The sequence below is a fragment of the Chiloscyllium plagiosum genome, unplaced genomic scaffold (assembly GCF_037043375.1).
Source record: "Chiloscyllium plagiosum isolate Xiang-an unplaced genomic scaffold, Cpla_swu_hap1 HiC_scaffold_34, whole genome shotgun sequence".
Lineage (NCBI taxonomy): Eukaryota > Metazoa > Chordata > Chondrichthyes > Orectolobiformes > Hemiscylliidae > Chiloscyllium > Chiloscyllium plagiosum.
Window position 1 is genome coordinate 48,077,375 of NW_028270172.1, and position 64,203 is coordinate 48,141,577.

General features: G+C 40.5%; 2 protein-coding genes across 4 annotated transcripts; both read left to right on the forward strand.

Moving 5' to 3' along the window:
* Window positions 1-13,312: 13,312 nt before the first annotated feature.
* Window positions 13,313-17,692, forward strand: LOC122564331 (regulator of G protein signaling 9-binding protein-like). The gene is made up of 2 exons (XM_043719049.2): window positions 13,313-14,359; window positions 14,436-17,692. The coding sequence occupies exon 2, from the start codon at window positions 14,486-14,488 to the stop codon at window positions 15,251-15,253; it is 768 nt and encodes a 255-aa protein (XP_043574984.2). The 5' UTR covers window positions 13,313-14,359; window positions 14,436-14,485; the 3' UTR covers window positions 15,254-17,692.
* Window positions 17,693-24,897: 7,205 nt separating this feature from the next.
* LOC122564330 (mitochondrial calcium uniporter regulator 1-like) lies at window positions 24,898-60,212 on the forward strand. Of its 3 annotated transcripts, XR_006315872.2 has the most exons (10): window positions 24,899-25,174; window positions 30,850-30,969; window positions 34,307-34,410; window positions 38,830-38,931; window positions 44,252-44,293; window positions 49,629-49,700; window positions 55,750-55,803; window positions 56,436-56,550; window positions 57,562-57,717; window positions 59,827-60,212. XR_006315872.2 is itself a non-coding variant. In XM_043719047.2 (9 exons), the coding sequence occupies exons 1-9, from the start codon at window positions 24,937-24,939 to the stop codon at window positions 57,615-57,617; spliced, it is 903 nt and encodes a 300-aa protein (XP_043574982.2). In that variant the 5' UTR covers window positions 24,899-24,936; the 3' UTR covers window positions 57,618-57,903. The 3 variants fall into 3 exon arrangements, 2 of the variants coding, with proteins under 2 accessions (XP_043574983.2, XP_043574982.2); XM_043719047.2 differs by lacking the exon at window positions 59,827-60,212 and having other exon boundaries at window positions 57,562-57,903; XM_043719048.2 differs by lacking the exons at window positions 56,436-56,550; window positions 59,827-60,212 and having other exon boundaries at window positions 24,898-25,174; window positions 57,562-57,903.
* Window positions 60,213-64,203: the final 3,991 nt, after the last annotated feature.

Below are 64,203 nucleotides of genomic sequence, written 5' to 3' on the forward strand. Positions count from 1 at the left end.
ACCTAGTGTTCCGGAAGACCCAGGAGCCATAAGTTTTTTCTCCTACTTTTGTTCTTTAAGTCGTCGACTTGTTCCTGGAGGACCCGAACCTGGTCTTCCAGCGTTTGTATTCTTGCTTCTGAGACCTCCACCATGGTCTCTGATGCCACGGTCCTCTCCTCCACTGCCTCCATTCTTCGGTCCAGCAGTTGGATTTCCTGCTCATTTTTTTTAGCATGGCAGATAGTGGCTCAACAGCAGCATCAGTCCACTCTTAGAGTTTAGCAAACTCCAAGAGTAACCGCTGCTGTCCTATTGGATCCAAAGGGTCTGCCACGGGAATTTCAGCACTGGCCGTAGACACCCCCCGATGCAGTAGGGGAGTGCCCTATATGCCCCTTTCCTTTATTCAATTTCATCCTGACCTTAAAGCTGTCGCACACGATGTTAGTAGCTCCAGATGATCAGTAAGTTCAAATTAATACTTTTTTTCCCTTGGGGGTGGTTGGTGAGGGGGTGTAAAGGTCCACCTTGTCCAAGGGAATGGAACAGAGCCCAGCACAGCCGACCACTCAGACTGCCACCATCTTGAATCTCCCATCCCTTTTCCAACCTATATGTCGTTGGTACCAATGTGCACAATGACTTCCTGCTGGTCGGTCTTTGCTTTCAGAATACTCTGTACCCTCTCTGAGATATCTTTGACCCTAGCACCAGGGAGGCAACATACCATTCTGATGTCTCGCTGATGGCTGGAGCAACATCTGTCAGTGCCCAGACAGACAGTCCCCATTACAATTGATCGCTTGGAACCTGACATACCCCTCATGACTGTAGTGCCAATCATAGTACTAGAAACCTGACTGTCAGTGCTGTACTCCCCTGGGAGGCCACTGACCCCTAGAGTATCGAAAACAGCATTCCTATTTGAGATGGGGATAGCCACAGGCGACTCCTCCATTACCTGACTACCTCTCCTACATTCCTAGCAGTCAGCTATCTACCTGACTGTAACTGCAGTGTCTCCATCTTCCTGAAACCACCATCCATCACACTTCCTTACTCTTGTAAACTCCTCACTGCCTCTAATTGCCACTCCAACTAATCCATGTGGTCTGATAGGTACATTCAAATTCTCTTTGATCGCTCACATTTCACAGGAAGAGCACATCACCCTATGAAAAGCCATTTCTGTCTCCAAAGCTGCCTAAAAACAAACACTCAGAAAGAACAGAGGGAGAAGGGCAAGAAGTTATAAGACTAAGGACTTGCAACAGAAAGACAAGACGATAAAAGATGTACATGTGGATGCGTGCTCCGAAAAGGAGGTAGAGAATATTCCTCAGGGTTTTGGGTTGGAGGATTTGAGCTATAGGGAGAGGCTGAACAGGCTGGGGCTGTTTTGCCTGGTGCATTGGAGACTGAGGAGTGACTTTATAGAGGTTTATAAAATCATGAGGGGCATGGATTGAGTAAATTGACAAGGTTTTTTCCCTGAGTGGTGGAGTCCTGAACTGGAGGGCATTGGTTTAGAGTGAGAGGGGAAAGATTTAAAAGGGATCTAAGTGGCAACCTTTTCACACAGAGGGTGCTGCGTGTATAGAGTGAGCTGCCAGAGGAAGTAGTGGAGGCTGGTACAGTTACAACATTTAAAAGGCATCTGGATGGGTATATGAAAAGGAGGGGTTTCAAGGGATATGAGCCAAATGCTGACAAATGGGACTAGATTTCGTTAGGATATCTGGTCTGCAAAAACGATTTGGACAGAAGGGTCTGTTTCTGTGCTGAACATCCTAAATGGAAGGTGAAAAATCACAGGTTACAGAATTCACCAACTCCCTGTCTGATATGCTGTGAACAAATTTCCTACTTGATTGTTTTCCTCTGTTCTGATCAGAATAGGTGCACTACTTACGAGTAGCAAAAATTTATTTCAGTGACGGCACAGTGAAGCAATTCTGTCTTTCATCCATGTTCCTGTGCAGTGCTGATCTGCCCATTGTTAAAAATGAGGCCGGAAAGGCACACTATCGCTCTAGTTCCACTACTCATTGGAATATAACAGAAAATGAAAATAGCTTTCATAGTTACCAAGATGACCAAGTAAATACATTATCCAAATCAGCTTTAAATATAAAGTTCTAATAAGGTTTCCTCAGTACATTCAAAACTGTTGGATTAGTAAATTTATTTGATGACAAAAAAAAGCAACTGGTTGGCACACACAGTTCTGAATTTGGAAGTACAGTAGCGCCTCGACATACGAACGACCCCGTTCACGAACAAATCGGTTTATGAACAGGATTGTACGCAAAATTTTATTTCAATGTATGTATGAAATTCAAGGTACGAATGAAGGTACGAACACAAAACGCCCGTGTGCATTTCAGTGTTCTGCTTTGCTACGTGCTTGTTGAACGCAAAAGCTCTCGGGCCCCGCGTGATCTCATTCAGTTTGCCTTTGGCGCGTGCGCTGTGAACAGCGCTGTGAAAAGTTCGTGAACCGGGTCCCGGAACGGATTAAGTTCGTAAGTCGAGGCACTACTGTATAATGTTTTTATCCCTCTAAATAACCTAGAACACACACAAAAGCACGTGCTCATAAACGCTCAAAGAGAAAAAGGCAAGTATCTCTCTAAGCAAAGACTGACCTTAAGAGAAAGAAAAACACTTTCTGACCATTAAGATTGTTGTTGAAAACAAAAAGTATAAGGCATAGAAGATCACAAGTCTGTTGTTCTAATCATAGAATCCCTGCAGTTTGGGTGCAGGCCATTTGGCCCATCGAGTCCACACCAACCCTCTGAAGAGCATCCCAGCCATCCTGCTGCATTGACACATGTAGTCAAGTCACTGATCATGCATGATTGTTTCTGGAGTCTTGGTAAATACAGCTTGCTCAGGATGTACAATACTGAGATCCTCCTTCAATCACTCTCCTGGAACAATTCATACGTTTCACCTTGAGCTCAACAAGGTAGGTTTCTTCAGAAATAGGTGAGATCAGATAGATAGCTCTTCTTCAACTATTTTCAGATATCAAAGCACTGTCCATCCTACTACTCTTGAAACAGCCCCAGCAGGAGTCTACAGTTCCAAAACAAAGGTGGATGGGAGAGGATGGTGGCTGTGAGAGCTGCACTTGGTTTTAAGATTTTTTTCAGCGCTCAGGTGGACGTGTTCACAGTTTTGGGGCAGTAATTGCTGTTTTTCTAAGTTTTACATTGTTTTGGACTTTTAAAAAAATCAAAACAAAGGAAGTTTAAAAGGGAGGGAGGAGAGAAAATTTCATGCATAAGGCTTGGAGACAGCTTTTTATGAGGCAGCGAACAAGTGGAGGTTCACACTTGTCAGACTCAAGTTAACAAGGGCTCTGGATATCAGTTCACTGAAATAACAAGCAAGCGGTACAGCTTCATCGCTTATGAGGGAAGTCAACTATAATCAAGCTTCACATGCAGCTGGAGAGGTATCGGTGATTAGGAGGATGATCTTTAGGTTTTGAACTTCATCGGCTAATTATTTGATTTTAAGACATAAAACTTCTCAATCTTAACTTTTTTTTATAGTTCTATAATTGTAAGTAAGGTAAGGACTTTTTTAAAAAAAAAAATTTATACTGAGATCTGTCTCTTGATTGACTTTTGATAGTTAATATTAATATTTAATATTGTACTTGCAAGATGGCAGGATAGGATTCCTCTGTTCCATCCATTTTTTCCTCTCTCTCTTTTTATGTTTCTTTTATCTTTTTTGTTACCTCCCGACCTTGAGCCTCGAGTGAAGTCACCGTGGACTCCCGGACTCAGGGAGGACTCAGCCTCAGCATATTCTCCTGGCCTCCAGGTAAATCCAAAGCGGCCCCATAGTACTGCCAGCTTGGAGAGGTTCCAGATGAAGCCCAGCATGGTTTGGAGGGAAGGGCCAGTGCAAACTGAAGGTGACGCACGGTATCATCACGGATCAGGTTGGAACGACTATTACTCTGAACTTCTTATTTCTTTATTTATCGATTTTTTCCGAAGAATTTGTACTTAAGAATCTGTACCTTGGCACATTTGTACCTCAGATGGTGTTATAAGTGGTAACTTATAAACTTTTCATTGTAGTCATTTGCGTACATGTAATAGTGGGCCTGGCGTCAATCCTTATGACACCACTGGTCACAGACCTCCAGCCTGAAAAGCTACCCTCCACCACCACCCTTTAGTCTTCTACTTTCACACTAGTTCTGTATCGAAATGGCTAGTTCTCCCTGTATTCCATGTGATCTAACCTTGTTATCCAATCTACCATGTGGAACCTCGTCGAATGTTACTGAATTCCATATAGATGGCGTCCACCACTGTGCTCTCATCAATCCTCTTTGTTTCTTCTTCAAAACACTCATTCAAGTTAGTGAGACATGATTTCCCACACACAAAGCCATGTTGACTATTCCTAATTAATCCTTGTCTTTCTAAATAAATGTAAATCCTGTCCCTCAGGATTCCCTCCAACAACCTGCCCACCCACCGATGTCAGACTCACCGGTCTATAGTTCTCTGGCTTATCCTTATCACCCTTCTTAAACAGTGGCACCACATTAGCCAAACTCCAGTCTTTTAGCACCTCACCTGTGACTATCTATGATACAAATATCTCAGCAAGGGCCCAGCAATCACTTCCAAATTCCCACAGAGTTCTAGGGTACACCAGATCAGGTCCTGGGGATTCATCCACCTTTATGCGTTTTAAGACATCCAGCAGCTCCCCTCTGTAATATGGACATTTATGAAGATGTCACCATCTATTTCCCCACATTCTACATCTTCCATGTCCTTCTCTACAGTAAACGCTGATACAAAATACTCATTTAGTAACTCCCCCATCTCCTGCAGTTCTATACATAGGCTGTCTTGCTGATCTTTGAGGGGCCCTATTCTCTCCCTAGTTATCCTTTTGTCCTTATGTATTTATAAAATCCCTTTGGAGTCTCCTGAACCCTGTTTGCCAAAGTTATCTCATATTCCCTTTTTGCCCTTTTAACTCAGTTCCCATTGCTGAACTTGTTTTTGTTCCAAAGTATTTTCTAACCTTATGTCTGCAAAGTCTGCATGGATCAAAGCATATCAGATTTAATCACAATGATTTGAGTAAGAGAAAAGCAATAATAATGTTCATGCCATTCAGCATCACTATGATAGTTTTAACAATATCTTTCTCAGAGAATAGATTTGTCTTGTCAGTTCAAATACAAATAATTTCAAAAGTTAGAATTTCAGAAATAATGCCAGTGTCTGTTGAAAAACAAAGCATTTCAGAGTGCATTGTACTAAATACTTTGCTTTTGGCAATTTTAAAAAATTCAGTATTGCAACATCACTCAACTAACAAAATGGCAGCCGGAGGCTGAACATTTATTTGGCTGGTCCTTGCTTTCTTTGAATTTTTATTTTTGTATGTATGGTTCACTTATTTTCTTTTTAGGCTTTGGAGCTGCAAGTTATAGAATCTGTTTCCAAGTTCAATTGTATGCTTATATTTAAAATGACACTTGCACTGCATACATTTTACAATTGTAAGACTAATTAATCAGAGAGCTTTAAGTGCCCCACTGATTATCTTCAGTATAAACATGTGCCAATAACTAATACTGAGAAAAGTTGCTGCATGATAGTTCCCAGTTTGATAGCTGGATCCACAAATACTAAGCAAACACTATCATTTTCCTGAGAAGCATGCAGTCTAATAGTTTGGATTTTTAAAAAAATGATAACAGTTTACAATCTGTTGTTGTCTTCATAAGAATATTCAAATTATTAAACGGGCAAATTAGCATTTGAATATTAATACCTGTTCTTTAATACCAATGGTCCACAGTTGTAATCATTAATAATCAGTATGAATGCTAAATATTACCAACAAGCTACACACTGAGCGTTCACTTTGACCACAACTATAGGTTGGTGTGAAGCACCTTAATTCCGATCTCAGGGTCAGGGCCAATACTAGAAAAAAAAGACAGTCCCTGGGATACATTTTCCCACTTTGCTTAATTTCAGAGATAACTCAGGGCTCTTTAATTGACATTGGTGCAACACTGGAATTGACACTATGCACAATGAAACACTATGGGCAGCTTCAGGTCACAAAAAACAAATTCTTCAGGGTGATGTCCTGCAGCTAACTATCTCCAATTGCTTCACTATTATCTTTCCACCAACATAAAGTCAGAAGTGGGGATGTATACTGATGAATGCATAGTGTTCCGTATCATTTGTGATTCTTAACATCATTCTTAAAGCAGTGTGTCGGTATAGATCTCTAACATTCTTCAATATCACAACCCGTGTCTTTCTTTTTTTAAGTGCCCAAGCAATGCAGTTTGGTTAGGCAATGGAGAAAAAGCAAGAAGACAGTGAGGATGAACACATAACACCATTACAGTATATGGTTTCACACTTACAGGCTATTGGTTCAGATACGAACACTGTTTGCCATTAGAGTTTGGGATCTGTCCATGAAAAGTTGGACATGCATGATCTTCAGGAATGTTGAGAAGCAAAAGTAACATAGGCGACAACATGCCATAAGGGGAAGTCACACACAAGTTCCTCTGCAGAGAACTCAGATAATCACGTTGTGGGAGCAGCATAGGTTATAGATTGATTGGAATTCAGAGTGAGATGGTTGATACATTGGCAAGTCTGCCAAAAAGACTGACATCAATTTTAAACAGCATGGTGTATCCAACATTGGGACAGAGTCATAGAGATGTATGGCTCGGAAATAGACCCTTCAGTCCAACTCGTGCGCCACCCTCTGCATGAAAAAATTGCCCCTTAGGTCCCTTTTATATCTTTCCCCTCTCACCTTAAACCTATGCCCTCTAATTCTGGACTCCCCACCACAGCAAAAAGCCTTTGTCTATTTATCCTATCCATGCCCCTCATGATTCTATAAATCTCTATAAGGTCACCTCTCAGCTTCCGACGCTCCAGGGTAAACACCCCTAGCCTATTCAGCCTCTCCTTATAGCTCAAATCCTTCAACCCTGGCAACATCCTTGTCAATCTTTTCTGAAACCTTTCAGGTTTCACAACATCCTTCCAATAGGAAGGAGACCAGAATTGCATGCAATATTCCAAAAGTGACCTCCCAAGTCCTATACTCAATGCTCTGACTAATAAAGGAAACCATAACTTCAGTATCCTATCTACCTGCGACTTTACTTTCAAGGAGCTATGAACCTGCACTCCAAGGTCTCTTTGTTCAGCAACACTCTATAGGACCTTACCATAAGTGTATCGTCCTTCTGTGATTTGCCTTTCCAAAATGCAGCACCTCACATCTATTTAAATTAAACTCCATCTGCCACCCCTCAGCCCATTGGCCAAACTGATCAAGATCCTGTTGTATTCTGAGGTAACCTTCTTCGCTGTCCACAACACCTCCAATTTTGGTGTCATCTGCAAACTTACTAACTATACCTCCTATGTTCACATTCAAATCATTTATTTAACTGATAAAAAGTAGTGGACCCAGCATCGATCCTTGTGGCCAAATGGTTAGTTCTCATTGTATTCCATGAGATCTAACCTTGCTAACCAGTCTCCCAAGGGGAAGTTTGTCGAATTTCTTACTCTAATCATGTCCACCGCTCTGCCCCCTTCAATCCGCTTTGCTACTTCTTCAAAATACTCAATCAAGAGCTTGTTGCCCAGCTTTTTTTTTTTAACTTGTAAGAGGTGACTAACTCCAACAACACAATTTTGGATCCAACCAGAAAGGAATGTCTGTGATGTCTCAGCTTCCATTGCGATGCAAGTAGCTTTTATCAGATGTTTGCAGTGAAAGCTAAGGCTGAATTCATACAATGTCAGCTTGCTGCCATGCAATCTCAGACTACTGCTATCAAAATTTGAACTACTACATGCAAAAGGGCTTATTTCTGCCATAGATGTCCAGAAATCTGTCTTCTGATGGGTGACTTGGTTTGCCAAGGTATCAGCCCAGGCGTTGTCTTTGTCTTCATGGAAGCCAAAATAACTGTCCTCTCTCAGGAAGACAGTATTTGCCCTTCCATCCCTGTCAAGGTAACGCTGCCTTTGTGTGTCTCAATCAGTCCGAACTGGTACAGTCTATGGCCTGACCTTCTAGGCACCATGTTGCTCAAAACCAAGACTATCTGCCCTCTCCTCCAGTGAGGTTCAGCAGCTTGCCAGCAGTCATAAACTGGCGCTAAAGGAATTCACGTGTGTTTTGCTAATTTTTGAATGAAGTATCAAATTATTTGAATTCTAAGTTTGGTTTGGAATATTTATTTTGGGGGTGCTTTTATTTTTTAGTATTGTGACTAAAATAATGAGTGACAGAAAGTAAGGACTGAGACTGCTTGTAAATGAGGAATTCTCATTGTGTTGAGTAGAATTACAATTGCAGACAGCCAGGCCAGACTGGGTTGTCTAGGTTTCCTTTTCTCTTTTCCATCTTCTAGATCTTTCTTTTTCTCCTCCTTCTCATTGTCCTGCTATTCAGCTGCTCGCCATGTAGCTGGTGACAAGGATGCTCCATTCATTATGATGAGATTGTGCAGTTTGTAACACATCACAGTTAATCTCGACACCAGCTTTATGGTACTGCAGGATGTTTCTTGTACTGCCCAAATGGCAGAAATGGGGTTTCAGTAAGTCAATGGTCTACTCTATCACATTTCCTGTAGCAATACGGCATTTAAAAATGGATGGTGACCCACACACACGAATTACACACCAGAACCAACAATCACATGCTCAGTAGACAGTTGCTGATGTCCAGTAGCTATGCTTTCATTTTCCATGGTGGCCACAGAGTGAAGGTATGATGATTATTGCAGAATACCAGGCATTGATCTGTATAATCATCTGCTTACAGTTGCATATGCAAGGAGTGGGTTTAGTATAAGGCAGAGTTGATATGCAGAGCTTGCAATGGAGGATGCATGTAGTCAAAGGCACCCTACGCCATTGGGAGATCTATGCTTAGTCTTCCTGTTTATCCCTGGCAAGAAAGCATTAAAATTGGTTAACTCCTTTTGATCAGAGAGCTTCAGTGAACTCCTATATGTAAAACTGGACAGCAAGCCAGATGTTGCAAACATTGCCTACTCCAGTCTGTAAAGAGTCAGGCGCATATAAGTTCATCACCATAGTCACCTTCATAGCTTCTGGCAATGCAATACCTTGTTCCAGAATAGAGTTGTTGTGGCTACAGCAGGTGGCAGTTTTCAGTGAGGTCTCAACATTTGTTTTCATTATGTTCAGATATGCAGATTCCTCCATGAACACCTTGGGTAGACATGGCCTCCTGACTGAGGCCACTTCTTTTCCTCCTCCATCTTCCAGCAGCTTGCCATGCTCCACTTGGATTCTGTTCATTCATTCTCTAGATATTTTTAATCTGGGACAGGTGGGACTTCATCAAAGCTTCCTGGCACAGAGGTAGAGGCACCATCAGTATGCCACAAGAACCATTGTGTTCATCCTCTATGCTGTATTCCAGGAAATGTTTATTAAAGAGCCTATGTCTGGGAGTAACTAGTCTGTGTAGCCCACATGAAATTAGCAAAAGCTCCTTGAGCATTCAGCATATCACTCCCTACAAATTTTGACAACTTAAAACAGCAAATGAAAATATTTGGGCAGGTACATGAATAAGAAAGTTTACCATATTGGTTTGAAATGATTCTATAGTTTTCCTGTTTCCCTTTAGCATGTAATCATAGTCGAGAGGATCAAACCATGGGTTTGATAGCCAGTGTGTTTTGCCCATACATGTTCAAATTCTAGGAATCAAAGGTTGTGGGGAGAAAGTGGAAGCAGAGCACTGAGTTGGATAATCAGACATGATCATATTGAATGGTGGAGCAGGTTTGAATGGCCTATTCCTGCTCCTATTTTCTATGTTTCTATGTTTTTAATTAATTTCTACGCAGCAGGTGTAATTTTAATTGAGTTCTGACTCTGCCTTCTATGTGCTTGTCGAATCATAGAAATCCTACAGGCCATTTAGCCCATTGAGTCCACATGACCCTCCGAAGAGCATCTCACCCAGACCCACTCACTGAATTGTGCCACAGAATTAGAGAATGAATCTCTCCTTCCTTATTGATACATCATTTGCAGATTTACAACATATCCATGCTTTTTAAATGCTTTGGCACCTGTGTCATTTAGAGACCAGTACAGTTACAAAGGCGAGCTTATGGACTTAGTCTTAGTACAGTGTTTGCCAATTAGGAACACAAAGATGTTAACATGTAAAATGATTTCCATACCACCTACATACGTTACTCTGCAACTGGGGAAAGCAAATCTCACCTCAATTATACCAAAATACAGGTACAGAACTGTGATTTCCAGCAGACAATACATTTTCAATGTTAGGGACAAATTTACTAACCTGATTGCTGATTCCTCTAAGAAATCACTTTAACATTTACAGTAGTGTGCTAGACTATCTCAGTACTGAGACAAAATCCACACACAGCTTGGATTATATTTATAATTTTGCACACAGTGCTCATTTCCTAATCACAAATCTTTTGTCACAATCTTTGGCCAGATGTTTAGGTAAATTACTGTATCAACATTTCCCATTCAACTTTACATGAATATTAAATTTATGGATGCTCAGATTAAATGATTTGACTCATGGATGGTCCTTTACTGCCATTTATAGTTTTATGTTCATAAAAGACAATCTCCTCTTATCACTAAATATTATTAGGGAGAAAAATTTGAACAATTAATAAATTGCATTTTTGGGAAACTCAGGGGTGAGTTTCATCTGGGATTGAACCAGTAAATTGGAACTCTAGCTCTGTTTTGATGGTTTAAGATGTTTCTTTAACCTTTCAAAGAGTCTAAATTCATGAGCATCCTAATCCAACCAAAGCATGATGATGAACATAATTAAATATCTTCAGCCTTCATCATCTGTGAGTGTCAGTTATCAACCACAGTGCAACTTTCTAGTTCAGACCCTTGGAATTTAACTGGTGATTCATACAGATGACTTGGGTGAATGAATGAATGATTTTATTGTCACTTGTATTGTATAGTGAGGGAAAGAGTGAAATACAATGAAAAGCTGTCACCACAATCTAGCACGATTTTGAATAGTTTTAAGAACAAGAAAAGAATAGAAAGCTATGCCTTAAAGAGAGTTCAATAGCATTGAGAGGCCAGCTCATCATCAATGACATCTGCACCACTATCCCCCTTGCAGTCAACTACATTAGATACAAACAATGTTGAAGTCATCATTCTTCACATGCCATCTTTCACCAATGGGACGATTCTCCTCCACCACCACCTTGCCACTGCCTGCACCGGACTCACCGACATCAGAGTTGCATCTCTAGCCACTGGGCTCACTTTGTCAATACTGCTGTGATGCCCTTTCGCTGCCTCCAGTGCCCGATCCAACCAATGACAAAGTAGCCAATCTTCAGGAGGCATCTTCTCATCAATGTCACCTTTGCCAATGTAGCAGCCATTGATTCAACACCTGCAACACCTGCCCGTACACCACACCCCTCACCTTCATCCAGGGCCCTAAATAGTCCTTCCAGGAGATTCACCTGCATCTCCTCCAACTTAGTCTAATGCATCCAGTACTTCTGATGTGGTTTTCTCTACATTGTTAAAAACCACACAACACTAGGTTATAGTCCAACAGATATATTTGGAAGCACTAGCTTTCGGGGTACCGCTGTGCTCTGAAAGCTAGTGCTTCCAAATATACTTGTTGCACTATAACTTGGTGTTGTGTGATTTTAACTTTGTCCGCCCCAGTCCAACACAGGCAACTCCAAGTCATTCTCTACATTGGTCAGACCCAATGTAGATTAAGTATCACCCTGAGCATCTTTGCCAGGCCCAGAACGGCCAGCCTGACCTTCTGGTCACCACCCATTTCAATTCCCCCTCCCACCCCCCCTCTGACATATCCAATCTCAGTCTCCTCCATTGCTGTGGTGAATCAGACTTCAAATTGGAGGAACAGTACCCCCATCTTCCACCTGGGCAGCCTACAGCCTGGAGGGCTTAACATTTGAGTTCTTGAATTTCAAATAACCTTCCCACCCATTCCCCTGCTCCCTTTCCAGCCCCACCTCCTCTCTTCCAATTCACCTACTGACCCTTCCTTCCAACTACCAATTGGATACATCTTTCCTATTGACCAATCAGAACTACCTGTGTTCACTTATCACTACCGCAGCATTCTGCTACTCATGCCACCCCACCCCATCCTCTTTAACTACCCTCACATCTAGTCCTGAAGAAGGATTATACCTGAAATATTGATTTCTCCACCTCCTCATTCTGCCTGGCTTGCCTTATCTTCCAGCCTCCTGTTTGTCAATCTTGAATTCCAGCATCTGCAGTTGTTTTGTTTCTAACAGATTCTGATTCCAAGTCCCATGCTTGCTTCAGAAAAGCAAGTAGGGGCTCACTCGCTGCTGCTGCCACAAAGTCCGCACTGAGCCCACTTGCCAATTGGGGAAGGTGGTTCCAGGAGTAGGTAGTATGAGTGATGGTTTGGTAGTAGCGCAAAATAAATGTAACAGCAAGAAAAGCACTTGTTAGAATACATTTTATCTATAAATTGGCATAAAACTCGGCAAACAATTGGGACCCAAGGAAATGCATTTTGCTTTGAGTTTTAAGGTTTCAAATTTCAAATTTCAGGGGTGCACGGTGGCCCAGTGGTTAGCACTGTTGCATCACAGCACCACGGACCCGGGTTCAATCCCTGCCTCCTGCCTGTCTGTGTGGTATTTGCACATCCTCCCTTGTCATGTGTGGGTTTCCTCCGGGAGCTCCAGTTTCCTCTCGTGATCCAAAGATGTGTAGGTTAAGTGAATTGGCCACGCTAAATTGCCCACAGTGTTCAGGCATGTGTAGGTTAGATGTATTAGTCTGGGGTAAATGTAGAGCATAGGGGAATGGGTCTGGATGGGTTACTCTTTGGAGGGTCGGTGTGGACTTGTTGGGCTGAGAGGCCTGTTTCCACACTGTAGGGATTCTATATCTTCTAATTAATTTACCCATTCGTCATGTGCGTCAGGCATTTTTAAGAACCTGCAATTGCAGAGGCTTTCCTTTTTTTATTTTTGATATATACTTTGTAGTAAAACTGCATTCAAAGAAAGATAATACAGATCTCAGTCAGGATAAGTCTTCAAAATTTGCTGTTTCAAGTCTGAAAAAAAAAAGTTCACTTCTTAGTCTTTTCTCAGGTGTGGGTGAGTCTAGAAATGTTTAGGTTAAGGGGGGAAAAATTTTTAAAAGGAACCTAAGGGGCAACGTTTTCACGCACAGGGGTGGTACGTGTATGGAATGAGCTGCCAGAGGAAACGGTGGAGGCTGGTACAAATGCAACATTTAAAAAAGGCATCTGGATGGGTAAAAGAAAAGGAAGGGTTTAGAGGGATTTGGGCCAAATGCTAGTAAATGGGACTAGGTTAGTTTAGAATATCTGGTTGGCATGGATGCGTTGGACCAAAGGGTCTGCTTCCATGCTGTACATCTCTATGACTCTATGATTCTATGACCTGGAAACCTGGAGACAACAGAGGCACCAGTATGGGATACCTTAACTGGCAACTCAGGATGTGATCGCTAGTTTTGGGGTGAAGATTTGTTTTTTGAAGAATTGGATGAAGAATTTGATGGGCAGAACTTAAAACAATTTTGAACTTAGGTTTCTATAATCTTTAAAAAGAGGTACTGGGTTGACAATCAGATGTGTTTGAGTGCAGAACTAGAGACAACGCCACATAAAGGAGTTCCTAACTTCCAGGCGGAGAGTTATTTGTCCTTATTGGCAGTTTCGGAAATGCAATTTGAAGTTTATTCTAGTACTTTGGGGACTCTACCTACTTTGTTGGAGTATTTGGTACTCATTGACTTATTATTTGCTCAATTTATTTCCGAATGTTGGGTGATTTTAGTCCTGTTAGGAGGATTCGTGTTGGGGCAGAGCGCATAGTTAACAGGACGGTGAAATGCTGAACTCCTCAGGGAACAGCCGACAGAAGGACAAGGCTAACACACGCAAGAAACCACATGGGACCCGTCCGTGTGAGCGAAGGTGACAACTCCATCCAGAGCTGCTGCGTCACAAGATACGCCGTAATCTCCGAGGTGGATTTGCAGTGAGTAACGGAGACATTGCAGGACAGAGGGTACGAGGCAAGCGGCGTTGGCTGGTGCTTGCAAGGCGGACAGCTCTCGGCGTGTGATGGAAGACCAGGGGAGGGGAGAGAAGAGGAGCCTGTTCCACTGAGAACTTTGCTGTTTGCTCCGGATCTGTACATTCAGGAGTCCGCGCCCACTGCTGCCCGAACACGGTTTGTATGGGGGAGTGAGCGGGGCTGAGAGCACAGGCTGCACTCACAATTGTGACCGATGTGTCCTCACTTGCAGGCGCCTTTGGTATTGCGGGTCGAGCCAAGTTGTGGACAGTGGCGAGCCGTATGCCGATCCAAAGCAGCAAGGTGGCAGATGAGGGCACTGCGAACTCAGCGAGGGAGAGGGACGAGTGCAGAGCGCTGGTGGACTCGCTCAACAAAGTGACGGGATGCTACAGGCACCTGGCCACGGGGGTAGGGGGCTCGGCGGACTGCAGCAGCCTGAGGGACGAGCTCAGGAGAACCAGGGAGAAGAGCCAGGAAGTGGCCGGGCTCCTCCGGAGCAAGCTGACGGCGGTGCTCCGGGACAAGACGCTGAGCACGGAGGAGCGGGCCGAGATGGAGCGCCTCTGGGTCGTCTTCTCCTCCAACCTGGAGAGCTTTCAGATGGACATGTGCAAGGTGTTGGAGCTGGGCCAAGGCTTCCCCCTGTCGGGGGCCGAGAAGCCCTTGATCCAGACCGGGATGTCTGGAGGGACCTCGGAGGTGGCAGCCCGGGCTCTGAGCGTCCAGAATCTAGCCCAGGACACCGCACTGAATGTGGAGAGGCTGGAGCTGCAGGAGCTGCAGGAGCACATCGACAAGGTGGACGAGATGATGGAGAACATGGAGATGAAAGTCAACGTGCTGAGGTGGACGGTGGAGGCAAAGGGAGACGCGTACTATTCGGTGCTGAGCACAGACGCCTCCTCGATGGCCCTGCTGTCAGAGGGGGAGGAGATGCGGCGCCACAGCCGGTGTTGTGACCGTGAGAAGTGTTTTATGTCGGTGCTGTTCTGCACAGTGGCTCTGATAGCTGTGGGATTGTCAGTGTGTGTGGTGAACCTTTCATGACCGATACCCATGGAATTCAGGAAGGCTGATTGACTTTGCACATGAAGGAGAAGCCGACCTCGAATTATTTTTCGATGCCCTGCACAGACATGGCAAAGTGTTTTTTTTTGGGGGGGAGGAGGTTTTCTTAGTCTGTATGCCAAAAACAAAACTGTGACCTGAATAGGGCTTTGGAAGCTGTGATTGGTTCTCCTTTTGTAAGTCTGAAGTGATATGAGTTACGTTTCATTGAAAGCTGAGCTCAATTAAAAATCATAAGAAAAAGCGACATTTAAATATCGCTTTTCTAGGCTTTCAAGAAACAGTGGAAAATCACGTCTTAAAAGACTGGGGAAGGGAGGACTTTTTTAAAGTATCGCTTAGTTGTTTACACGGGAAGAGACTGATAACGATTAAAATGAATTTATATGCTGAAGAACTGATTGATATATCTCACCTTAAAAGGTCGGACAGATTGATTTAGTTTGCGATTATATCCGAGTACTAGCTGCTCTAGGTTATTCACTTTTTTGTAGTAATTACTGTTTTAAAGTAAAACTTAAATAATAGAAAGTGGAAATTTAGAACAGCTAAACCTATTTAGCAGATAACTCGGATTAAGGACACTTTAATTTAGAGGAATAGACTATTAATACAAGTGCAGGGTTTAAAACTATTAAAAATATCCATGAGACAAAGGAATAATGTTACATGGAGCTTCCTTTGTAAACATCACACTTCTGCTGTAATTATTAAATCCTAAAGGTTTACTGACATTTTATGTCTTATTAAAAATGCAGCAAGTTGTCATGATCTGAACTGCACTGACTGAAAGAAGGATTAAATCAAATTAAATAGAACTTTCAAAAGGTATATAATGGGAAACTAGGTATTTGCAATATGATGTTTGAAGATTGATGTGGAGGAACCGGTGTTGGATTGGACTGACAACGTTAAAAATCACACGACACCAGGTTATAATCCAACAGGTTTATTTGGAAGCACTAGCTTCAGGTGATTATGATGAAGAAGCAGTGGTCTGAAAGCTCGTGGTTCCAAATAAACTTGTTGGACTATAACCAGGTGTGGTGTGATTTTTAACTCTGCTTGAAGATTGGGTCTAATTTTGAAGAGATGGTGTGGGTATGATGGCCCTTCATCTGAGGTATATAATTCTATGTTTCTCTGATGAAGAAAGGGAACCTTTCAGTCCAAAACATCCCATTAGCTTAATGAGCAAACACATTGTGTAGTGTGATACTCATCATTGTGTAGTGTGATACTCATCATTGCAAACAATGAAAGTAGGGTTTCAGATAGGAACTAAATAATCATCACTCACAGCAGTTACATCTGATTGGATTACATATTGGGAATCCAGATGAAGAAATCAATGGACCTTGCTGTACTAGCTGCCGTTGGCTGACTAGTATCCCTGCCTGTCATGTAGGAGACTGGGGTCAGTTCCCTGACAGGGAATGGCTGATATTTCTAAGATGGGCAATACGCAAGTTAGGGAATGTTTTACAGAATAAACATGAAATTCATGGTGAATAGTAGGACTCAAGGAAGTACCAAGGATCAGAGGGACCTTGGTGTGTATGTACACAGTAACTTAAGGTATTGGGGTAAGTGGATAAAATGGTTGAGAAGGCATACATTATACTTGCCTTTATCAGTTGAGGCACGAGTTTAAGAACAGGAAGGGTACATGGGAACTGTATAAAACATTGGTTATGCCATAGCCAGAGTATTGTTTATGGTTCTGGAATTTGGAATCCACATTATAAGAGGGATGTGATAGCAGTGGAGACAGTGAAGATGAGATTTATCAGGATACTGCCTGAATTGGAGAGTCTTAGTTATGGAGGAAGATTGGACAGACTGAGGTTGTTTTCCTTAGAGCAGAGGAGATTGAGATGTACAAAATTATGAGGGGCATAGGTAGGATTGACAGGAATAAACATTTCCTTGTGAAGGAAGGATCAATGACCAGAAGACATAAATTTAAGGTAAAGGGCACAGGTTTTGAGAAGATGTGAGGAAAAACTTTGAACACCCAGAGGTTGATGGGAATCTGGAACTCATTGCCTGTAAAGATGGTAAAGACAGAAACCCTCATGACAATTAAGAAAATGAGACATGCATTTGAGCTGCCAAGGTTATAGGCCTCGTGCTGGAAAATAAAATTAGAACAATTAGGTGGCTGTTTTTGACTATGATGAATGCTGGGGTTTGAAGGAGGTTTTCTGTAGATCTCTATGAACTTAGCGCATAATCGTCAGTGCAAAATTGTTAAAGCATACTTCTGTAACATAAAGCTGTACACCAGACAGCAAAATCAAAACAAATGTACCTTTAGATTGTGACCCTGCTCACTGCTGTTGTGGAGGGCAATATTCTTTGTTTCTGTTATTTCTAGTAAGGCACAGGAAAATAAAGTCTTCTGATCAACATAGAGTCATTCCTGCTTGAATTGTACTTGTCAGACGACCTAGTAATGTCAGGATCAAGCAAACCTGTTATCCTCTTATAGTTGAATAGCCTGCAAAAACTTATTGTCAGTGTTTAGATTGGAAAGACAGTCACTTGAGCAAGATATCAGCTTGCTGTTGATGTGTGTGTGGAGCTGTAACACAACATAGGTGAACACCATTAGAGGAAATTAACTTGTTAAGTTGACGGAAAACAATATTTAGAACCTAATCCTTAAAGCTCTTGCTGCTTTGTTTATTTGAAGATTTATTACAAAGTTGTACTACCACTTGCATGTCAAACATACACTCCAAATTGCCTTCTAGTAGCTGCAGCCAATAATATCCAGTCAGGAGTTTAGTTGTTATTATTCAAATTCACCACTTCTAAAAGCAAGACTGAAATACTTTATGTATGGTATTGAATATGATAATGCATGCAAATAGCATCAACATGAGGAAAAGAATAAATTAAACATTTTGGAAGTAGTACAATCCTTGATACACGAGGTGTTTTCTTTAACCCAATATCAAAATTACTGACTACAGAGAGTTAGCGTAAGGGCACAGATTTTGTTATTAAATAAGCATTCCACTTGAAAAGGTAAATCACTTTGTGAAGTGTTCGAGATGTAAAAGACAAAAATGAAAGTCAAACATTCCATCATTGCCACAAAGTTGTAATAAATAGTAGCTTTAAATGAGCAGCAACAGGAAAATGATGAATCAAAGAAAGATTCTAATCCAGGAAACACTCAACAATGCAGTAAATGTTCTACAAAAAAACAGTAAATATAATATTAGCTGCAGTAAGAGGATTCAAAAATACTTTTCACAACTTTTTCTTGGTATGCAATTACAAGTTTGGAAAACAGTTTACTTATATAAATAGATTATATAGTTGAATGTATTCAAATTATATGAATTACTTTCACTGTCACAACCCATAATTTTACATCTCTAATCAACTTTATTAAGTTCACTCCTTAGTTCACAGAAATGTTGAAAATAGCTACAAATGTGATAATCTAAAGCCAATGAAGACATAGAATTACTCACATTTTGTTGCCGCATGGAGCAAGATTCAACATTTTATTTCAAATCCTCCACAAGGCTTTCATGCAAGGTAGCATTTGTACTATATGTATGCAGACTTTGTTCATGAGAATTTATAGGATAAAAAGACAATGATCACTGTTGCAAACAGGATTTAAGCGTGATATAAAAGGTGGAGATTTTAGAATTAGTGATCAGGCTTTAGCTTTAAAGCAAGAAACTTGAATGTTTTAGATAATTATTAAAAGAACCTCACTCATTGTATTTACATTTTATAGTAGTAAATTGCCTTACCTTTGCTCACAAACAGAAAATTAGTATGTAATTTTTTAGTATGTAAGATGACAATGCATTCAGAAAGATCTCTAGAACTAACTCCATAGTACCATCTAGTGGCTATAATCCATGCTGTTAAAGTTGCAATAGTGTATAGGAATTGATGACATTGGAATTTGCAATATTGGAATAAATCGAGTGATCAGAAAATTGTGTCAACAGGAAGTCAGAATGCATAGTTGCACCATGAAACATCTGTTGCTGAAATAGACTGGACACTTTTTAGGATTAAAACCAAAAGGTCCTGAGTTCACGGGTTTGCATGACACATAGAGGGAAGTGAAATGTCCAGGATATGCATTATACTGCAGGATAGCATTGATGCATCCTATTTCACCATCAAACCTGCATGGTGAACTAATGGTTCAGGCCCTAGTTAGTCGGCTGCCAACAGGGTCAGTTTTATACTGTGTATAACAATAGGAATCCCAATGGGTATAATGACCAGTAAAGGTAGGCTTGTGGTAGGATCTCAAGGAAAGCATATTCATGTGCCTTGTCCATTTAAAAAGCTGAAGTTGAGTGCAGGATGGAGCACATTGAGAAGCGTAAAGTAACCTCTTATATGCAGCTGCAGATTCAAACATATTTTTATATTTCTTGTAAATTATCCTGATGGGTGCAAGCTGAAAAGGTTTGCCAAAATGTGTCTCTTTTCAGAAATACTGAAGTTCTATACCGTGAAACAATTATTTATAAAGTATATTACCAAGGGGAAGAGAGTGAAGCTCAAAGAGAAGAGTCAGAGATGACCATGTGATCAATCTATTTGAAGAATAGAAAGGAATTGCAAGTATGATGAGACAAGGGTTTGGAGGGATATGGGCTGGGTGCTGGCAGGTGGGACTAGATTGGATTGGGATATCTGGTTGGCATGGACGGGTTGGACCGAAGGGTCTGTTTCCATGCTGTACATTTCTATGACTCTGTGTCAGAGTTGGAGGAGAATTGAAACAAAATAAGTGTTCTCGATATTCTGAAAAAAGACAGGTAAAGTCAAGATCTACGCAGGTTTGAGGGGAGGCAGCTTTTCTTTCAGGAAGTGAATGGAATTAAGAGAAGTTGTTCAAAAAGAGGGAGTGAAACATTATATAGGACGGTGACAAATTGGTTGAACCGATATAAAACAAAGAAGCAGATGAACCAGAGAATGTTCAGGAAATGGAGGGCGAAGAAGAAATCATGGGCGTATGGAGTAAAATGAAGTCAAATGGGCCAGGGAATATGACATTATTTAAATTGTAGAAGGCATCAAAATTGTCAAGAATTAACAGATAGCAATCGGGCAGGGGGCACAGGATGAATCTTAGATTGCAGGAAATAGCATTTCTGGTCAGGAGCATGCTGAAATGAGTGTAAAGATGCATTCATTAAAAATTTTAAGCTAATTGCACTACAATAATTTTATATAGCATATTCTTACAATACTTTCTGAAAATAATGTCAATGAGCTGTGGAGCTGTTGAGCAATAGGTTTGATAGGTTGATTTGAATGCAGATTACAGGGTTAAAGACAGGATTCTTGGCAGGGTGGAGGAACAGAGAGATATTGGGGTCTGTGTCCATAGATCCCTCAAGTTACCACTCAAGTTGATAGAGTTGTTAAGAAGGCATATGGCTTATTGGCTTTCATTAGCAAGGGGATTGAGTTTAATAGCTGTGAGGTTATGCTGCAGCTCTACACAGTCCTGGTTAGATCACACTTGGAATATTGTGTTCAGTCTGATTGCCTCGTTATAGGAAGCTTTGGAGAGTGTACAGAGGAGATTTACCAGGAGGGCATATCTTATGAAGAAAGGTTGAGGGAGCTAGGGCTTTTCTCATCGGAGCGAAGAAGGAAGCGAGGAGACTTGATAGAGGTATACAAGATGATGAGAGGCATAGATAGAGTGGATAGCCAGAGACTTTTTCCAAGGGCGGAAATGGCTATCATAAGGGGCATAATTTTAAGGTGATTGGAGTAAGTTTAGGGGAGATGTCAGAGATAGGTTCTTTACACAGAGAGTCATTGATGCATGGAATGCATTGCCGGCGGTGGTAGGAGAGTCAGAAACATTAGGAATATTTAAGCAACTCTTGGATAGGCACATGAATGATGTAAAATTAAGGGTATGTAGGTTACTTTAATCTTAGAGTGGGATAAAAGGTCGGCACAACATCCTGAAGAAGGGCTTATGCCCGAAACGTCGATTCTCCTATTCCTTGGATGCTGCCTGACCTGCTGCGCTTTTCCAGCAACACATTTTCAGCTCATCAAGGTTCTCTGTTCTATATGTGTGGAAGGCAACCACCCAGGTTTACGAATGGAGATGTGGGCCTGTACAACTGCACTAGGGAAGATTACTGAAAAGATGCAACTTCTGAATTGTTGCAAGAAACAAATTATAAACACAAAATGAAAGAGACAAAGATAAGGATGTCCTTTGTTGGAGGAGTTCAGAATGAGGGGGTGTAACTTTAAAGTTAGAACTGAACTATTCAAGTGATGCCTGGAAGCACCATGCCATCCATGCTTTGCTTGAAAATGTGCTTCCAGTTCTAATCTTAAAGTTACATTCCCTTATTCTGAACTCCTCCACCAAAGGAAATAGTTTTTTTCTCCTGTAAACTCCTTCAGTACCATAAATATCTTGATCAGTTCAACATTTAATCTTCTATTTTTTAGATTAGATTACATTACAGTGTGGAAACAGGCCCTTCGGCCCAACAAATCCACACCGACCCGCCGAAGCGCAACCCACCCATACCCTTACATTTACCCCTTACCTAACACTATGGGCAATTTAGCATGGCCAATTCACCTGACCCTGCACATCTTTGGACTGTGGGAGGAAACCGGAGCACCGGGAGGAAACCCACGCGAAAGAATGACAACTCTTTTACAAACACAAGCAGAAACTGCTGGAAAAATTCAGCAGTCTGACAGCATCCATGGAGAGCAATCAGAATTAATGTAACTCTTCAGAAGTTATAAAGAATGGTCAATGAACCCGAAACGTTGACGCTGGTTTCTCTCCACGGAAGCTGTCAGACTGCTGAGTTTTACCAATATTTCTGCATGTGTTTGTAAAAGAGTTGTTATTCCTTTGAGAATCAGAGATTAAGAGGGACTTGAAAACAAGAATAAGAATGTTATTTATCATGTCTCTAGAATCATCACAAAGTATTCCACAATCAGCAAATTACCTTTAGCAACATAGCAACTTTTTATTTGATTAAAGGTGGGAGCCTGTTTATGGTAATGATTGAGGAAGATATCTTTACCAGGCAACTAGGAGAATGTCCAAACCTTCTTTAAATGAAAAACTGAAGGAACTGTGTATGATAGAAATCAGAAACAAAAATAGAAATTGCTGGTAAAACTTAGCAGTCAGACAGCATCCGTAGAGAGAAACCAGAGTTAATGTTCTGGGTCCAATATCCCTTCTTCAGAACGTCTGAAAAGTTTTTTTTCCAGCAATTCCTGTTTTTGTTTCTGATTTCTAACATCCGCAGTTCATTCAGTTTTTTTATTTAAGGAAGGTTAGGAAATTCACCTACAGTTCATCCACTTCACCAACACCTTCCACCCCGACCTCAAATTCACCTGGACAGTCTCAGATTCCTCCCTCCCCTTCCTCGACCTTTCTATTTCTGTCTCAGGCGACCGAATCAACACGGACATCTACTACAAACCAACCGACTCCCACAGCTACCTGGACTACACCTCCTCCCATCCTGCCCCCTGTAAAAACGCCATCCCATTCTCCCAATTCCTTCGACTCCGCCGCATCTACTCCCAGGAGGACCAGTTCCAAAAATGCACATCCCAGATGGCCTCCTTCTTCAAGGACCGCAATTTCCCCCCCGACGTGGTCGACGATGCCCTCCACCGCATCTCTTCCACTTCCCGATCCTCCGCCCTTGAACCCCGCCCCTCCAACCGCCACCAGGACAGAACCCCACTGGTCCTCACCTACCACCCCACTAACCTCCATGTACAGCGCATCATCCGCCGCCATTTCCGCCACCTCCAAACGGACCCCACCACCAAGGATATATTTCCCTCCCCTCCCCTTTCAGCATTCCGTAAAGACCACTCCCTCCGTGACTCCCTCGTCAGATCCACACCCCCCACCAACCCAACCTCCACTCCCGGCACCTTCCCCTGCAACCGCAGGAGGTGCAAGACTTGCGCCCACACCTCCCCCCTCACCTCCCTCCAAGGCCCCAAAGGAAACTTCCATATCCGCCACAGATTCACCTGTACCTCCACACATATCATCTATTGCATCCTTTGCACCCGATGTGGCCTGCTCTATATTGGGGAGATGGGCCGCCGACTTGCGGAGCGTTTCAGGGAACACCTCTGGGACACCCAGACCAACCAACCCAACCACCCTGTAGCTCAACATTTCAATTCCCCCTCCCACTCCATCAAGGATATGCAGGTCTTTGGACTCCTCCATCGTCAGACCACAGCGAAACGACGGTTGGAGGAAGAACGCCTCATCTTCCGGCTAGGAACCCTCCAACCACAAGGGATGAACTCGGATTTCACCAGTTTCCTCATTTCCCCTCCCCCCAGCCTGTCTCAGTCAAATCCATCAAATTCAGCACCGCCTTCCTAACCTGCAATCTTCTTCCCGACCTCTCCGCCCCCACCCCAGTCTGACCTATCACCCTCACCTTGACCTCTTTCCACCTATCACATTTCCGACGCCACTCCCCCAAGTCCCTCCCCCCTATCTTTTATCTTAGCCTGCTGGACCAACTTTCCTCATTCCTGAAGAAGGGCTAATGCCCGAAACGTCGATTCTCCTGTTCCCTAGATGCTGCCTGACCTGCTGCGCTTTTCCAGCAACACATTTCCATCTCTGATCTCCAGCATCTGCAGACCTCACTTTCTCCTCAAATTCACCTAGTCGCCTGGTAAAGATATTTTCCTCAATCATCAGCATAAACAGGCTCCCATCTGTATTCAAATAAAAAGTGGCTGTATTGCTAAAGGTAATTTGCTGATTATGAAATACTTTGTGATGATTCTAGAGATATGATTAATAACATTCTTATTCTTGTTTTCATGTACCTCTATGGCCTTGACTTCCCCATTTCAGTACTTTCCTGCAGCCTTACAACTCTCTAAGATATCTGCACTCTCAGGCCTTTAATTTACAATTGTAACTGCTCCATCATTGATGGCTGCACCTTCAGTCCCTGTGTCCTAAGTTCTGGAGCTCCATTCCTATAACTCTCCATTTCTTTAATACATTCCTTAAAACCTAAATCTTTGGCACATGGATTAAATTCCAGAATGTGGGATTTGCTTCCTTCTCTGCTGCCACTCTGTTTAATCAATTGTTCAAATGCAGGAGAAACACAGCACAGACACCTGGCAGTACGTTTTGGGAGAAAAAGAGTGAATGTTTCCAAACCTTTCTTCAGCTCTTCTCAGTTCAGTTTTTTTCCTGTCAATAGATGCTGCTAAACCCGCTGTGTGTCCCCAGCACTGCTGCGTTTCCAGCATCTGTAGTTCTTCATGTTTATTTTAATAATGTTCTCGTTTTTCTGAGCGACTGATAAGAAGCTCCTCCAAGTCATTAATGTCAATTCTGCTTCAAGCTGTGATCCAGGTTTTTTTTTTGAAGAAGGAGTCACTCTAATCTAAGAAACATTATGAAACAGCCACATCTGCGTTAGTAGGCGCTATGTAAATGGACCACGGCGCGCGTCCAAATCGTTAATGACATCATTGCATAATCGATGAGCGTCTGACGTCAGTGCGGCCGCGCGCGGCGTGGTGATGTCAGACGCAGGGGTAGCGGCTGGAAGCGGGAAGAGGAGGAGGATCGGGCAGTGATGAGGGCCCGAGGCTTCGTCTCTAGTTGTGAGGTTGCGGATCTCACGCTGGACTTGGCTTCTTCTCGGTCGCGGGTCTGTGCGACGACCGTTCGGACAGGCGATGGTGTTAGTAATCCTGGCCTCGGTGCAGTGGGACGGCCGGGCCTGGGCCGGGGCCTGGGCCGGGGATGTATCCAGGTGGTCCTCCACAGGGTGAGGCTACAGCCCAGCCAGCGCCAGGATGTGCTCAGGAGAGGTGAGTTAATGTGTGAAAGGGTGTTCCTCACCAACAGTGACAGTTATTTTTGCTGAAATTATTTTAAAACACTTAAGCAGTTTTGATCAACTTGCTTTAATTTGGTCTAAATTAAATTGACCGCGGTGACAGCACCTTTTAAAGGGAGACTAACAAAATGAAGCAAATTTTAAACGAACGTAGTCAAATTGAAATGCCATTGTTGGCATTAGCTGAATGTACAGTGTACGCAGGGTAAAAGTACACTCCCGGATGACGACTGCAAACTTCTGGGCATCACTATCCAGATCTATTTTGTGGGCAAAAGTGAGGACTGTAGATACTGGAGATCAGGAACTAGATTAGAGTGGTGCTGGAAAAGACCAGCAGGTTAGGCAGCATCCCAGGAGCAGGAAAATCGATGTTTTGGGCAAAAGCCCTTCATCTGTTTTGTATTATATCACCCCTTCTTCAGATGAATTTGACTCCAGCGACTCTGACATGTCTTGAAATGGTTAAAGGTGGATAAATCCCCAGGACCTGATCGGGTGTACACGAGAACTCCTGTGGGAAGCTAGAGAAGTGATTGCTGGGCCTCTTGCTGACATATTTGTATCATCGATAGTCACAGGTGAGGTGCTGGAAGACTGGAGGTTGGCAAATGTGGTGCCACTGTTTAAGAAGGGTGGTAAGGACAAGCCAAGGAACTATAGACCAGTGAGCCTGACCTCGGTGGTGGGCAAGTTGTTGGAGGGAATCCTGAGGGACAGGATGTACATGTATTTGGAAAGGCAAGGACTGATTAGGGATAGTCAACATGGCTTTGTGCGTGGGAAATCATGTCTCACAAACTTGATTGAGTTTTTGGATGAAGTAACAAAGAAGATTGAGGGCAGAGCAGTAGATGTGATCTATATAGACTTCAGTAAGGCGTTCGACAAGGTTCCTCATGGGAGACTGATTACCAAGGTTAGATCTCAAGAAATACAGGGAGAACTAGCCATTTGGATACAGAACTGGCTCAAAGGTAGAAGTCAGAGGTTGGTGGTGGAGGGTTGTTTTTCAGACTGGAGGCCTGTGACCAATGGAGTGCCACAAGGATCGGTGCTGGGTCCTCTACTTTTTGTCATTTACATAAATGATTTGGATGTGAGCATAAGAGGTACAGTTAGTAAGTTTGCAGATGACACCAAAATTGGAGGTGTAGTGGACAGCGAAGAGGGTTACCTCAGATTACAACAGGATCTTGACCAGATGGGCCAATGGGCTGAGAAGTGGCAGATGGAGTTTAATTCAGGTAAATGCGAGGTGCTGCATTTTGGGAAAGCAAATCTTTGCAGGACTTATACATTTAATGGTAAGGTCCTAGGGAGTGTTGCTGAACAAAGAGACCTTGTAGTGCAGGTTCATAGCTCCTTGAAAGTGGAGTCACAGGTAGATAGGATAGTGAAGAAGGCGTTTGGTATGCTTTCCTTTATTGGTCAGAGTATTGAGTACAGGAGTTGGGAGGTCATGTTGCGGCTGAACAGGACATTGGTTAGGCCACTGTTGGAATTTTGCGTGCAATTCTGGTCTCCTTCCTATGGGAAAGATGTTGTAAAACTTGAAAGGATTCAGAAAAGATTTACAAGGATGTTGCCATGGCTGTGGCTGTTTTCCCTAGAGCTTCGGAGGCTGAGGGGTGACCTTATAGAGGTTTACAAAATTATGAAGGCCATGGTTAGTATAAATAGACAAAATCTTTTCCCTGGGGTTGGGGAGTCCAGAACTAGAGGGCATAGGTTTAGGGTGAGAGGGGAAAGATATAAAAGAGACCTAAGGGGCAACTTTTTCATGCAGAGGGTGGTACGTGTATGGAATGAGCTGCCAGAGGATGTGGTGGAGGCTAGTACAATTGCAACATTTAAAAGGCATTTGGATGAGTATATGAATAGGAAGGGTTTGGAGGGATATGGGCTGGGTGCTGCAGGTGGGACTAGATTGGGTTGGGATATCTGGTCGGCATGGATGGGTTGGACCAAAGGGTCTGTTTCCATGCTGTACATCTCTATGACTCTATTTATGAGCCAATCAAAGCACAATGGAGAAGGTTAGGAAAAATCTGCATGCCTAACAGGATCAATAACGAACAAGTTACTCTTTGGGGATGTAGATGTATTGGAAGGAAATACTTTTTAATGAGTGAAAGACAGGATTGTCATTCTTTCTGTGGTATGCATAAATCTTCACTAGTGGCTGCATTAATAGCATGTCTGGTTTTCAGAAGTTGAATAGTATTGGTTATTTTAATGCTGTGTGGACGTTTTTTCTTAATTTATCTTCCACACATGAGAATTACAATATATGAAAATAAAGGTTAATAAACTATTTGTAAAGATGCAGAAAATAGTTAGCACTAAATTTATTTTTGAGTAAGGCAATGAAAATCTGAATTTCTTTTCAGAAGTATTAGGAGGAGTAAGCATTTCAACTTTTAGAGCCAGCTGTGCCATTTGACATGATCATGGCTGATTTCATCTCAACTCCACTTCATTTTTCTGCCTACTTTCCATAACCATTCAATCCATTACCAATTAAAAATCTGTTTATCTCCTCAAATTTACTCAATGTCCCAGCATTCATCACACTGCGATACTGAATTGCACAGGTTCATGACCCTTTAACAGAAGTAATTTCTTACCAACTATTTAAATTTGTTACCCCCTATCCTTGAACTATGAGCTCTCTTCTAGATTGCCCAATGAGGAAATATCCTTTGTCTACCTTGTCAATCCCCTTCAATGTCTTACATACCTCAATTAGATCACTTCTCATTCTTCTAAATTCTGGAGAGAAAGATATATAAATTGTTCAGTCTCTGTTCATAGGATGAACTCGTCATCTCTGGAATTGATTTCCTGTGAACTGTCTCCAGTGCAACTGCATCTGTCCTCAAGGTGACCAAAATTGTATGCAGTACTCCTGTCTCATTAATGCTTTGTATGGTTTCAGCAACACTTCCCTCCTTTTATACTCTATTCCTTGAGCAATATATGGCAAAATTTCTTTTGCTTCTTTATTGGCTATACTTCCATACTAGTTTTGTGATTCATGCACAAGACACCCAGATCCCTTTGCAAAGAAGCACTTTAAAGTTCCCCTCCATTTAAGTAATAAATTGCCTTTCTAGTCTCCTGACCAAAATGGGGGCACAGTGGTTAGCACTGCTGCCTCACGGCGCCAGGGACCTGAGTTTGATTCCTGCCTCAGGCGCCTGTGCAAATTTTGCACATTCTCCCTGTGTTTGTGTGGGTTTCCTCCAGGTGCTCTGGTTTCCCCTCACAATCCAAAGATGTGCAGGTCAGGTGAATTGGCCATGATAAATTGCCCATAGTGTTAGATGCTTAGTCAGGGGTAAATATAGAGGTAGAGGAATGGGTCTGGGTGAGTTACTCTTCAGAGGGTCGGTGTGCACTTGTTGGGTTGAAGGGCCTGTAGAACTTCTGGCAGATGAATGAATGTGTAAAAGAAGAACTTGTTCCTGAAGAATATTATGTTCCCTCCATGAGAGAAAACTACCTATTAAAACGGTCCTGTAATTGTAATGTTTTTACAAAAAAAATGCCCTTGAAAATTGATTGTGACTATAGAGGACAGATTATCATTTTTTTTTTTGCAGAAATTGATCAAATCAGAAGGCTTGGTAAAAGTTTTGTGTTTATACATTACCCAAATGTTTTGTAGCAAATGGCTTCAATTTGGAATGCAGTTACTAATTAAGTGGGTTAATAGGGCAGGCAATCTAGAAATGGCAAGTGGATTGATAGGTTTTTCATGATATTGATTTGAGAAAGGGATGTTGACCTGAACAATTAAAAAACACTTCACTCTGTAAATCTGCTTAAACACCAGAAGATGAAGGAGCAGAAGTAGGCTATTCAGTCCATCTAGTCTGCTCTGCCATAATTCCATCAGATCGTGGCTGAGTTTATAATCCTCAACACCACACTCTTCCCTTTTTTCCCACAAATTTATTTTTAGTGATTTAAAAATCCGTATCTCTGTCACAATTGTATTTAATGGCCCAGTCTCAACAGTCCTCTGCAGTAACATATTCCCGATTCACTGTTTTGTAAATGAAGAAGTCTGTACTCCTGTCATTGTGATCAAGCTTGCACTTATCAAGTGGCTGTGTGGTTAACACTGCTGCCTCACAGCGCCATGTGTGGAGTTTAGATTAGCGTGGTGCTGGAAAAGCACAGCAGTCCTGGCAGCATTCGAGGAGCAGTAAAATCAATGTTTCGGGCAAAAGCCCTTCATCAGGTATACAGGCAGAGTGCGCTCTGCCTGTATTCCTGATGAAGGGCTTTTGCCCGAAACATCGATTTTACTGCTCCTCGGATACTGCCTGAACTGTGCTTTTCCAGCACCACTCTAATCTAAACTCTGGCTTGCAGCATCTGCAGTCATTGTTTTTACTTCTGTGTGGAGTTTGCACATTCTCCCTCTGCCTGCGTGGGTTTACTCCGGGTGCTCTGGTTTCCTCCCACAGTCCAAAAATTGTGCAGGTTAGGTGAATTGGCCATGCAAAATTTCCCATAGTGTTAGGTGAAGGGGTAAATGTCGGGGAATGGGTCTGGGTGGGTTGCTCTGCGGAAGCTCGGTGTGGACTTGTTGGGCCGAAGGGCCTGTTTCCACACTGTAGGGAATCTAATCTAATCTCTAATCTAATCTAATCTAATCTAATCTAAATCTTATTTGGCACCCACTAGTATTTCAGAGGAACATTATGAAATGTGGCGTTGAACCATATGAGGTATCAGGGCAGGTGACCAAAAGGCTTAGTCTAAAGACTAGACTTTCAGAGGTGTTGTAAATGAGAAAAGAGAACTTTAGGAATGTATAGATACAGAAGCTGGAGCTTAGGCTGATTAGAGCAAGGACATCAATGGAAGAGTTCTGAAAATTAGTTCTCCTTTATCCTACACTATAGTGTTTTGTAGATGAAGCTCTTCAGCAGTATAGTTTTGCATTGAGAATGAATGCTGCTAACTTGAACAAGACTGACATTTAATTCTTAAAAGGGAATGTACATTTAAAGCAGTACAATTATAAATTTTATACCGACTTAATAAAAAAATTTCTCATACTGTCACTTTGCTCTTTGCTTAATTGTTGTTAAGACAGCACATTCCTACGAGTGCAGTTGGCCCAAGAGCTTAACTGAGGAAATGAAATGAAATGAGAGAAAGAAAAATCACAGTTCCCAAGGTTATGTAGCCCTGGATCAACTTGATGTTCTAAAATTGCAGAGTTTGGTGATGCATGCAATGCTATCTGTTGATGTCAATTAATGCTTATTGAGGTCTTGATTTCTAAACAAGAAAATTGAAGTTTACATTTTTACTGTAAGACTCACATCAAATATAAGTACAATTGTCCAGAATTGGACATATAAAAGTACTTTTGGCTTCCACAACCTTTCCCTTGTTGATTAATCTTCAATATCTATTGCCACCTACAGTTGGATTTCACTTCATGGTCCTGCTAGATGAACAGATAAAATGGTTGAGTAGAAGACCGGACTTCATGAAAATCATTCTTTGCATTGTTGTGATAGTTTTTAGTCAAATAATATTTTCTAAGTGTATTCTTCCTTCATTTATCTCAAAAGATCAATGGCAGTTTTTCTAAATCTTGTATTAATTTTAAACTAGGTTTCACCGGGTCAGCAGCATCATTGCAGTATAGCTTGAAGAAAATGGATCTGCCTCCATTAGAAAGTCGAAAGTTCTATTTTGATACTCATGCAGTCGTACGTGAATTGGAAGGATATGGTAAATATAACTGTATTTTCCTACTGCAAAGCTACCTGGATTTTGTTTTCTATTTTACCATTGCATTTCTCAAACAGTACTCCTCAGAAGTGAAATGACCATTTGATTTAGATTTTTTTGAAAAGACAAGTATATTTTGTTGAAGCTTTTCATCTTGTATTCAGGACAATTTGTCAGAAATACCAAAATAAAGGTAAAGATGTTTACATGTATGAGGACAGTGCTGATTAGCGAGCAGACTCTGGTAGACAAGCTATGAATGCATCAGTTACTGCACTGTCCTTTTATGCAGTACAAATATCACTTTCCTTTTTATTTTGGCATTCTTTGCAAATTATTCTGATCAGTTCAAAATGAAATCTTCAGTAAAATATGACCTTTATGGATTAACATTTGTGAACTTGATGTACTGCAAAGATAGAACCCCAGCGAACTCTCAAGCTGTGGGGGGTGATCATAAATGACTAGCAGTCTTAGAAGCTGAATTCAAGAAGATTTAGCAGGAAGGCTATTCCACCTAGAAATTGGATTTTCAACCTAATATGAATAAATCTATGCTTAAACTGTAATTGTTGAATCTAATGTCTTGCTGAAATTAATTGATCTTTCAGCAGCAGGATTATATAGCTGCCATCCAGTACTATCATTACTCCTTTGAAAATTAAATTAACTTCTGGATTCCACAAACCACACAGTTTCTTGTGGAAATCCTGAAGCTTCAGTCAATGAAAACACATAGGATGTACCGTTGAACTCACTCTGCCTTCAACTTTTAAGATAAAAATTGAGATTCTGGCAATTTTATGTCCTCAGTCTTGTGATAAAAGACCTTGAAAATGTTGCATCTTGTTGAATGGGGATTTCACTGTTTCTAACAATGTATGAAATTCATGCTGCTCTAAAGAACTTTAGAAGTGCAATTTTGTTGAATGTTAAATTCTCTAATAAAGTTTTCAGTTTTTAACACTTTTTTTGCTTTGAAATTTTAGCTTCCTTTACATTCCCACATAAATTCCAGTTGTTCAATTTGTGCTTTTTTTAAAGTGAAGGATAATAAATGGATTTCACTTGGTTTTCGCTCTGAAAGCTTCAATGTGATTCCCTGCTGACTTTGCTAGCATCACATGGAGCTGGAAACCCGGAGATCCACATGACTTTGTGTTGGTTTCAGCCTTATAATCAGAGAGATGTACAGCATGGAAACAGATCCTTCAGTCCAACCCGTCCATGCCGATTAGATATCCCAACCCAATCTAGTCCCACCTGCCAGCAACTGGCCCATATCCCTCCAAACCCTTCCTATTCATATACCCATCCAAATGCCTCTTAAGTGTTGCAATTGTACCAGCTTCCACCACATCCTCTGGCAGCTCATTCCATACACGTACCACCCTCTGCATGAAAAAGTTGCCCCTTAGGTCTCTTTTATATCTTTCCCCTCTCAACCTATGCCCTCTAGTTCTGGACTCCCCGACCCCAGGGAAAATACTTTGTTTATTTATCCTATCTATGCCCCTCATAATTTTGTAAGCTTCTATAAGGTCACCCCTCAGCCTCCGAAGCTCCAGGGAAAACAGCCCCAGCCCCAGCCTGTTCAGCCTCTCCCTGTAGCTCAAATCCTCCAACCCTGGCAACATCCTTGTAAATCTTTTCTGAACCCTTTCAAGTTTCACAACATCTTTCCGATAGGAAGGAGACCAGAATTGCACGCAATATTCCAACAGTGGCCTAACCAATGTCCTATACAGCCGCAAAGTGACCTCCCAACTCCTGTACTCAATACTCTGACCAATAAAGGAAAGCATACCAAACGCCGCCTTCACTATCCTATCTACCTGCGACTCCAGTTTCAAGGAGCTATGAACCTGCACTCCAAGGTCTCTTTGTTCAGCAACACTTCCTAGGACCTTACCATTAAGTGTATAAGTCCTGCAAAGATTTGCTTTCCCAAAATGCAGCACCTCACATTTATCTGAATTAAACTCCCATCTGCCACTTCTCAGCCCATTGGCTCATCTGGTCCAGATTCTGTTGTAATCTGAGGTAACCCTCTTCGCTGTCCACTACACCTCCAATTTTGGAGTCACCTGCAAACTTGTGGGATGTGGGCGCTGCTAGCTAACAAGCATTTATTGTCCATCTCTCATTGCCCTTGAGTAGGTGGTGATGCGTTGCCTCCTTGAACTTCTGTGGTCCACCTACTTTGGGGTGACCTACAGTGCCATTAGGGAGGGAATTTCAGAATTTTAATGCAGCACCAGTGAAGAAGCAGCAATGTATTTCCAAGTCAGGATGGTGAGTGACTTGGAGGGGAACTTGAAGCAGATGGTGTTCCCACTGCTGGTATTGAGCACCAGTGTAGGAGGGAGTAGATGCTTGAGGATGTAGTGCCAATTAAGTGGGCTACTTTGCCCTGGATAGTATCAAGTCTCTTGAGTGGTGTTGGGATAGGCACCTGCACCCCTAGATATCTGTTTGACTCCAGAGCCCAACCATTAAGTATGTAAGTCCTGTCCTAGTGTCTTTCCAAAATGCGTTATCTCACATTTATCTGAATTAAACTGTGTGCCATTCCTTGGCCCACTTGCCCAGTTGAACAAGATCCCACTCTACTCTTAAATAACATTTTCCCTGTTCACCAAACCACCAATTTTGTCATCTGCGAACTTACTAACCATGCCTCCTATCATCTCACCCAAGTCTTTTATATAAATGAAGGACAACAGTGGAACCAACACCACTGGTCATGTACATCCAGTCGGAAAACAACTACCACTGGTCATGGGCGTCCAGTCGGTAACAAATGAATACAAGACTGTTAAAAACAATGGGAAGGCAGTACTTCATTCAGTTTTTGGATTTAGATTAGATTACCTACAGTATGGATTTTGTGCTCTAATTTTCATGCTGGGCCAGCCAAAGTTGTTATCAACTTAGAAGCAGCTGTAACTAACTTAAAAGGAAATTTAAAATCAGTCATATAGTCGGTGGAGAGGATAGTTGCTGTTTAAATGTCTCTGACAGAGATGGTGTTGCATTAACTTATTAAAAATACTGTGATTGAAATGAGAGAATGAAGGAAAATTCCTGCATACCAGCTGGTATGTTAAATTTTGATAAGAAACTTTGTTGTATTGGCACTTTTGAGAATTGTGGATTTATGGAAAAAAATTGATTATTTTATGAAAGCATCAACAGGAGAGGTGAGTTTTATTTCTGGGAAGCTATTATTTTTATGATCCACCACCCTTTCACAATTCTGATTACATCTTACATTAATTTCTTTAATTAAAGTAGACTTTCCTGGTAAAACATCTTCCTGCTGTTTTTCTTGTAGGTTTCAGCAGTAAGCAGTCAGAAGTTGTGGTAGCTGCACTACTGAGAGTCATGAACTCCAGTATGGAAGTTATGTATAAGGATATGGCGACCAAAATTCAACAAGTAAGATAGCCCCAATGATACAGAAAGCAAAATACTGCCGCTATTGGAAATGAGACGAACTCTGAAAATATTGGAGTGACTCAGCAGGTCAGTCAGCATCTGACAGGAATATGCAGTGAGTACAATTGTCGACTGTCTCGTATTTTCCTGGTGGATGTTGTCTGACTTGCTGCAGGTCTCCAGTGTTTTCTATTTATTGTTTCTGCTAGTCATATGGTATGTTAAGAGACAGGTTTTCTTAATTGATAGGTGAAAGCTGAAATGTGTCATTATGGTTTGCAAGTAGCAAAGGATACTGCAACACTTTGCAGGTTTCTAATATAATCAGTGGATTTAAAATACCTCAGACTATAATGGCAACATTCTGTTAGTTAAACTTGATGCTGAAGTTATATTATTTCTACAATGTTTTTAAAATGTACTGCATATGTTTCTTTAATTGCTAAGTCTTAGTCCTTTTACCATTTTTATCCACAAAGTGTGTGCGCCTCCAAACTAAAAAGTTGTGTAAATTCCATGTTTTAATATTTTTGAATTTTTTAAAAACACTGAAGTGGAAATGAAAGTTTCAGAGGACCACCCACTGTTCTCATTAGAGAAGTGGCAATGACTAACAATGAGGTTAGTGTGAGGTTCACAATGAGGTATGTTGTGCCATGAAACGGTTGGGCCTTCATGGTGACCTCAGTCGGTACTGAAATTGAACCTATACTGTTGTCATTACTCTGTGGCACAAACTAGCTATCCAGCCAACTGAGCAAATGGTCCCCATTTTTTTTTAAAAGTTCCTGCAGTTAATCATTAACACTGTAAATTGAGTTAGTTATTTTTAAACTACAGTGCTTTTGTATTTGCAGACTTCTGTTCTGAAAAAGTTCAGACACTTGTGATAAACTGACAATGAAGTTTACATAAGCCAGGCTGGCTTTTGGGTATCTTGGCAACAGTTACATTATTTTCTCTAGTAATTTCCATTCTCTGTGTACAGTGTTAAGAATGTGTATGTCGTTTGTTGCTGAGAGGCTTACTTTGGACTTTAATGTTCTTGTGGAAACCATCAGAGTATATAATTTGAATTACAATTCAAACAGGCCTTACACTCCATTGAATCCATGCTGCTGTTAGCTCTTCGGCTGTATATATCTACTGAAAATTTCAATTCCGTCTGTTTTTAAATATTTATCCTATTCCAAGTATTTTAAGTCTGCTATTCAATGCCCCTTTATTATGGTTGTCCTGCCAGTGGGCACAATCTCTTACTTTGTGTATTAGAATCCCTGCAGTGTGGAAAAAGGCCCTTCGGCCCAACAAGTCCACACAGACCCTTCAAAGAGTATCCCATTGAGACCCATTCCTCTACATTTATCCCTGACTCATGCACATAACCTATACGTTCCTGAAAACTATGGGCAATTTAGCATGGCCAATTCACCTAATCTGCACATCTTTGGTTTGTGGGAGGAAACTGGAGCACCTGGAGGAAACCCACGCAGACATGGGGAGAATGTGCAAACTCCACACAGTCAGTCGCCTGAGGTTGAAATCAAACCCAGGTCCCTGGTGCTGTGAGGCAGCAGTGCTAACCATTGTGCCACCGTGCTGCCCACAGTGCATTCTTGAAATGTTTGATAACTTGGGAGTAAAAACATCCCAGGTGATTCCTTTCTGCTTTTTTTAATAAAAGAAGCTATTTTTCAAGCCTGCTTATGGGTGGCACGGTGGCACAGTGGTTAGCACAATGGTTCAATTCCCGCCTCGGGCAACTGGCTGTGTGGAGTTTGCACATTCTCCCCGTGTCTGCGTGGGTTTGCTCCAGGTGCTCCGGTTTCCTCCCACAGTCCAAAGATGTGCAGGTTAGGTGAATTGGCCATGCTAAATTGCTGTTAGGTGAAGGGGTAAATGTAGGGGAATGGGTCTGAGTGGGTTGCTCTTCGGAGGGTCGGTGTGGACTTGTTGGGCCGAAGGGCCTGTTTCCACACTAAGTAATCTAATCTAATCACTCTGATCTAAACTCTGGTTTCCAGCATCTGCAGTCCTCACTTTTGCCTATTTTTCAAACCTGTCAACCTCAATTAAACCTCGAGGCACAATTCTATAAAATCATTTCTTTACCCCTCCTAGTCTCGATTATTAGTAGCTTTCTTTTACCAGTATCTTTTACAAACCTAGTATCAGTTCCTTATTTTTATGTTCATGGTTTTAACATTAGTAAATTCGGAATCATATTTGCTTTTTTAGTGGAGAAATCAGAGCTAGCGTTTCGGGTCCATTGACTGTTTAGGGTTTTTGTTTTTGTTTCTGGTTTCCAGCATTCATGGTTCTTTCAGTTTTTGTTTGCTTTCTTGTGGCCTTTTATCAATGTGGTGATTTTTTGTTTTGCAGGCTCTGTTTGTTGCAATTCCTCAGCTTCATTTATATTTCCTTAATTGCATGCCAGTGTTTACTTGGAGGTCTTGATGGGTTCTCGGCTGGGGGTCAAATTCTCCTTTAAAATTAGCTCCCTTTCCCCTAATATATTAGTTTCTCAACTGTTGCCTATCACAAGCTTACCTTGACTAATCCAAGAGATGGGATGGGATTCCTACAGTCCTGTGACCTTATCAGCAATCTGTAAATAGTGCAAGCTGTTTGGTAACCATGCATCAAAGCTATGGCTGTAGGATAGTGGTGACCATCAAACCACTGTGCTTCAAGCAAAACCATTTATTTATACGCTATGGTTGAAACACTAACAAAAAACACAATTTAGATTAATTTAACTTATTTGATAACCCAACCGACACTATTGCAACTTAACAAAGCTATTCTAGTCCCTGCAACATCCCATAAATACACCTCTTGGCAAAATTCAAAAACAGGCAGGAGAGGCTTCAGAGGAAAAGTCCACCAAGACCTCTGTTGAAGCATGAAACCTCTTTTTTTTTTTCACTAGCTGCTTCTTTAGGTCCCCAGCAGTTTTCTGACTGCTTGCTAAAACTAAACCAAACCTGAACTAGGAGAACTGGCCACTCCCCTCCTCTTGTTTTCAAGTAACCATTTCCAGACATTCTCAGAACCTCTGCCTTTACAACCTCACTTTGGGGGAAAAAACCCAAGGACAACATAACCTTGTTAAAGAAGCAGCATCATCACACTAGTCTTGAAATCCCCCTTCGTTATTTTGTAAACCTCTGTAAAGTCACCTCTCAACCTCCCGCACTCCAGTGAAAAAAGTCCCAGTCTATAACTAAAACTGTCTATTCGCAGTAACATCTTGGTAAATCTCTTCAAAACCCCCTCCAGCTTAACAATATTCTTATAACAGGGAGACCAGAACTGGGTACAGTACTTCAGAAGAGGCCTCACTAATGTCTTGTACGGCCTCAACATAATGCTCAAAGGTCTGAGTAATGAAGGCAAACATGCTAAACACCTTAGTCGCCCTATATGTATGTAATGCAAACTTCAAAGAATTATGTACCTGAGCTCCTAGGTGTCTCTGTTCCACAATACTGCCCAAGGTCCTACTTTTAATTGTATAAGTCTTGTTTGTTTTACCAAAATACAATGCTTCACACTTATTCAAATTAAACTCCATTTGGCACTCTTCAGCCCATTGACCCGATTGGACAAGATTTCTTTGTAAACTGAGAACACCTTCTTCATTGTCCACTCTACCATGACTCTTGGTATCATCCACAAATTTACTAACTATGCTTTCTATATTCTCACCGAAGGCTCTGAGCAATTTATGCATTTGTTTTTATTTCAGATTAATGGGTTAATTCAAATTATGTTAGCTTCGCAATTCTAAGTGGTTCTGTATGCAAGTTTGCTCGCTGAGCTGGAAGGTTCGTTTTCAGATGTTTCATCACCATACTAGGTAATATCATCATTGAGCTTCTGGTGAAACTTTGGTGGTTTGACCTGCTTTTATTTGTGTTTAGGTTTCCTTTGGTGATGTCATTTCCTGTTCTTTTTCTCAGGGAGTGGTAAATGGGATCTGAGTCAATGTCATCCCCTGAGAAAAAGAATAGGAAGTGACCTCGCCAACCCAAGGAAACCTTAACATAAATAAAAAGCGGGCCATACCAGGAGTGCTTCACCGGAGGCTCACCAATGTTACCGAGTAGGGTGACAATGTCTGGAAACGAACCTTCCAGCTCAGCGAGCAAACTTACATCCAGAACCTCAACCTGAGCTACAGGTCTTCTCAAAACTCACTAATTCATACTGGTTCTTTTTAAAGCTTATCAAGTCCTCTTCAGTCACCATTTCGGAATTGAATAAGGCAGTCTTTTAAAACCTAATCTGTTTTGTTTATGCTACAATGTTAAATAATTCCTTCAATTTCATCAGCATATTCTCCTTACATCAGTTAGTACTGGAATGCTATTATCTCTTTTTAATAAATTATTCTATAATGTATTTTAACTACAGGAGGTAATGCTTCAACAGATTATGTCACACATAACTGCTGTGAAAAAGGATATGATTATACTGGAGAAGAGTGAGTTTTCAGCAATACGAGCTGCAAATGAGGTGAGTATGTGTCAGACTGAAGCTGGACGTTAAGTAGATGAGATTTAGATCACTGCTGTCTCAGCAAATGAAAGCAAGGATCATGATAAGATTTCCTCTTCCTTTTGATTCTATTCCCATTAAACTGCTTGTTTTCTTACCTTATCCTTCCAACCCTAAAATTAATTAATATTGTAAACTATCCTCTCTAATGATCTGATTTAGAAATTGCCCCACCTCCTACCTCAAAAACAAAGCCTTGACCTCACCACCTTTGCAATATACCATTCCATTTCCTATCCAGTGTCTTTATTCATATTGTCACCTTCCAAAACCACTCCCATTTTTATTTAAACTCCATACTTGATTTGCTCCAATCTGATTTCTTCCTAGTATAACTCTCAAAATTACAAGGGAGCTCTATGTGACTGACAAATAAAAACATTTCTTTTTAATTCTACGCATGTTTGACCACACCATTGTTCTCTTTACACCCTCACCAGTAGTGTCCATTTGCAGAGAACTGCTATCACCTATTCATATGTATCCAGCCATTATGATGAAAGATATGATGTATATATAAATACAGCTTAAGAAACTTGGATTTCAAAATAGAGGCAGATTGGTATTAGTTACTTTTGTGATTATTTTTTAAAAGCTAAGTCAGTCTGGAACAGCACTTGTCATAAGGCAGGTGATTGCAGACCCCTGTATTTTAATGTGTCATTACTATTCATTTTACAACAAGTGGGGTAACCATATAAAGCCACAGCAGTGGAGTTTAATTTGTGATACCTCCAAATCAGCAGAGTTTGGTTAGAAATCTTCAGGTTATTAGAACTGAGAAAGCTTAGACATTCAGATTGTGAAATGTTCATTTCAGCGGATTTAGAAAGGACTCATCAAATTGTCTCCATCATAAAGAAACAGTAAGGAGTCAGATAGTTGAAATAAGATTGTAATTTCTCTGGACTCTAGTATCTGTAATTTATAGTGTTATAATGATCTTTATATTAAGATCATTATAACTGCTTTATATAAAAGAAAAAAAAAACCTTCTTTCTATTAAAATCTGCAGCCTTGAGCATATTTCAGTAACTAACTATCACATTAACTTAACAAAGTAAAACTATGATCTATAAGTCTGATTTCATTCTGGGATCTGAATTGTCCAGTAGTACCATCAGCTGGGAACATAACAGTCTCCATTAATTACTTCTCTTCCTTCTATACCCATACAGTTGCTTCTGGCTTCAGCCAAGGGTCTATCGATGACCTGTCCAATTTTCTATCTATGTGCTGCCCCATGTCCATAGTATTCAAAGGCACAATGCTGTTTTTAAAAGAATGCTAATAATACACGTCTCAATCACGCTCAACTCCTACAGTAGCTAAATTATCAGTTGGACATCCAGTACTGGATGAGCAGAAGTGTTGCCCAATTAAATGTTATGATGACTAGAGCCATTATTTTGGTCCATGCTCCAAATTTAATTGCCTAGTTACATCTTTGTTCTCGGAAATTATCTGAAATCAACCTAAGCTACTTGCAACCTTGCTATCACATTTTATCTTGAGGTGAACATCCAACCTTGTTCTTGCAGTTGGCAAGACTGCTTGTTTCCGTCCTGTAGTACTGTCCAACTTTGCCTGTTCCCAATTTGTCTGTTATTGAAACCCTTAATCATACCTTCCCAACCTCTAGACTTGACCATTAAAATGTATTCCTGACTGGTCTCCCACATTGCTTCACATCTATGGAGAATGCATTCAAAAATTCTGCCCACGTGTTGGCTGTCAGTTCCTTTATCGCTTCTCGGTTTACTGACTTACAACAGCTTTTGACAGCAATGGGTTAGGGCTGCACATAGCCCTTAGTTAATGTAAAATGGCTGAAAGCAATTCTTGGTTGACATAAAATGGCTGAGGGAGATTTTTGGCTAAAGCAGTAGTGCATGCAGTCTGATGTTGTGTATTTTAAACTATAATCTAGAATGATTCTAAGCTTCATAGAAATAGCATACCCAAGGTAACTAGATTTGTAAAGGCACACCATAAGATCCTGTTAAGTAAGAAGCAAAGGTGTAGCCAAATTTTGCACAGTTTGATAAGAATATCCTTGTGAAATTGTGGTAGAAGCCCCTGAAAACTAGTAAAATGTTTGCTATCTAATAAGAGATGGAAGGGGAGAAGCCTGACCCACATTAGTTAAGACCCTTTAGATGGTTGTAACTGCATATTATGCATACGTAAATAAATTGGAGTTTTAAATGTAACCAACATTGAAGTATTAACTCAATTCCTGTGGACAGGCCGTTTTAGACATAAGAAAAGACCCCCTTTCTATTAGCAGATGGGTACTAAATAACTGGTACAAGAATTAAGGGTGAAATGTGTACTTTTTTTTTTAAACTTTCATTCAGAAGAGCATTATCAAGTCATGGTCATACAGCATAGAGACAGATCTTTTGGTCCAACCAGTCCTGCTGAACATAATTCCAAACTAAACTAGACCCACCTGCCTGCTCCTGGCCCATATCCATCCAAACCTTTCCTATTCATGTATCTATCCAAATGTCTTTTAAATGTTGTAATTGCACCCACTTTCTCAGGAAGTTCATTCCACACATGAATCACCCTCTGTTTAAAAAAAAAAGCTCATGTCTTTTTTAAAAATCTCTATCCTCTCACCTTGAGAACGTGACCCTAGTCTTGAAATCCTCCATCTGAGGGCAAAAACAACTACCTATAACTGTACCTATACCTCTCATTATTTTATAAATTTCTATCAGATTGCCTCTTAACCTCCTATGCTCTAGTAAAAAGGTCCTAGCCTATCCAGTATTTCTTTATAACTAATGTACTCCCCTAGTTTCATTTTGAAACATATGTCTCAACCATTTTTGGGACAGTGAGTTCTAAATCATAACCATCTCTGATAACATTATGTTGTCTTATTTATTGAATACATGTATTAACTATTAGTAATCTGTTTCCTTTATTGTGGCAGAATCTGACTTTTATTTGTACAATGATCCTACGAGAAACACTGGGCAATTAAGTTGCAGGTCAAGTCCACAATTGACCCTATTTGGAATGTACTGTCCTGCAGATTGTGTTGAGTCAATTTATCATTTTTCTCTGAAATTTTAGTGTAAAAGCTTGTGACAGTTTAAAGCAAAGTTTGTGCGAAGATTTGTAGCTCGGGTGCTCGTTGCTGTGGTTCTGTTCGCCGAGCTGGACGTTTTTGTTGCAAACGTTTCGTCCCCTGGCTAGGCGACATCATCAGTGCTTGGGAGCCTCCTGCGAAGCGCTTCTTTGATGTTTCCTCCGGTGTTTATAGTGGTCTGTCCCTGCCGCTTCCGGTTGTCAGTTTCAGCTGTCCGCTGTAGTGGTTGGTATATTGGGTCCAGGTCGATGTGTTTGTTGATGGAGTTTGTGGATGAATGCCATGCCTCTAGGAATTCCCTGGCTGTTCTCTGTCTGGCGTGCATGGTATTTTGTACACTACATTCGTTCTCACCAGAACGAAGGACCTGATACCCAACATGAGCAAGACGAATGTAGTGTACAAAATACCATGCAAGGACTGCACTAAACACTATATAGGACAAACAGGAAGACAGCTAGCAATCCGCATACATGAACATCAACTAGCCACGAAACGACACGACCAGCTATCCTTGGTAGCCACACACGCAGACAACAAGCAACATGAATTCGACTGGGACAACACTACTATCATAGGGCAAGCCAGACAGAGAACAGCCAGGGAATTCCTAGAGGCATGGCATTCATCCACAAACTCCATCAACAAACACATCGACCTGGACCCTATATACCAACCACTACAGCGGACAGCTGAAACTGACAACCGGAAGCGGCAGGCACAGACCACTATAAACACCGGAGGAAACATCAAAGAAGCGCTTCGCAGGAGGCTCCCAAGCACTGATGATGTCGCCTAGCCAGGGGACGAAACGTTTGCAACAAAAACTTCCAGCTCGGCGAACAGAACCACAGCAGTTTAAAGCAAAAGATGTTCTTAAGCATAACTTCGAAGCATTTGAATGAAGTTTTAGGATAGAACAAGGCAAGATGCTCTATAGAAGAGAACAAATGTCTGAGTAGGGGGTCAAGCCATATGTTATTTCGTGATAAGTGTCACTCCGCCACTACAATGTCTCAACCAGGAAAATGGTGGAAGGTGGAGTCGAGTCTAAAATTATCATTAAAATGTGTTTGGGAGATCTGAATAAAAAGGAGTGAGAATATGAAATTCGGGAATGGAGGATGCACTAAAATGAAAATAGTGAAGCCCTTACATGAGGGAAGAAGCTAAAATGAAACAATTCAAATTCACACTAGAGGAACAATTACTGATCTCTATATTGATATTGATTGTTTTTGGTACTGCAGTGGAATTTTGCTGACTTTAGGTTGGAAACCTTGCTCTTTCTTATGCAGAGTGCAGAGTTTCAAAATTAAGACTATTGAAACTTCAGATACATGAAGACCTGTGTAGAATCTAGCATAGAACATCTAAAGACAAAGGATTGAATAGACAATTGGCAGATTAAATTTAAAGCAAAGAAGCAGGAAGTTATTCTATTTTGTTTGGAAGAATGCTGACAGTGACATGAAACAATAGGGCACAGTTTTAAATTCTAAATGGGGCACAAGAGCAGTGTGATGTAGATAGCAGGATATGTGGATAATGGATGTAGATTCCTGCACATTATTGGCAAGGGCATAGAGCACAAAAGCAAAGAGGTTGTTATTCCAAGGCAACTTGTAATTGAGCTAGTGCTATACTATACTGTGTGAGCAATTCAAAATCTGATTTGCTCCTCCAGTGAGAGGCAAAATTAATACAACTTTACTTGTTATCTGATCTAAGAGGAATGAAAGTATATGTACCACATTTATTCCTTAACTTGTTTGGGGCATAGGGCAAACCTATTTTCACATTTACTTCTATGGTTAAGACTGTAACTGTTCCAATGTTTGTCCCCTTGCCTAGTACAGGAAATTCAGCCTCTTGGATGAGGTACTGATGCAACATGATGTCCATGAACCTTATCCTGCCAGTAGTGAGTGGTGTCAAAATTATGCATTTGGAAGACTAATTGAGTAGGATATTAATGTAAAGGTAGATGTTTTTATGTCGACATGCCAACTCCACCAACTTGCACTATGATATTTGATATCTGGAGATTAATAGTTTATAGCACTGAATGATTAATGGTATTTAGGAATGATGTAAAATAATATTTCTATCTGCGGCCCCTAAACCTCACTGCATGTTTTGAAAATGCTGATTTGAAATGTTTATTTTCAGAAACTGAAAATTGAATTGCAACAGCTCAAAAAACAGTTAGTGGTAAGTTCATTTTCTAAGGTTTTTTTACAAAAGTTTTGACTGGATAGATTGAAAGCTGTAAAAATCTTTGCTTAAAGAAATTGAGTAATGATTTTAGATATTTCTTAAGCAAAACTATATTTTGGATATGTTCTGGAAACCAACATTTTGAGCATTTCTGAAACAGATGATAGTGCTATGCAAATGCAGCAATCTCTACAGTTCTGTCTCTCCCTCCCTCACTGTCTAGCTAGTATAATAGTGCTTGATCATACTATGGAATAATCCACTGCGGAATTTAAGGTTTGAAATTTTGTCAGAATGGAACAAGCATGTATTGTGGATGTTCAAAATGTTAGGAAAGTTACAATATTACAAAGCTGCAAATGATGTGCTGTATTAACTCCCCTCTTAGTGGATATGTGGTCATTAAAATTAATTGTGTTGTAAAAGAACCTTTAAGGACGAATGACCTTAATATGAGAGAATTACAGGTGTTTGAAAGTGGAGAATTCAGTCTGAAGCAAAGGTGTTGGACTTGAATAAGAGAGATTATGGAACTGTGAGGCACAAGTTAGCTGAGTTGAATTGGGGACATACATCAAAAGGCATGACTGTACATAAGTGGACAGTCTTTAAAGAACTTGGCTGACAGCAAGTATACATTCCTTCAAGGTGTAAAATACCTCAGTCAATTGTGGCTGACAAAGGAAGTTAAGGATTGTATAATGTTGTGAAGATGTGGGTGTACTATACCTTTTTAAGAGTGTTAAAAGCTAGTAGAGCTACCTTACAGAATCAAATGTTCTCAATAAGGTAACAATGTAACTCTTGGTCGAAAGCTAAATTAGCTGGTTGTCTGGAAATGACAAAACAAATTTGAATTAGGCCAATCAATTTAAATTATACCCCTAAAAATAGCAAACTCCAATCCAGTTTGAATTTACTATATTGACAATCTCAAAAGCCAGTGACACGATCTGATGCTTGGGGGGGGGGTATATGACTGGGGAAAATTGAACAGTTGAGAGGAGAAATGCCCAGCTACCAGCATTTAAAAAGACTGCCTGAAAAATAGCTCCCTTAAAGGTATCTTTATTGATCAGTAACTTGTGAAGCAGAATCCCTAAGAAAAGAAGAACCAACTAGAAGAACCAAAGGCTGCCTGGTTTTGAGAAGTTTTATTTTGTAAATCTTAATTGGGAGTTTTATCGGACTCGTATTGTGGAAGAGAGAAGGTAAACGATAGGTTAGATGATGGAGTGGTAAATAGTGGTTAGTTAATTATTAAATTATACTTTAAGGAATAAAGTTGTTAAGTTTTACTTTGAATAATACTTGGCCTCTCAAATTTTTACAGATTGATGCACAGGATAAATCTTTTGTGTTGCTGGTTTTAAATTAAGCAGGAGAGTTCACCCTGTGTCATAACAATAATATTAAAAGAAAAAACTTGTGTGGCCAGCAATAGTAATAGATTTGAGGATTGAGAAGTTTTAAAATACAGCAAAGGAAGACAAAGAAACTGACTAGGAAAGGGAGAATAGAATGAATGTAATCTAGCAAAAGCATGAAACTGGACTGCAAATGCTTCTATAGATATATAAAAAGGAACGGTTTGGCTCCACAGATATAGATCCATTGAAAGTGGAGTTACCAGCATTTATAATCTGCAATTGAGAAAAGGCAGAGAAGTTAATTGATTCTTTGTCAATTTTCAGGTGTAAGAAATTTCCCAAAATTAGGAATATAGGTGACTAGAAAGAAGGAGCAGTTAAAGGAAATTAGTGAGAAGGTTCTACTGAAAAAAATTAATGGGGCTGAAAGTTAAGTCCCAAGGATGTAATGTTCTGCATTTCAGTGTTGAAGACCGTGGATATACAGTTTATGCACTGTGATTTATCCTTCAAAACTCAACAGATTCTGAAATGACATCTGCAAATTGGAAGTTTGCAAATGTCACCACAAATTTGAGAAGAAGGAAAAATATCAAAGGAACAACAGATCAATTAGCTTTACATGAATAGTAGCATTTTTCCTACTGTTTCAGTGATAAATGGATAGTTATGGAGGGAGGGAAATTACATTATTTGCTAAAATGACCATTACAAATGGAGTATTGTGAGCATGTTGCTTATGAACTTGATAAAGGAGAATTGATGGATATAGGATATTTGAATTTGCAGAAGGTTTTTCATAAAATCACCATGTGAAGTTTATTCACAAAATTAAAGCGCACAGTACACAAGGTAACGTACTGGCATGAATTAAGGATTGGCTAACCGTTTGAAAACAGGAAAAGTAAGTGTCTCATTCTCGCATTGGCAGGCTATAGCTAGTGAGATTAGTACTTGGGTCTCAGCTGTTTTCAATATACATCAATGATTTAGAGATGGGGGTCACATTTAATATTTCCAGATTTGCATTTAACAGAAAGCTAAGCAATGTTTTATTTTACATTATCATAACACATTTGGGAGGATTTTGACAGGCTTTGTAATGCAGCAGGAACATGGTATATATAATTTAATGTGCAATAATGAAAGGTTTTCTACTTTGGTAGGAAGAATAGATTTAGAGTTCTCCTTGTAGTGAGAAATTGGAAAGTATAGATGTGCAAAGTGACATGGGTGTCCATGGCCCTAAGTTTCTGAAAACCAACGTGCAGGTGCGGTAAGCTATTTCAGAAGTCAGATGGAATCTCAGCCTTTATTGCGAGAGGCTTTGAGTTGTGAAGTCTTGCTCCAATAGAGTCATAGAGGTGTACAGCATGGAAGCAGATCCTTCGGTCCAACTCGACTATGCTGACCAAATATCTTAACCTAATCTAATCCAATTTGCCAGCACTTGGACCATATCCGTCTAAACCCTTCCTATTCATATACCCATCCAGATACCTTTTTAAATGTTGCAATTGTACCAGCCTCCACCACTTCCTCTGGCAGCTCATTCCATACATGCATCATCCTCTGCATGAAAAAGTTGCCCCTTAGGTCCATTTTAAATCTTTTCCCCCTCACCCTAAACCTATATCTTCTAGTTCTGGACTCCTCCTCCCCCCCCCCCCCCCCCCCCCCCTCCGACCCCAGGGAAAAGACCTTATTTATTTATCCTATCCCCTCGTGATTTTATAAACTTCTATAAGGTCACTCCTAAGCCTCCGCTCCAGGGAAACTGCCCCAGCCTGTTCAGCCTCTCCCTATAATTCAAATGGATAGGAGCTTGACAAAGATAGCACTTGGAGTACAGTGAATGGTTTTGGTCTCATTATTTCAATTGAAGATATTGCCATAGAAGGAGTAAAGCAGAGTTTCACCAGATTTGTTGCTGGAATGACGAGACTTTCCCATGAAGAGATTGGGCAAATTTTCAAGGAATGAGAGATGATCTCATTGAAACTTCCAAAATATTTAAAGATATAGAAAGAATAGATGCAGGCAGGATGATCCCCCAGTTGGGGCACCCAGAACTGGGAGTACAGTTTAAAAATAAGAGTGTCATTCAGTTCCGAGATGAGGAGACACTGGCTGTTTGACAATTTTATCCAAAGTAATAAAAATAATAATCAAAGTTTTTTTATATAAAGCTTTCAAGGTACCACAGTACACAGCTAAGAGCACCAAGACGACCAAAAACTCAAAGCATTTTTTATGATTTTTTTAATATCTTGATAGCTGTTCAGCACTTTCAAGCTTTGCTTTCTTGCTCAATGATGAGATTTGTTTTCTTGGTTACATTTCATTTGCAGGTGCAGAAAAGCAAAAACTTGTTGTTTGAGGACAGTTCAGTATTTCACTTAACGTTGTTGTATCACAGCCATTACTAGAGAAGACATAGAAAAATTTGCGTACTTTCTTAGAATCCCTACAGTGTGAAAGGAGGCCATTTGGCCCAACCCTATGAAGAGCATCTCACCCAGTCCCAACCTCTTACCCTATCCCTGTAACCCTGTATTTCCCATGGCTAACCCACTTTGCTTGCACGTCCCTGGTCACTGAGTAGTTTAGCATGGCCAATCCACCTAACCTGCACATCTTTGGACTGTGGGAGGAAACTTGAGCACCTGGAGGAAACATGGGGAGAATGTGCAAACTTCACACTGCTGCCTGAGAATGGAATTGAACCCGGGTCCCTGATGCTGTGAGCCACTGAGGCACTGTGCTGCTTCCGAAGGAACTTCTAAGACTGCCTTGGGCAATTTTGTAGTTTATAATGCTGTTCTCTTTTTAAGCTTATTGCTATAAGCATCTGCTTTGATAGATTTAGATTACTTAGTGTGGAAACAGGCCCTTCGCCCCAACAAGTTCACACTAACCCTCCGAAGAGCAACCCACCCAGACCCTAACACTACGGTCAATTTAGCATGGCCAATTCATCTAACCTGCTCATTTTTGGACCGAGGGAGGAAACTGGAGCACCCGGAGGAAACCCCCACAGACACTGGGAGAATGTGCAAACTCCTCACAGACAGTTGCCTGAGGCGGGAATTGAACCCAGGTCTCTGGCGCTGTGAGGCAGCAGTGCTAACCACTGTGCCACCATGCTGCCCACTGTTGTTAAATCTAGTATATATACAATACCATGTGATTACTTAGTTGTCAGGGGAATAATTTGTATGATGGTGTGATTTATGGAAGTTGTCTACCAAGATATGCCATTAAACATGGGTGTTACATGTGCACTCAAAGGCAAGGTCACCATAATATTACCAGACCATGGGGCTGCGCTCTCTTTAGAGGTGGTGAAGGAATACAGTGAGGGTCACCATGCCTCAGGTGCGGAGAGAGGTTGATGGTAATCTCACACAGTGTGGAAACTGAACTAATGCTGCTGTTGTCGTCATTTTGTATCGCAAACCAACAAAACAAGCTTAACAACCTATAAACAGGTTTTTTTTTAACTGTTTCTTCTGTAAATATAATTTTAACTGCTCAAAATCAAAGATTTCCAAAAGATTGTGTACTATCTTTGAGTATTTTCAGAGTCCTGCAAGGGTAGCTACAACTTTGTAAGAGCAGCATTAAGGCATTCAGTCCCTCAAGCCTATTCCACTGTCATATTTGATCGTGATAAAGATGTGTCAAATCTACCTACTCACCTTGTTTGTTTTGGACTATTAAGTCAATATTAGGTATACTGAGGCATGAAAATTTGAAAATCCATAGTACAGCAGTAGTACTGAATGTCCTCTCTGGAGTTAAAACACTTTTAGGATACACAAAAATTGCATAGCTTTTCCTAAGTTAACAAAGCAAACAGGAATTGTCAAAATGCAGTTGAATTTGAATAAGCTGTTTGTCTCAAACTTCAACAATTTCCTGTTTTTAACGCTACTGTTTTGAAATGTTTCTTTTAGGATGAAGTTGTCAAGATATCATCAAACAACAAATTAGACATGAATTTGGAAAAAAGTAGAGTTCAAGAAATGGTAAGTTATGTTTTGTTGCTGAATGCACATTTTGTTGAGATTTTCTTAACTTTTGAAGGCTGGTAATGTTGAATGGCATTTCTATATAGGGTTGTTACCTATTTCTAATTTAGTTGCATTTCTAAATCTCGTGCAAGTTAGTTGCATTTGCAAATTGTTTATCTTGGAGACAGCTGATTGAGGTTGTAGCTTGATCATTTTGTAGGTTGCTGGAACGATGGGAGATTTAAATTTAAGAGTTCTGTGTGTGTGTGTGTATATGTGTGTGAGAGAGATGTATAAAAATCTGTATATAGAAGAAAAAAAAATAATGATTAAGAGCAGCAGTCAAATAAAGCAATTGAAATGCTGAACTGAATGGAAAACAGTACAAGTCAAAAAGGAATCATACTGAAACTATATGTTGCTGTAGATATGCTGCAATTTGAACACATTCTGGTCATCAAGGCCCAAAGCAACATTAAGGAATTTGGGTTGTTCCAAAGACGACTGCTGATGCTTATCCATCATACTGGATATGAGAATAAGGAACAGAATCTTGAATTTCATCTCTTTAGAAGGAGAAGAGAAAGATGTATAAAATTGTAATTGATTATGAAAACAGGACATCAGAAAATTATCGAAAAATAGTGAGACAGGTGGCACTGGTTGAATCAAGTAAAAGTCAAATTTGGAATAAGAACATCACATTTTCTTTAAAAGTAATGATCAATACTGACCCAGATTTCCATTCAGTAGAGTGGAAGGGCATGCTGCTGACTGAGGTTTAAACCACCCACTTAGCTCTTTAGGTTTGAGCTTCGGATCTATGTATTGGGCCCAGTTTGGATGAGTGGCAATCAGCATGTGAAGGCAGTTTCAAATAAAACAACAGTAAAGCTACGACCCCTTGTCATGAACTGCAAACTTGCGGTGTTATAAATGTTCTTCTCAAATCCACCACTGCAGACATCTCCTATACACACACAGGAGCGCACACGCACCTGTATAATGGGAAAAAGATAGGCAGGTGGGTGTTGTCAGGTGTGGATGGGGAGAGATGATGGGCAAGCTTTATTTGAAGTGATCGGATGGGCCAGTGGGCTGAGGAGTGGCCAATGGAGTTTAATTTAGATAAATGTGAGGTGTTGTATTTTAGTAAAGCAAATCAGAGCAGGACTTATACACTTAATGGTAACGTCCTGGGGAGTGTTGCTGAACAAAGAGACCTTGGAATGAAGGTTCACAGTTTCTTGAAGGTAGAGTCACTAAGATAGTGAAGAAGGCATTTGGTATGCTTTCCTTTTATTGGTCAGAGCATTGAGTATAGGAGTTGGGAGGTCATGTTGAGGCTGTACAGGACATTGGTTAGGCCACTTTTGGAATATTGTGTGCAGTTCTGGACTCCTTCCTATTGGAAGGATGTTATGAAACTTGAAAGGGTGACATTATAGAGGTTTATAAAATTGAGGACGTGGATAGGATAAATAGGCAAAGCCTTTTCCCTGGGGTGTGGAGTCCAGAGCTAGAGGGCATGGGTTTAGGGTGAGATGGGAAAGATATAAATGGGACCTAAGGAGCAACTTTTCCACACAGAGGGTGGTGTGTGTACAGAATGTGCTGCCAGAAGTGGTGCAGGCTGGTACAATTACTGCATTTAAAATGCATCTGGATGGGTACATGAATAGGAAGAGTTTAGCGGGATATGGGCCAATTGCTGGCAAATGGGAATAGATTAGGTTAGAATATCTGGTCGGCATGGTTGAATTGAACCAAAGGATCTGTTTCTGTGCTAAATATTTCTTTGACTATGACTCTGTGGGGCAGGATTACTGGAGAGTGTTGAGTGGTAGGGAGCTTTTGGTTGCTGTTCTGCTGGAGTGTTTTGCCAATTTAATTTAGTTGTACTCCTGAGCATACTTTACATCTCCTAGGAAATACTCTAAAGTACATCAGTATGAAAACCAGTAAATCTGGGACGAGCAGTCCATGCCTGTATGTTTGTGGTCATCTCAGTCCGCTATTATAGGCAATTGGAGAAGGGCTTGTGCCCGAAACGTCAATTCTCCTGTTCCTTTGCTGCCTGACCTGCTGCACTTTTCCAGCAACACTTTTTTTTAAGCTCTGATCTCCAGCATCTGCAGTCCTCACCTTCTCCTAATTGGAGAGCAGTCTATACAAGATAAAACTGGTGTTCAGCAGTTTAAACTTTCTGCAAATGTACAATGCATGTTGACACTTTCTCAGTGTCCTAATGCACATCAACTCCAGTTCAGTTATTCATTTCTCCCTATATTAGAAGATGGAATTACACCAGCCCAGCAATTCCATTAAAGTTCAGCAAATCTATCCAGTAACTGTGCCATGTAATGAAGATTAGTTTGATTTCCTAACTAGTGCTTAGTTATGTTGAATGGTAGACCCAGGCTGCTTTTGTTGGAGGTAGTACTTATATTTCCATAAACGTGACCTAGAAAAAAAGTCCTTTGACATTTTTGTTGTCCTTTTTTTTTTGCATTTGTTGTCCTGCAAAAGCAAATAGTATGTATATTTCAATAGTTTGATCCATCATTTCAGTGTTCATTTTATTTTGTCTATTGCCCTTTTAGAGGCCAGTATCTGTCACATGTCTCACTGCTCTAATCAGACATGACATCACTATGAAGATGTTGTCATTGGGATCACGTATGGAGATGTGTTCTAAAAGTGAAAATCTAAGATTAAAAATATGAACTAGAAGTGAAAAGCATAATTTTTCACGGTTCTGTGTACAAGACCCCTTTATTTAAAAATGTGTGATATATTTATCTATATAGTTTTAAAAAATTTGTTTGACTGGGCAAGCTGTTGCCTGTCCCCAGTTGCTGCTTGAACTGTGTAACTAGCTAGGGTTATTTCGTAGGAGCAGTTAAGGGCCAACTATGGTTTTTTGGTCTGGCTGGAGTATGCCAGACCAAATAAGGGCAATAGATTCTTCCCAAAGGACATTACTGAACCAATTGGTTATTTATGAAAATCAGTTGGGATTACACAATAACCATTAGGTTATCTTTTTAATTGTAATTCTTTTTTAGTTAAATTTATATTTTGCCATCTATCATAATGGTACTCAAACATGTCATTAGGCCTTTAGCTTGGGCCTCAAGATTATTAGTTCAATGACATTGCCACTATGTTGCCATCTTCCTCTACTAATTAATTGCTCTGATATTCATTTCTTTGATTATAACAAAATCCTTTGTATTTTGAAGTTGAATGAAAAGATTTGTTTGCAACTGTTTCAATTAGTATCAAATTTTGTGTCTTGGGAGTAATCCAAAAATGGATGTTTTCTCCCTCACTTAGCATAGGCTTGACCATATGGGACTGAATGAATATCCCATCTCTAAGCAAAAATGGGAAGTTGTGCTTTTATATATCATGATTTTTTTCTTGCTTTTATATAAATACCTTACCCTTTAGTTGTGTAGCTAAAACCTGTTTTTAATACAGGAATAGCAAAGTAAATCTGTCATTTTTTTCCCTGCTTTAAACTTGGAGCATATTGAATCCTTTTTTCCTCTCATCTCAAAAGTCCATTTTTCTCAAAGACCAGTGACTTGAGTTCCTTATTTATCTGAATGTACAGTAAGGGTGCTTAAGCATTGCATACTGAAAAGACAAAAATTAATCACTAATGTTTAGACAGAGAGCTCAAGTTTTTTAGGGAGCCTCTGCTTGCTGTGCCAACGTAGTTTTATTGGTGGATATCATCATTCTACCAATAGCTTTGGGAAGACAGTAGTTTAGTAAACTGTCAAACAAACCTTTTGCAATTTCCTTGTGTGGAACCCCTCCTGACACAATTGCTTGATTAACTTTACCAGTCTTGCAGTTTATGGCAGAGTTTGCTAATTGATGAAAATCCTCATTCTTTAGGGGAATTAAATGTTGTATGTGCTCATTATTCTTCAGCTTTAGACAGGATTTTAATTTTATCTAGCTAGCTGATTCATTCTGAGAGCCATTACTGTTGAAATATTAACACTGTCTCTCGCTCCAAAGACATTGCCAGATCTGCTGAATTTCTCCAGCACTTTGTTTTTTGTTTTATTCCAAATCTCTGGATCTGCAAAATCTCCTTTTATCTTATTCATTCATTGGGTGAATTTAAAGAAAAGTCCTGAATGACTCCAGAGAGCATATTTGAAGCGAAGAAAGATCTTGGGCTTGGTGGCAGGGACATGGAGAATAGTAAACAAGTGATTGGAAGTTTCATCCCAAGTATTGTAATGCATTGGCTGATTGAGAAGTGGAATGCACTTTTCCACTATTATCTTTCAGCCCATCAGCACTTGAATCCCATCTTGTAAAACCACAATTTTAGTTACAAAAAGAGGCTTATAAGCGACACCCTTATCTGTTATGTTATCTGTGTTTAACAATGTTGGGATTCCATTACTAATGGCTATGGTAAATACACTATTGATCTGGAACGGAGCCATATAGACCAGGAAAGTCAAGTTTAGGTAATGTTTAATGGTGAATTAACTGATCTCAGTCTGAATATTAGTAAGGTTGTTGCAAATCGCCTCAGCATCTTTGATAAGAGAAAATCGTCTTGTGTTACCAAACTTAATTATTATCTAATGGCTCATGGTAGAAAATATATGTTGACTGAGGAGAGTAAGACAGAGGATTTATTCTGTTTCCACACACCTAAAAGCCTAATTTGGCTGTAAGCACCAGTCGGAGTTAAATGTGTTAAATAGCTGTATAATTGCAGTATAATGTTCTTGATTTTAGGCATGTCATAACTAATACATAAGGTGCCCAGCATTACCATGATGCATTTTATATTTTAGACTTGAGTATCAACATCTTGAAGGAAGTGAATTAGTTTTTAGAGGAAGAAGACTAGTCCCATAACTGCTTGAGAGAAGGATAATCAGTCCTTCTCTTACAGATTTGACTGTTTTCTCTTTTGACAATTTTTACATAGTAATTTCTGTTGCAGCAGGTTTGAGAGAAAAGGGCTTCACCTTTTAAAGCTGACTTGGTTCTGTAGCAAGAAGATGTTGATTCTGAGGATAAAGGAGACTTCCATTTTGCAGTTTATCTGATCAACTTCACCACTTCCCCATACAAATTTCTTATAGCTGATGGGTGTGATAGTTAAAAGATAGAAGCTAGTGCTATGTATGTTCTGTGTGATACTATTAGATGTAGTCGAGAGTGTGGTGTTGGAAAAGCACAGCAGGTCAGGCAGTATTAGAGGAGCAGGGGAATTGATGTTTCGGGCATAAACCCTTCATCATAATTGAGGCTCATCCCCGATACCCAAGCCTCATTTCTGATGAAGGGCTTATGCCTGAAACATGGATTCTCCTGCTGTGCTTTTCCAGCACCATGCAGTCGACTCTGATCCCCATCCAGCATCTGCAGACCTCACTGTCTCCTACTATTAGATATAGTAAGGTATCCCATTTGTCTTTGTACCTAAGCCTCAAATTAAGTGAAATCTGCTGATTTACTGTTTAATTTTATAATTAATAAACTTGACTTATGCTTTTATGTTGCCTGATGGTATTTATTCTCTTTTCCATATAAACTAGATTTGAATTAATTTCATGTAAATAATCTGACAACATTTCTGTGTGTACCGTGTATATAAAATTAATAATCTGAGACATGGGAGTGATGACATGCTTTCAAGAAGAGAATTTACTGTCAGCCGGGAGCAAAGTATTTGATGCACTACATTTGCAACTATGTATGCCAAGTTTAGAACACATTGTGTAATACTCAATGGACCTTTTCATAGCAAATACATCTATAAGAATTTTAGTTTATTTTTTCTAAAGAACATGATGTATTCTCACTACTTGTTGCAAAATGATGTAATGTCCTTGAGAGCATTGTTTAAATATAGTTTAATACACTAATTTGTTTACATAGAAGCTCAGTTTTTTTAACATGATAAAACATCTAGACACCAATACTAAACAACACAGCTCTTATTTGTACTTGGTAATCTACTACTGGTGTTATTTTCAGTATTACTTGTGACACTTTTTATCTGTCTCTACAGTTAACGGGGCATGAAAGGAGAGTACTGGAAACCAGAGCTGATATAGTTGAGTTGGTGAGAATTGTCTTTGAAAACTTAATTTTACATTTTGTACCTTGCACGGTCTTACTGCCTTTCATGAATTGAGGGCTAGAATTGAAAGACTTACTTTTGTACTGCACTTTTCATGATCCTGAATGTCTTAAAGCACCTTCTAGCCAAGTGGACTACTTTTGAAGCATGGGAGTGTAGGTAACATGGCACCCAATTTGCTCAAAATATCCATCAACAGCAATGATCAAATCTGTTTGTGATCTTGATTGAGGGAAAGGTACTGGTGAGGACACCAGGAAGAAAAAACCCTACCTTTTGGGGTATTACCATGGAATTTTTAAAAAAAAAATTTATATGATGACAGATTGTCCTCTGTTTAATCTTTCATCCAAAGATGACACCTCTGATAGTTTAGTGCTTCCTTGGTTAAGCACTGGAGTATCAACCTTGATATCTGTTTCCAAATTCTTGAACTTGAGTGGGACTTGAACCTGAACTTAGAAGCTGACACTCTATTGAGTAGTTCAGTTCCTGACTCTGTTCATAATGGTCTCTGACATTAAGCACACCAATAGATATACATAATATTTTTATTATATAAACTGTCTAATGTCACTGCCAGAGGTTTGATGTGATTCCTACCTAACTTACAGCATTCACAGCAAAACCGAGCTGTGACTCAAATAAATCGAAAGATAGACACTGAAGTAGCAGGACTGAAAACTCTGTTAGAGTCTCACAAACTTGACACAATTAAATATTTAGCAGGTAAGAAAACTGTTTATTAAATTGGTAGCAATTACTGTACAAGTTGTAAATTCTGGTATGTGCACCTGGATGTGGGGGAGGGTGATCAGGTGTACATTAGTCACAACGTTTGTAGCATATCTGGCACTGAAATTAGGTGGGATACAAATAAAGAATGATTGAAAGAAAGGTACTTTTATACTAGTTGCTTGTTACTTTTTAAAAAAAAAAAAATTGTTCACAATTATTCATGAGATGTGGACATTGCTGGCATGGCCAGCATTTATTGCCCATCTGTGATTGCAGTGTTGGTGAGCTGTCACCTTGGGCTGAAGAAACACACCTAGTCCTGTTGGGAAGGGAGTTCCAGAACTTTGTGTGACATTGAAGGAATGGTGATAAGGTTTCATGCCAGAATGATGTGTTTCACTTGGAGGGGACCATTACTCCAGGTGGTGTTCCAATCAATCTGCATTACTACTTCTAGTCGTAGAGGCCATAGATTTGGCGCATACCTTTAAGGAACCTTGATAGGCTACTGCAGTACATCTTGCAAATGGTAAAATGTGATAAGCAGGCAAAAGATTGTTTTCAGATGTACTTGTTAACTTGAATTGTTTGTAATCTCCAAGAATATTTTTGATAGTATCAGTACCGTAGTCATCATATTTTCAGACGTCTTAAAGATCTGTGACATGTTGGTTAAAGAACTTTCACTTTGTGGCTTGTTTTGTTCAAATCATAATATGCTACATGTCTGCTGTTTCTCCTGTTTGTTACCAAAATTGTCTCCTTTATTCCAATGGCAGAATCAGAGGCACTGATTTTCATGGGTCGATGATTTATTTATCGGAATAAAGAACCAGTTTTAGCAAAGTAAATGAGTACTCTGCATGTGGAGGATGATCCCTGTTGTAATTAATTAATTACAAGTTAAATTAATTTTCATTTTTGAAGAACTGTCAAGCTATTCAAATGGTGTATATTTAAAATCTGCTATTGATCTTTATCTTGATGGGTGTTTCCTTGTAGGTTCCGTTTTCACCTGTCTTACCATAGTACTTGGATTTTATCGTCTCTGGGTATGAAATTTAATCGCCCACTGGAACTTAGTTTTCATCTTCAAGTTATCAGGAAAAGGAGCCGTAGTGATTTAAATAAAAAGCAGAGATACAATCATTTGAGAAGGTTTGAATGCCTTAATCAAGATTTTTATGTATTAATTTACTTCAAAAAAGTGTAAAAAGAGTTTGTACTGTAATATATCAAATCGTAATTTTGTTACCAAATTTGTTGATAAAATGTGTATCACTTCTGGTGATGTAAATTAAGGATTGCACCTGTAAATTTTGTATTAAAATGTTTTGCATTTATTTTACTGTACTTTTATTTACTTTCCTCAATCAAATTTTTCTCTTCTGTTGAGCAATCACAATTGTTATCAAAGCATTCATAATTGCAGTATTGTACAAGTTCAAATATTGCTCTTTGTGAGGAATATCTTTGGATTCAAGGATATTTGCTTTAAAGCAAAAATGCTTCTAGGAGCTGGTTAAGAAGTGAAGAGAAAAGTTTGTAATGTTTTCACATCTCCAGAGGGAAAAAAAGCAAGAATTGAAAAGTCACATTTTTGCATCTGCTTATATTGTTTCCAATTAATTTAACATAGCTCATGACTGTTCAGGAATAATTTGATAAACTGTCATTTGCTAATGCTGGGATTAATGTCATAGCAAAACCACTTAAGGAATGATCTGTTGGTTCCCAGTGGTTCTGGAAAATTGCACCAATGAATTGTGTGCATAGTGCAGCTGTTTCAACCAGTATAGTTTCACATCTTGATGTCCATGATTTCATAGAACCTGGCTCTGCAGAATTTCATACTAAGAGTGGAAAGGGTGTAGATTATGTATAGAAGCACAACAAAAGCCTTATGATTAATTCTGTGGAGGTTAAGTGGGAGGTGTAGGTCCTTGACAGAACCCCACCCCCCACTTCTTCACCTTCCACCCCACCAGCCTCCAGTTACAACGCACCATCCTTTACCATTTCCACCACATGCAGTTGGACCCCGCCCCACCTCTATCAGCATTCCGCAGAGACCATTCCCTCTCAGACACCCTTGTTCGGTCCATGCCCCCACAAACTCACCCTTCACCCCCGGCATCTTCCCTTGCCATTGCAAGATGTGTACATCCCACGCCCACACCACCACCTCACCTCCGTCCGTGGCCCCAAAGGATCCTTCCACATCTGCACATCCAAACACCACCTCTGATGTGTCTGTTGCTTTCGATGTGGTCCCCTCTATATTCAGGAGACAGGACGTCAACTTGCGGAACGTTTCAGAGAAGATCTCCAGGGAACACACACCAATCAACCCACCACCTTGTGGCTGAACACTTCAACTCCTCCTCTCACTCCACCAAGGACATGCAAGTCCTGGGCCCCCTCCACCGCCAAATTCTCTAGCCACCTGACACCTAGAGGAAGAACGCCTCAACCCTTCTCATTTATATCTCAGCTCACTTGCCCCAACCCCTACCCCCACCTCTCCATTCCTGATGAAGACTTCTGACTGAAAGGTACACTCTTCTGCTCCTCAGATGCTGCCTGACTGGCTGTGCTTTTCCAGCATCACACTCTTTGACCCCACTGTTTAATTTACATTTACTAATTTAGCAGAAAAATGTCTTGACCTTCTGGATATTAAATCTAGAAACATAATTTTGAGCTATTGGAAATGGGGTAGCATTTTGTTATTTCTTAATTTGCAATAAATTGGGGCAGTGAAATACCTTTCAAGGTTTGAATGTCACATGTTTTGGTCTATACCCAGACTCTGTTCAGAATCATGTTGGTTCGTAAATTTGAGCCTGGGCAGAACTAAAGGTGGTAAATTTTACTTCAGCAATGAGGAACAATGAGAAAACTGGACATGATTTTCAATTCCAAAAGAAAAACTAAAAGAATTTGCGCATGCTGGAAATCAAACAAAAATGAAGCGTAGGGTGTAGGTTTGATATCCAGACGTTTCATTACCTGGCTAGGTAACATCAGTGGCGACCTCCAAGTGAAGCGAAGCTGTTGTCTCCTGCTTTCTGTTTATATGTTTGTCCTGGATGGGGTTCCTGGGACATGGCAAATCTGGCGGTATCTGTGAAGAGAAATCGTTTAACATTTTGGCTTTGTGACAACTCTACCCGATGAACCCTGCTCGCAAGTATATGCACGAGTTTAGGTTTAGTGCTGCAGTAAGTCTTCCTTGGTAATCAATATCCACATCTACATTCCTAGATGCAGAAAATTCACGTATCATGAGGTGCAAGAAGACATCAGATGCATGAGGAGTTTTCCCAGTGGAATTCATTCCTTCAGGAAAAGCAAACATTTACTAAAATACTTGAATTTTCTTCTTATTTTTACCTTTGAGAGGTAATACAGTATTAACTTTGAACCTCTGCTATTTCAGTATAATGGCAATGGTTGCAGTTTCTTTGGTTAAAATTTAAAGTTGCTGCTTAGTTTGCATGTGGCTTTTGTTTCTGCCTTAAGGTCTTTTTAAATTCCTTGCATTTAATGTTGAAATTTTGACTATCTGCTTCTGCAGTTCTATCCTGTTCACCTAAACATAACATGCATATAACTAATCAATAAAAAGGATGAAGTGCATTTTAACAGGATATATTAATATTGACTTGTGTTCATTATTATGATAATTGAAGATTATTTTTGTTTTTGTAATGAAAGCTGGGTGGAAAGTTTAGAGTGATCAATAGATTGACACGGTGGCTCAGTGGTTAGCACTGCTGCCTCCTATCACCAGCGTCCCAGGTTCAATTCCAGCGACTGTCTGTGTGGAATTTCCACATTCTCCTCCAGTTTCTTCCCACAGTCCAAAGGTGTGAATTGGCCATGCTAAATTGCCCATAGTGTTAGGTGCATTAGTCAGAGGGAAATGATTCTGGGTGGGTTACTCTGCAGAGGGTCGGTGTGGACTTGTTGGGCCGAAGAGCCTGTTTCCACACTGTAGGGAATCTATTCTCGAGTTTATTAACACTTTCCCATGGAAAACATTAATCAAAGTTAACTTAGGCAATAATATGTCAAATAAATAGGCTGTGGCAAGATCATCTGTAACAATCTTTACAAAATTTCAACATAACAAAGTTTGTTTTTATCTGGTGAAAGATATGGAAGAAGAGAAAAGCAAATTTGATTCTTCAGTCTTAACATCTCACAAGTAATATGTTATTTGCAAAAGGGAGCTGCAGACTGCCATGTTGTTTGGTGATCTCTGAGGGAACTGTGGCCATTGTGGAACTCCACCTACACCCGCAATCTCCTTTGTTCTCCTCCAAATTTAGTTTTATAAGGTTTTCAAGCTTCAAAATGGGATCACAATCAGGAAAGCTTTGAGAAACGCAGATCTATCTTGCAGTGGTTCACAGAAATCTACATGAACTTCCTGCGTGTGTCTTCACCAATGGTATATATAACACAAAAGTCTTGTGAAATAGTCAAAATATATTACGTTAAGGTCTCCACCATAGTTTGGTCGTAATTAAAGAAGGGTAGCTGAAAATAAATTCCTAAAATAATTTTGGCTTGATCAGTTTACTGCTTTATTTGAAATTTATAATTTTTAACATTATTCACATCTATCATGCTGCTTTAAAGTGTCATTTCTAGTTTCTTCAGTGAAGACCTCTCCGTCAGCACTTGCTTTGGTACTTCAGGGAAAGCCCAAGAATCTATCTTTGGGGTCTTTTCTTTTCCATCTGTATTTGCCTCCAGCTCTGCCATGTTCTGCTCATTGACCACCAATTCCATCTCTCCTTCACTTTATGTAATTATTCTTTTACATATATTATAAGGCTGCTTACCTGCATTCAGTCTCTGATAAGCCATAGTGTGCTCCAGCTGTATGTTAGGAATGGAATCTAGTGACTTTAAGTTCTGTTGCAAACTCTATGCTTAATCCAATAACTTCATCCACTTCTGTAGCCACTATATCATTTAGAGTCATAGACATACAGACTGAAACAGATCCTTCGGTTCAACTTGTCCACATCTCCCAGACATCCCATTCCGACCTAATCCCATTTGCTGCTGTTTGACCCGTAACTCTAAACATTTCCTATTCATACTCATCCAGATGTCTTTCAATTGTTGTCATAGTCATAGAGACATACAGCACGGAGACAGACCCTTCATCATTGTACCTGCCTCCAAAACTTCTGGCAGCTCATTTCCGTACACCATCACCCTCTACATGGAAAAGTTACAACTTGGGTCCTTTTAAAATGTATCCCCTCACCTTAAACCTAAACTTTCTAGTTTTGGACTGACCCATCATAGCTAAAAGATGTAGCTATTCACCCTGTCCATGACCCTCATGGTTTTATAAACCTCTTAGCCCCTGCTCCAGGGAAAATACCCCAGACTATTCAGCCTCTCCCTATTGCCCAGTCCTGGCAACATCCTTGTAAATCTTTTCTTTACCCTCTCAAGTTTAACAGCATCCTTCCTATAGAAGGGTGACCACATCTGCACTCAGTATTCTAAAAGTGGCCTCACCAATGTCCTGTACAGCTGCAGTGTGACGTCCCAACTCCTATACTCAGTGTTCTGACCAGTTGAGCTAAATGTGCAAGTGTGCCAAACACTGCATTCGCCATCCTGTCTATCTGCAATTCCACTTTCAGGGTACTGTGCACCTGCAAGCTAGGTCTCTGTTTGGCCCAAGATCCTGCTGTATAAGTCCTGGCCTGGTTTGCCTTACCAAAATATGACCCCTCACATTTTTCAAAATTAAACTCCATCTGCCACTCCTCGGCCCATGTGATCAAGGTCTTGTTGTACACTCAGATAATCTTCACTGTCAGCCATACTACTGATTTTGCTATCATCTGCAAAGTTGCTAATCATATTTCCTGTATTAATGTCCAAATCATTTATATAAATGACAAAAAGCTGTGGATCCAACATTTTGATGGATGGATTTATTATACAAGAATAAGACATACAAGCAGAAGTAAGCCATTCAGCCCATTGAGTCTTCTCTGCCCATTTGTTGAGATCCTGGCTGACCTGATGATCCTTGATTCCACTTTTACTTTCCCCATTCCTTGATTCCCTACTGATCTAAAAATCTGTTTATCTCAGCTTTGAATATAGACTTCATGACCCAATCACAACATTAAGTAGTTCCATGGATTCATTACCCTTTTGAGAGAAGAAATTCCTCATCTGCCTTAACTGGATGACTCCTTCATCTGCAGTTATATCCTTGGTCCCAGATTCTCCCACAAGGGAAAACATGCTCTCAGTGCCTATCTTACCAAGGCCGCTCAGAATCAGATGCCTCAATGAGGTTGCCTTTCATACTTATAAAATCCAATGAGTATGGTTCTGATAGAGTCGAGAGGGTGGTGCTGGAAAAGCACAGCTGATCAGGCAGCATCCAAGCAGCCAGAGAATCAGGAATGAGCTTTCACCCGAAATGTCGATTCTTTGGCTCCTCAGATGCTGCCTGACCTGCTGTGCTTTTCCAGCATCCCACCCTCGACTCTGATCTACAGTCCTCACTTTCACACAGTTCTGATTTACTCTACCTTTGCTCATTAAAAAGTCACTCCACACACATTATGAACCTTGTACACATTCTCTGGGCTGTTTCCAATGCCAAGTACTGTATATCTTTGCTTAGATGAGTGGATCAAAACTGCTCATGATATTTTGTGTGGTTTAATGTGTGGCTTATACAGTTTTAGCAGAATCTTCTTATTATACACTATTCCCTTTAAAATAATGCCCCAAATTATTTGTACCCTTCCAAATACCTGGTTGAACTTGTCTTCTAGCAACTGTGGTGTTCGCTCATAATTGCATAAATGTTCCGCCTCATTTGGGACTCATCAGAAACTGAAGCAGTCCACGTTAAAATGTAACAAGGTCTGGGAAATACTCCAGGCTTGGTCTGATAATTGGCAAGTAACATTTGTGCCTTGCAATTGTTGTACAATAACCATCACCAATAAAGAATTTAACCACCTTGTCACTCGATGACACTTTGGTCTTTGAATTGCTTGCTCTTGCTTTCGCTTCTCTCCCTTGCTCGCTTTGGCCCCTCTTGCTTCTGTCGTCCCTCGCTTTTCTCTCATGCCTGCTTTTCTTGCATTTGCTTACCTAGTCATCGAGTCATAGAGATGCACAGCATGGAAACAGACCCTTTGGTCCAACCAGTCCAGGCCGACCAGTTATCCCAACCCAATCTAGTCCCACCTGCCAGCAACCTGCCCATATCCCTCCAAATCCTTCCTATTCATATACACATCCAAATGCTGCTAAAATGTTGCAATTGTATCAGCCTCCACCACTTCCTCTGGCAGCTCATTCCATACACGTACCACCCTCTGCGTGAAAAAGTTGCCCTTTAGGTCTCTTTTATATCTTTCCCCTCTCACCCTAAACCTATGCCCTCTAGTGCTGGACTCCCCAACCCCAGGGAAAAGACTTTGCCTATTTAATGCCCTATCCATGCCCCTCATAATTTTGTAAACCTCTATAAGGTCACCCCTCAGCCTCTCATGCTCCAGGGAAAACAGCCCCAGCCTGTTCAGCCTCTCCCTGTAGCTCAAATTCTCCAACCCTGGCAAATTCCTTGTAAAT

Bases quoted from the DNA above. Each gene is read 5' to 3' on its own strand.
- LOC122564330 (XM_043719047.2), top strand. From the start codon at position 24,937: ATGAGGGCCCGAGGCTTCGTCTCTAGTTGTGAGGTTGCGGATCTCACG. The intron at 25,175-30,849 runs GTGAGTTAATGT...ATTTTAAACTAG, and splicing joins CCAGGATGTGCTCAGGAGAG to GTTTCACCGGGTCAGCAGCA. The intron at 56,551-57,561 runs GTAAGAAAACTG...GTTTCCTTGTAG, and splicing joins CACAATTAAATATTTAGCAG to GTTCCGTTTTCACCTGTCTT.
- LOC122564331 (XM_043719049.2), top strand. From the start codon at position 14,486: ATGCCGATCCAAAGCAGCAAGGTGGCAGATGAGGGCACTGCGAACTCA.